This window comes from Rhinopithecus roxellana, chromosome 7 (assembly GCF_007565055.1).
Source record: "Rhinopithecus roxellana isolate Shanxi Qingling chromosome 7, ASM756505v1, whole genome shotgun sequence".
NCBI classification, from domain to species: Eukaryota; Metazoa; Chordata; class Mammalia; order Primates; family Cercopithecidae; genus Rhinopithecus; species Rhinopithecus roxellana.
The window spans coordinates 90007252-90079046 of record NC_044555.1 but is presented as its reverse complement, the minus strand read 5'-3'; the positions used below and the strand labels follow the sequence as shown (position 1 = coordinate 90079046).

The window sequence follows — 71795 nt, the reverse complement described above, 5'->3', positions numbered from 1 at the left end:
TTTTTATGGATCATGCTTTTGGTATCATATATAAGAACACTTTGGGCCAGGCGCGGTGGTTCACACCTGTAATCCCAGCACTTCAGGAGGCCGAGGTGGGCGGATCACGAGGTCAGGAGTTCGAGACCAGCCTGGCCATCATAGTGAAACCCAGTCTCTATTAAAAATACAAAAAATTAGCCAGGCATGGTGGCAGGCACCTAGAATCTGAGCTACTTGGGAGGCTGAGGCAGGAGAATCTCTTGAACCTGAGAGGAGGAGGTTGCAGTGAGCTGAGATTTCGCCACTGCACTCTAGCCTGGACGACAATGCGAGACTCCACCTCAAAAAACAAAAAAAGGAACACTTTGCCTAACCCAAGGTCACAAAGATTTATTTTTATGTTTTCTTCTTAGAGGTTTGTAGTTTTAGCTCCTACATTTAGGTATGTGATCCATTTTGACTTAATTTTTGTGTATGGTTTGAGGTGAGGTTTTTTTTTTTCTTTTCTTTTCTTTTGAGATGGAGCCTGGCTCTGTTGCCCAGGCTGCAGTGCAGTGGCGCGACCTCAGCTCACTGCAACCTCCACCTCCCAGTTTCAAGTGATTCTCCTGCCTCAGCCTCCCGAGTAGCTGGGACTACAGACGTGCATCATCACGCCCAGCTAATTTTTGTATTTTTTTTTTAGTAGAGACGGGGTTTCACCATGTTGGTCAGGCTGATCTGGAACTCCCGACCTCAGGTGATCCGCCCACTTTGGCCTCCCAAAGTGCCTGGATTACAGGTGTGAGCCACTGCACCCGGCCAAGGTGAGGGTTTAAGTCCATCTCTCTTTTTGCCTGTGGATATCCAGTTGTCCCAGCACTATTTGTTGAAAAGACTACCCTTTCCCTATTGAATTGCTTTGGCACCTTTGTCAAAAATAAATGGACCATTAAAAAAGTTTATTTCTGGACTGTCAATTCTGTTCCATTGATCTATAAGTCTATCCTTATACCAGTATCACACTGTTTTGATTTTTGTAATTTTATATCACATTTTGAAATTGGGAAATATAAGTCCTTTTTCAAAATTATTTGGTTATTTTTGGGGCCTTTGCATTTCCATATCTATTTTAGGATCAGCTTGTGAATTTCTATAAAAAAGCCTGCTGGAGGCAGTTGGGACAAAACTATAGAGCCCAGGGGCAGTCCCTGAATGACTAGGCCAGTGTTGCCCCTGGTGTCACTGAGTGGTCCCCTGCTGGTTTGCTGGCAGTGAAGGGAATCCAGGTTGGCAGAGCTGGAGCCAGTTGGGGAGCAGGGTTCTGGGAGCTCTGCAAAATCAGTAGCAAGTGCTGGGAAAGGTGCATGCTAGAGACACTTAAGAGTTCCCAAGACTTGCTTGAGGCTAGCCCAGTGAAGAAAAACGCAGAGACTCATGTTTCCAGAGGTCAGTCTGTCAAGCAGGAAGGACCCAGGGTTTGAACCCAGCTTCAGTCTGCAGGCTCTGAGGCTGCTCAGGCCGGGAAAGTTCAAGGAAGGGGCCTGGTGGTGCTCCACTTCCAGTTCTTTAAAGAATGTTGCTTTTTATTCTCTTAACCCCTTCAAGTGGGTGCAGACTTCTTATTAGCAGCTGGAAGACATTCCTCCCACACTACCCTTCCTGGCCCAACAGAGCATCCAGAAGGCAGTAGGACTTGGTTTTTCAGGTACTGGGAACAAGGGGCTCACTGCTTGGACTCTGCTTAGAGTAGGGATGGTAAATATCCTGCTTGCATGGCTTTACCTTCCCTCTAATCCCAAAGCAGGTATGTTCTGGTTGTCACAGAGTTTCATTGAGCCCAACTGCAGCCACGTGGCCATCTGGAGCTGGTGCTGTAGGTGACCATCTGGTACATTAAGGGGACCGGTTTTCCTCCTTCACTCTATAAGCTGTCATCTTGGGAGACAGGGAAGAGAAGGTGGTGGGCCAGTCCTGTGTCCTCCTCCACTTCCCATGCCCCTACATTACCCATCTGTGTCTCCTCTGCAAAAGGAGAGGAAGAGGCATTAAGGGATGAAGGGTGATTATGTATTACTTATCCATTTCTGAATAAACATTTGTTATTCCAAAAAAAAAAAGAAAAGAAAGAAAGAAAAAAGCCTGCTGGATTTTCTTTTATTGTGGTAAAAATTTACCATCGTAACCATTTTTAATTGTACAGTAGTGTTAGTTTTTTTTTTTTTTTTTTTTTTTTTTGAGGCGGAGTCTCGCTCTGTCGCCCAGGCTGGAGTGCAGTGGCCGGATCTCGGCTCACTGCAAGCTCCGCCTCCCGGGTTCACGCCATTTTCCTGCCTCAGCCTCCCGAGTAGCTGGGACTACAGGCGCCCGCCACCTCGCCCGGCTAGTTTTTTGTATTTTTAGTAGAGACGGGGTTTCACCATGTTAGCCAGGATGGTCTCGATCTCCTGACCTCGTGATCCGCCCGTCTCGGCCTCCCAAAGTGCTGGGATTACAGGCTTGAGCCACCGCGCCCGGCCTTTTTTTTTTTTTTTTTTGATGGAGTCTAGCTCTGTCATCCAGGCTGGAGTGCAGTGGCATGATCTCGGCTCACTGCAACCTCCGCTTCCCAGGTTCAAGCGATTCTCCTGCCTCAGCCTCCCAAGTAGCTGGAATTACAGGCATCTGGCACCATGCCCAACTAATTTTTGTATTTTTAGTAGAGACGGTTTCACTGTGTTGGCCAGGCTGGTGTCAAACTCCTGACTCCGTGATCCGCCTGCCTCGGCCTCCCAAAGTGCTGGGATACAAGTGTGAGCCATGGCACCTGGCCAGTAGTGTTAGTTACATGTGCATTGTTGTGCAACTGATCTCTAGAACCTTTTCATCTTGCAAAATTGAAACCCTGTACCCATTTAATTTTTAAGACAGGGTAACGCTATGTTCCCCCCAGGCTGGCCTTGAACTGGGGTTTAAGGGATCCTCTCGCCTTAGCTTTTTGAGTAGCTGGGACTACAGGCATGTGCCATCACACCCAATTAAGTTTTACCCTGCTGTCCTGTTGGATTTTTTTTTTTTTTTTGAGACGGAGTCTCGCTCTGTCGCCCAGGCTGGAGTGCAGTGGCCGGATCTCGGCTCACTGCAAGCTCCGCCTCCCGGGTTCACGCCATTCTCCTGCCTCAGCCTCCCGAGTAGCTGGGACTACAGGCGCCCGCCACCTCACCCGGCTAGTTTTTTGTATTTTTAGTAGAGACGGGGTTTCACCATGTTAGCCAGGATGGTCTCGATCTCCTGACCTCGTGATCCGCCCGTCTCGGCCTCCCAAAGTGCTGGGATTACAGGCTTGAGCCACCGCGCCCGGCCTTTTTTTTTTTTTTTTTGATGGAGTCTAGCTCTGTCATCCAGGCTGGAGTGCAGTGGCATGATCTCGGCTCACTGCAACCTCCGCTTCCCAGGTTCAAGCGATTCTCCTGCCTCAGCCTCCCAAGTAGCTGGAATTACAGGCATCTGGCACCATGCCCAACTAATTTTTGTATTTTTAGTAGAGACGGTTTCACTGTGTTGGCCAGGCTGGTGTCAAACTCCTGACTCCGTGATCCGCCTGCCTCGGCCTCCCAAAGTGCTGGGATACAAGTGTGAGCCATGGCACCTGGCCAGTAGTGTTAGTTACATGTGCATTGTTGTGCAACTGATCTCTAGAACCTTTTCATCTTGCAAAATTGAAACCCTGTACCCATTTAATTTTTAAGACAGGGTAACGCTATGTTCCCCCCAGGCTGGCCTTGAACTGGGGTTTAAGGGATCCTCTCGCCTTAGCTTTTTGAGTAGCTGGGACTACAGGCATGTGCCATCACACCCAATTAAGTTTTACCCTGCTGTCCTGTTGGATTTTTTTTTTTTTTTGAGACGGAGTCTCGCTCTGTCGCCCAGGCTGGAGTGCAGTGGCGCCATCTCGGCTCACTGCAAGCTCTGCCTCCCAGGTTCACGCCATTCTCCTGCCTCAGCCTCGCGAGTAGCTGGGAGTACAGGCACCCGCCACCACACCCAGCTAATGTTTTGTATGTTTAGTAGAGTCTGGGTTTCACCGTGTTAGCCAGATGGTCTCGATCTCCTGATCTCGTGATTCGCCCGCCTCGGCCTCCCAAAGTGTTGGCATTACAGACGTGAGCCACCGCGCCCGGCCATCCTGCTGGATTTTTAATGGGAATTGTTTTGAATCTGTAGATCAATTGGGAAGAACCATCACTTGACAATATTGACACCTCTGGCCAGGCGCGGTGGCTCACATCTGTAATCCGAGCACTTTGAGAGGCCGGAGGCGGGCGGATCACGAGGTCAGGAGATGGAGAGCATCCTGGCTAACACGGTGAAACTCCGTCTCTACTAAAAATACAAAAAAAAAAAAAAAAAAAAAAAAATAGCGGGGCGTAGTGGCGGGCGCCTGTAGTCCCAGCTACTCGGGAGGCTGAGGCAGGAGAATGGCGTGAACCCGGGAGGCGGAGCTTGCAGTGAGCCGAGATCGCACCACTGCACTCCAGCCTGGGCGGCAGAGTGAGACTCTGTCTCAAAAACAACAACAACAAAAATCCTCCAATCACAGAGGGCTATCCTGCCTCACCTATGCTTAACATTCTCACCTCCCTCACCAAGACAGTGCTGCCTCTTCTCCCAAGTCCCTAAGACAGCATGAAATTCACTCCTCCTTTTGTCCAGGCCTGTGCCCAGACGTCTATGTGTGAAATTATACCCCTACTTTCTCTTCCACTACCCACACACAAAGCTGAGGAGGCTAGAATTGACTTACCTAAAGTCCCTCTCTGCCCTGTATCTAGAAAGAAATTCTGTCTTAGAGATAGTTTTGCAATCACTAGGTTTCTATTTGTTTTTTTGTTTTGTTTTGTTTTTTGAGACAGAGTCTCACTCTGTCACCCAGGCTGGAGTACAGTGGTGCAATAACGGCTCACTGCAGCCTTGACCTCCCGGGCTCAAGCGATCCTCCCACTTCAGCCTCCTGGGTAGCTGGAACCACAACTTCACAGCATCACGCTGGGCTAATTTTTTGTATTTCTTGTAGAGATGGAGTCTCCCTATGTTGCCAGGCTGGTCTCAAACTCCTGGGCTCAAGCCATTCGTCCCCCTCGGCCTCCCAAAGTGCTAGGATTACAAGTGTGAGCCCCTGCACCCAGCCTCACTGTTTTTCAGTTTTTTTAATTTTAATTTAATTTTTTTTTAGATGGAATCTCACTCTGTCGTCCAGGCTGGAGTGCAATGGTGTGATCTCGATTCACTGCAACCTCCGCTTCCTGGGTTCAGGCAATTCTCCTGCCTCAGCCGCCCGAGTAGCTGGGATTACAGGTGCCTGCCACCACGCCCGGTCAATTTTTTTGTAATTTTAGTAGAAACGGGATTTCACCATGTTTGCCAGGCTAGTCTTGAACTCCTGACCTCAAGTGATCCGTCCGCCTCTGTCTCCCAAAGTGCTGGGATTACAAGCATGAGACACTGCGCTTTTGTTTTGTTTTTTAGACGGAGTCTCGCTCTGTCGCCCAGGCTGGAGTGCAATGGCATGATCTCGGCTCACTGCAACCTCTGCCTCCCGGTTCAAACGATTCTCCTGCCCCAGCCTCTTGAGTAGCAGGGATTACAGGCGCTCGCCACCACGCCTGGCTAATTTTTGTATTTTTAATAAAGACGAGGTTTCACCATATTGGCCAGGCTGGTCTCGAACTGCTGACCTTGTGATCCGCCTGCTTCGGCCTTCCAAAATGCTGGGATTACAGGCGTGAGCCACCGTGCCCGGCCATCACCGCGTTTTTAAAAGAACTTAGTTTTAGAAACAATAAATAACCTAAGAGCCTACATTCAATCTTGTCTCTAACCTTAACCACAGTCCCCAAACCCTGAAGTTGTGCTGCTGGCAACAGTAATTACTGGAGTCAGTCCGTCCTTCCGTCCGTCCGTCCTTCCTTCCTTCCTTCCTTCCTTCCTTCCTTCCTTCCTTCCTTCCTTCCTCCCTCCCTCCCTCCCTCCCTTCCTTCCCTCCCTTCCTTCCCTCCCTCCCTTCCTTCCCTCCCTCCTTCTGTCCTTCCTTCTTTTCTTCCTTCCTTCCTTTCTTTCTTTCTTTCTTTTTTCTTTCTTTCCTTCCTTCCTTCCTTTTGTTTCTTTTGTTTCTTTTCTTTCCCTCCCTCCCTCCCTTCCTTCCTTTATTTTTCCACTTCTTTCATCATACAACACCATGTAGCAGCTCTTTATTCCTGCTACTCACCTCAACTCTGGCACTCACACTTAGAATGTGTGCATGTTTGGGTACACATCTACTGAAATGCAGTACTTAAGAACATGTAGCTTGGGCTGGGCATGGTGGCTCACGCCTGTAATCCCAACACTTTGGGAAGCTGAGGCGGGCAAATCACCTGAGGTCAGGAGTTCAAGACCAGTTTGGCCAACGTGGTGAAACCCCGTCTCTACTAAAAACACAAAAAATAAGCCGGGCATGGTGGCGGGTGCCTGTAATCCCAGCTACTTGGGAGGCCGAGGCAAGAGAATCACTTGAACCCAGGAGGCGGAGGTTGCAGTGAGCCAAGACTGCACCATTGCACTCCAGCCTGAGCAACAAGAGCGACACTCCATCTCATAAAAACAAACAAACAAACAAAAAGAATATATGGCTCGTATCTTGAGGCTTCTAAACCATAGTGCTATTTTTCATTGGTTCATAAAGAACTTAAAAGTGATTAATTTTTGCTGGGAACAGTGGCTCAAGCCTGTATTTTGAGCTACTCAGGAGACTAAGGCAGGAGGATCCCTTGAGCTCAGGAGTTCTAGGCTGCAGTGAGCTATGATCACTATGATCACACCATTGCACTCCAACCTGGGCTACAGAGGGATACCTCATCTCTTTAAAAAAAAAAAAAAAAAACTTTTTTTAATGATTAATTTTGGGAAAGGGGGTATGTTACTCCTTTTAACATTTTCATTTACTAAGAGGCATTGTCTACGTTGCATTTCAAAGTAAATAGATTTAGTTAAAATGGTGACATTCATTTCATCTTTCATTGATAGTGGATGTTTAGCAATTACAGTATTTTTCTATCTGGCTTAGCATAGCACAGTCTTTGTCTTACTCTTATCTCACTGGCTACTCCTTCTCTGTCTCCTTGACAGTCCCCTATCTTGTCCCAGATGACTCCCTCACATTGCTGTGCCCCAAAGCCCAGTCCTCGCTGTACACTCAGCCCCTTGATAATCTCATAACTGAAGCTGAAGCATAATGTTATTTTTCATTGGTTCATAAGGAGCACAAAGACGATTACTTTCTTTTTAAGGTTTTCATTTACAAGGGGGCATTGTCTACACCATATTTCAAGGTAAATATATTCCGTTAAAATGGCAATATTCATTGCATCTTTTATTGATAGTGGATGTTTAGCAACTTCCAGTAACTTTCTCTCTAGCTTGTAGCATTCCACACTCTTGTCTGATCTCCTAGAACCAGTTCTCTCTGTTCTCCAGGATGGCTCCCTAGCCCAGGCATGCCTCTGGGCCCAGTCCTTGCAGCTTTTCCTTCCTCCCCACTCCCTTCAAAACTGATCCTCCTGAGGTCTTTGCGATGTCAGGAAATGATAATTTCATCCTTCCAGTTGCTCAGGACGGAAAACCTTGATGTTATCCATGACTCCTCTCTTTCCCTTATCCCTACCTCCAGGAAATCCTGTTGGCTCTTCCTCCAGAATATTTGCAAAGTCTAAGCACTTCTCACCATCTCCACTGTGGCCTCCATCCCATTCCATTCCATTATCGTAATAGTCTCCTAACCCATCTCCCGGCTTCTGCCCTAGTCCACCTAAATTCTGTTATTTACATAGCAGCCTGAGTGTCAAATCATATTGGTCCTCTTCACAAAACCTTCCAGTGGTTCCCAGTTTCTCACAGGCCAAAGACCTTACAATTGCCTACCAGGCTTTATACACTCTGTTCCCTAATTTCATTCAAGTCAAGGCTCAAATGATACCTCCTACTTTGATCATCCCACTTAAAACTGGAACACCCTTCCCAAGCTCTGTTATTTTCCATAGCATTTATCACATTCTGATTGGGGGAATAGATGCCACAGAATTAGTCCAGGCTGACCACCACACAAACAACAAATCTAAAAACAGCAAACCCCACCACCACCTGGATTGGGAGTGGGTTAATGAAGAGTCCAGAGTTGCTACAACATATTATCTAAAAGAAACAGGATGTACAAAGAAAAAGCAAAGTGTGACCCATACTCAGGAAAAGAAGGAGTCAACAGAAAACTGCCTCTGAGGGGTCAGTGTTATTGCGATCGGTGCAATTATAGTTTTTTTGTCCTGCATTTTCACATAAGATTATATTAGAAACAATTTCATAAGTCATTAAAACTTCTGTGAAAATAATATATATATATATATATTTTTTTTGAGGCAAAGTCTCCCTCTTTCGCCCAGTCTTCTGGGTTCAAGCACTTCTCCTGCTTCAGCCTCCTAAGTAGCTGGGATTAACAGGCATGCGCCACCATGCCTGGCTAATTTCTTTGTATTTTTAGTAGAGATGGGGTTTCCCATGTCGGCCAGGCTGGTCTTGAACTCAAGTAATCCACCCACCTCAGCCTCTCAAAGTGCTGGGATTACAGACGTGAGCCACTGCACCCAGCCACATTTACCACATTCTAACAGGCCACATAATTTGCTTATTTATTTTGTTTATTGGCTGACACGTGTAATCCATACAAGGGCTAGTTTTCATATGTTTTATTCACTGATGGATCCCCAGTGGGTAGAACAAGACTTGGCATGTACTAGGCACTCACAAATACTTATGGAATGAATAACTAAATAGTATAGTAGATTGCAAACCAACAATTTATGGAATTAAGTAGGAATAAACATACAACGATGTGAAGATCATTTACTATGTTAATTAATATAATAACATGGTACAGTGGAAAGATCATGGGGTGACTGGGTGCGGTGGCTCATGCCTGTAATCCCAGCAGTTTGGGAGGCCGAGGTGGATGGATTACTTGAGGTCAGGAGTTTGAGACCAGCCTGGCCAACATGGGAAAACCCATCTCCACTAAAGTGACAAAATTTAGCCGGGTGTGGTGGCGGGTGCCTGTAGTCCCAGCTACTTGGGAGGCTGAGGCAGGAGAATCACTTGAACCTGGGAGGCAGAGGTTGCAGTGAGCCGATCATGCCACTGCACTCCAGCCTGGGTGATAGAGGGAGACTCCGTCTCAAAAATAAAATAATAATAATAATAATAATAATAATAATAATAATAATAATAAAAAGTAAAAAGAAAAGCGATTACCAAGACAACTACCGCAGACTGGGAATTTCTGAAAAGCCGCAACTTTATTTATTTATTTTTTTTGAGACAGCTTCTAGCTCCATTGCCCAGGCTGGAGTGCAGTGGTGCAATCTCGACTCACCGCAACCTCTGCCTCCTGGGCTCAAACCATACTCCTACCTCAGCCTCCTGAGTAGCTGGGACCGCAGGTCCGCGCCACCACGCCAGCTAATTTTTAATAGAGATGGGGTTTCACTATGTTCGTCAGGCTGGTCTCCAGTTCCTGACCTCTAATGACCTCCCCCCCTCCCCGCACCCTCCCCCCGCCCGCCTCGGCCTCCCAAAGTGCTGGAATTACAGGCGTGAGCCACCACGCCCGGCCTGAATTTCTTTAACAAAAACAGGAGGGAGGAGGAGGGTATGCAGTATCCTAAATCCTCAGAACCCCTGGGGAGGAACCTTATTCCAACTCCACCAGCACTCCCAGGCCCAAGCCTCTAGCATACTTCCGACCTTGCTGGCTGCTAGATAGCTATTGAGGAATGTGTATTCTCAAATACTTAGGCTACAGGGCTAAGAAAAGACTGCTTCCATCTGCCTCAGTGGGACTCTACCAGTGTGAAAGGATACTCTCAAGGTATTTAACGACTCCCATTACAGTCCAGAAATTGGTGGGGAAAGTTAAAATATCTTTTCTTTTCTTTTTTTTGAGACGGAGTTTTTGCTCTGTTGCCCAAGCTGGAGTGCAGTGGCTCACGCTTGTAATCCCCGCACTTTGGGAGGCCGAGGCGGGCGGATCGTGAGGTCAGGGGTTTGAGACCAGCCTGGCCAACACAGTGAAACCCCGTCTCTACTAAAAATACAAAAATTAGCTGGGCGTGGTGGCGGACGCCTGTAATCCCAGCTACTCGGGAGGCTGAGGCAGGAGAATTGCTTGAACCCGGGAGGCGGAGGTTGCAGTGAGCCGAGATGTGCCACTGCACTCCAGCCTGGGCGACAGAGCGAGACTCCGTCTCAGAAACAAACAAACAAAAACAAAAACAAACAAACAAAAAACAAGAAAAGTTAGCCGAGCATGGTGGGACGCGCCTGCGGTCCTAGCTATTCGGGAGGCTGAGGTGGATGGATCACTTGAGCCTGGCAGGTCAAGGCTGCAGTGAGCTGTGATCATGCTTCTGCCCTCCAGCCTGGCCGAGAGTGAGACCGTCTCAAAAAATAATAACATGAAAATAAGAAATAAGAGTGAAAGAGGCATCATTGATTGAAGATAACTTTGGGGGGGTGTTACACAGTAAACGTATAGATTGATTGAAAGACACAGCAGTTTTAGAAACTACAATAACTATCCAAAAAAGCACATTTGAAATTCCCCATATGAGACCTTGCAATGTCAAAATAAGGAGGGGTGGGGGGCACGGTGATCACACAATGGCTATGACATCACTCACTACATTTATACCTGGTACACAGAGCGCAGAAACATTTCAGCTCTTGCTTGAATGAAGAACAGAAGCCTCTCTTTAGACAGGTCAGTGCCAGATAGTAATGTATAGCTTAAAATGTCTGTTAGTTAATGTACAAAAATCCAAATTCAGCGTTTAGATGTTCGGGAATACTGTACGAAAATTTAAATATTCAGAAGTGGAATGTATGCATTTTTAAAGTTTATGGTTTAATTTTTAAAATTTTGTTGTAATGTGATAAGTTCTGGGGTAATTTGTCATGTAGTCACAGATGCAAATACAGCAAGCAGGGATTTTAAAATAATGAACAGAAATACCTTAAAGGAGCTATTGGAAAAGATGGAAAGAAAGTGTGAACAACTTGGGAATTTCAGTGTCTTAGTTTTTTTTAAGCTTGTAAGTTTAAATCGGAATAAGGAAGCTTATTTCCAAAAGATTGAGGTAATTCTGTTATCTCTCCCACGAAGTAGTCTACTTCAGCAAAACAGTACACCGTGTGCTATTTTGGCCTCAGGAAAGATAGAATGTTCGAGTTTGCTAGAAAGAGATAATGATCGCTTTTAGCGACACCTCTCACGGAAAGTTCATCGGGATATTGGTCTAGAGAGAAAATGGCGGCGGGGGGTGGGGGTGGGGGAAGCCGAAATACCTCACTTTAGGATCTGCTATGGGCAACGGATGCCCTAATTTAAGGTTAATTGTAGAATCACGGGCTTCCAACTGTGTATTTCCGTCATCTACACTTTTCCCACAAAGAGATGCCATAATAAATTTACAAAACAGTCCTATAGTCTAGTTTTATATTCTTAAGTCAAGAAAAGGTAATATTTTAAAAGTACCAGCTAGAATTCTATCGCTGATGTGTTAAAAACGAACAACAAAAATCACTGCCCTCTGAATGTTCGTTCTTATTTTGACGCAAGTGGAGACAGAACAGCTTTTTTAAATCCGGCATTATCTCCGGGTGGTGCAGACATGCAATTTTTTATGAATTTTCCCACCCCTGGGAAATCGATTTCTGAAACGTGTAATTGTTGTGCAGTAAGCCAAGTGGACAGTGACGCAATAATCCACTGCAAGTTGCCTTACAAAAATGATGTCATTTGGCGCAGATCTAGTCACTTTTATAACAGGTAGCTATGGAAAAGCTCCCTCCACGTTGTCCCCGATTCCCCCACCCCCACCGTGGCCAAGATGCAAAAAGACACTTTCCTGGCTTGTCAACTTGTCGAGGGTGGGCGCACCGCAGTGGCTCGGGGCCCATCGCTCGTGCAGGCGGAGAGGGACTTAGGGGACGAGGGCAGCTGAGTGTCCTCAGCCCCGACGGCGGCGCCGCGGGGGAAGCTGCGTCGGGCCCAGTCCGGGGCCGCGACGCGCGGTCGCCTGTTTTCCTCGGTGGGAAACCGCTGGCGTGGCGGGCCGGCAGCCGGGACGCAGGGCGCCGCGGGCGCGGGACAGCCTTCCCCGCCAGCCCCCCACCCACGTTCCCACACCCGCTCCCGCTCCCGTGGCGCCGGAAGTGACGCGCTTTAGGCTGAAAGATGGCGGCATTGGCGCTCGACCAGGGGGAAGGTAAACACCCGCCAGGCCACAGGCTGGCCCCCTCGGGGCGCCAGCAGGGGCCGAGGGGGGGCCTCCCGGGCCAGCTCCCCGCCCCCAACGGCTTCCCACCCCCCGCCCTCTCTCCCAGCGTGGCGGGCTTCCGCGTCGAGACGACGGCGCACGGGGCCCCGTGCCGGCCAGCCCCGCCTCCCTGGGCGGGCCCCGGGCGGCTCCCGCGGCCCGCAGGGGGCGCGCGGCCCGGAGCGGCCCCCGGCTCGTGGCCCCGCACGCCCCGCCCCTTCCCCGCCCCTTTCCCGCCTTCCTCCACCCCCGGCGTGGGTGATCCCGAGGCTCGGCGCGCTTCGGGGCAGAAGCCCGGAGACGCCGTCCTCGACGCTACCTTCTCTGGTGCTTCTGTCTCTGCCTGCTGCCCCCCAGCCCTTTCCCCCGCCCGCGGCCCCACTCGCCCCTCCGCCGAGCCCCGCCGGGTGCTGCGAGGCCCCCGGCGTTGGCAAGGTCGGTCCGGGCCCCGACGCCGCGCCGCCTCGTGCGGAGCCCGACTGTCTGGTTTCGCGACTCAGCGCTGTCTTCTTTCCCAGGACTTATCCAGAAGGTGCTGCAGGCGAGCACGCTCGTGCCCCGCCGGAGCGACCCGGCTCGTGCCGGGAGCGGCAGCTCGTAGACGTCTGAGGAGCCTGCCGAGTGCCGTCCCGGCGCCCGACCGCCCACCCATCGGCCCGCCGGCCCGGTTCTTCCTGATGCAGACTGCCGTCCACTAGAGGCTGGACAGGACCCCCCGAGGTACGTAGCCGCCCCTGGCCGCCGGCCTGCGGAGCCCGGGCTTCGCCCGCGGCCCCGAGCTAGGCACGAATTCGCCGGCCCTCTCTACACGGACCTGAGTCAAACATTTGGTAGACGCCGGGACCTCATTTGTCTTTGAGTTTACTTAAATTGTTTGAAATGTAATTTTTTTTTTTCCCCAGAGAGAGCGAGAAAGAAAAAGGAAGAAGCATAATTCAGCCATTTTTTGCAGCACACAGCTGCAGGTACCATGATTATTTTTTCCCTAACCCGTTCCTTCCCTTTAACAATTCAATTTATGCCTGAAATAGAACTATGCGAAATGCGAGGCATAAAACTAGGAATCGGAAGGTCTGGGTTCGACTTGGGTGACTCTGAGAAAAAATCGCGTACCGAGCCTCGGTTTCTTATCTATGAAATATAGTCGGTAGTACCAACATCGCAGGGTTGAGAGGACTATATGAGGTCATATATGTGAAAATAATCCTTAATTGTAGAGTGTTGTAAGAATGCAAGGCCGTTTTTTAAGTAACCTTTGCTAGAGTGGTTAATGTAGTGGCTAACTGTTGCTGCCTCTTTATTTCTATATTACAAATATAAGCAAATAAGTACGGAATGATAGTAAAGCAGTGCTGTGAATCCATAGATGTATAATAGTCACGTTGCTTGGCCTTCCTCCTACGAAGTGGTAACTGCTTATTTAAATAACGGTATTCTTTAATTCAAATGTAACGTTACTGTGGGCGCTTTGCTTTTCCTCGTTCTAGGCCGCTTTAGGCCCCTTTTCTTACTCTGAATATTTAGTTAACACCTTACATTTGTTTAGTCTTTTCTGTTTTCCGAATTTGTTTGCCTTTGTTGATCTGATTAAGTGGTAATTTAGAAAATGCCTTGCAGACATATATACCCTAATTTTAATGCCTGTTTTTCATATCTAGGGAGCAGGATGCTCTAATACTTCTACTAATTTGAAAATTGGTTAAGAGCTTATCAATGCATTCATGTTTCAGTAATCCTTAATTGATCTAGAAATGTATAGAACATTTCAACTTTTTAGCACTTAATGTAATTATATAATTTGATTCTCATTTTTAATCATCACAACATGTAGTAGGTGCTTAGAGTCACAGTTTATCAGTGGTAGGGGATGTTAACTTGCACTCTTCATTGCTGATTAATTTGGGGAAAGAATAGGATAGTAAATATTTGTGGTTTGAAAATTGAATTTATTTTGCCAGAATTTATATGTGTAACAGATCGGTATGGATCATTTTTACTTGGCACATCAAAAATATAGTATGATTTGGTTTAAATGGTCCACAAAAAGTGAAAGAGAAGCATTTTTGGGTATATTGTTATTTTTAGCTAACAAATGGTTTTGAGTAGTTGTGTTTTATTAAATTTATAATCGTCTAGTCCAATATCAGTTACCTTTTCAGAGTATGCTTTTGTGTTTTGTAAAAAGGCAGAATAATAGAAGTTGGACAGGATTAACAGTAAAAGGAAGAGCCTACTTCAAAGTGGTTGGTTTTATAGATTGGATTTATCACTTAACTTCAAGATAAAATTTTGACAAATCATTGCTTTATTGGGAATTTCAAGGTTTGACCTTCTCTCTACCTCGAGTCGGGTTATCTCAGAAACCTAACCTTGACCAGGGCAGGCTTGGCTTCATGGATGTTCAGAAGGGCCCCACACTTGGTTTAATAATCTGCATGTAAAACTGGGATTGTACAGTATAAGGGTGAATGGTAAAAGTTATGCTAATTTAAATTTTTAATTTTCCTTTACTCAGAACGACAAACATAAAATTTAAAAAACACCCATGAGAGCCGGGAGCGGTGGCTCACGCCTGTAATCCCAGCACTTTGGGAGGCCAGGAGTTTGAGACCAGCCTGACCAACGTGGAGAAACCCCGTCTCTACTAAAAATACAAAATTGGCAGGGCGTGGTGGCACACGCCTGTAGTCCCAGCTACTCTAGTTCCAGCTACTCTGGCGGCTGAGGCAGTAGAATCTCTTGAACCCGGGAGGCGGAAGTTCTGGTGATCCAAGATGGCGGCATTGCACTCCAGCCTGGGTGACAAGAGCAAAACTCCGTCTCAAAAAAAACACCGTGAAATAGTCGAGAGATACAGAAGAAAGGAAAAAGCTTTATATTTTACTGCCTTTAACGACTTTTTTTTTTCCTTTTTTTTTTTAAGACAGAGTCTTGCTCTGTCGCCCAGGCTGGAATGGAGTGGCGCGATCCTCGCTCACTGGAACCTCCACCTCCTGGCCTCAGGATTCTTGGGCCTCAGCCTGCTGAGTAGCTGGGATTACAGGCATGCGCCACCACGTCCGGCTAATTTTTGTATTTTTGGTAGAGACGGGGTTTCACCATGTTGGCCAGGCTGGTCTCAAACTCCTGGACTCAAGTGATCCGCCCACCTTGGCTTCCCAAAGTGCTGGAATTGCAGGCGGGAGTCGCCGCACCCAGCTTTTTTTTCTCTCTCTCTTTTGAGACACAGCCTCGCTCTGTCTACCAGGCTGGAGTGCAGTGGCGTGATCTCGGCTCACTGCAACCTCCGCCTCCCGGGTTCAAGCTATTCTCCTGCCTCAGCCTCTCGAGTAGTTGGAGTTACAGATGCGCGTCACCATGCTCAGCTAATTTTTGTATTTTTAGTAGAGACGGAGTTTCACCACATTAGCCAGGCTCCTCTCGAACTCCTGACCTCAAGTGATCCGCCCGTCTCGGCCTCCCAAAGTGCTGGGATTGCAGACGTGAGCCACCGCGCCCGGCCATCGCCCAGCCTTTTAACGCCATTTTTCCCTGATTTTGAACAAGAGTCCCCGCAAATGATGTAGGTGGCCTGTTGTCAAGCCTGGCCTTTCCCAGTGCAAATGTTTTGAGAGTGAATAATGTTAACTGTGAGGAGAATGAATCTTTAGCTTAGAGGAGGTGGATTACTTTATTAGCATCTATTTTCTCTGAATTGGAGTGCTGTATCTCATGTGGTTTTTATTGAAGAGAAATGAAAGATGGAGCAATGCGTGAGGCATTGTAGAACAGTGTTTAATCAGGAAGGCTCTGAAGTCAGGCGGACCCGAACTTCACAACTTACTGATAATTATATAGCCTTGGGCAAGTTACCTAACCTCTGTGAGCTTTGATGTTCTCATCTTTAAGTCGGGGATGGATACAAAACATGGAAGGTTGTGAGGATTAAATTTATCCGTCTTTCCAACAAATATTTATTAAGCACTTATTATGTGCCAAGCACTGTTTTAGGTGCTGGAGATATAACAGTCAATGAAGCAAAACCGCCAAATTGAAGCAGAAAGGAAACTAAGTAAAACGGATAATCTGTATTGCCATTTAATATACTGCAGAGAAAAATAAAGTGGAGGAGCATGGGGATTGTCTGGTTGATGGGGCAGATGGGGTTTTGCAACATTAAAAGAGGGTGTTTGAGGAAGGCCTCACTGAAATGACACCAAAGACCCTAAGGGAACCATATATATCTGGGGATAGTGTGATCCTGGCGGAGGGAACAGGTGTAGAGAGGCCTTAAGTTGGGAGTGTAGCTGGTTTTCAAGGAACAGCAGCACCAAGGGAGATAGTAATATAAGATTATTATTATTGCCATTTTAAGAATCATTGGAAAGGCTCTCATAATTCATCTCTGCCAAGGGTATATGTTGTATTGCTGCTGGTCCAAAAGTGGAAGACCTTTTCAGAATTTTAAATTTTAACTTTGGAAACAAGAAATTAGGAAAGGCAAAATATGTTGTCAGGTTTTCTGTTTTTAATGTAAGACCCTTAAAACTCATCAGGCTCAATCACTGAAACATATAAGAATGGATAGAAAAAAATATTCTTTGCTTTGATAAGATCTTTGAATTTAGTTAATGATATATATCATAGACTTTAATGATTTGCAGGAAATCTGTATCATAACAGCAAGACCTTCCAAAATATTTAGTTTGGTTGTATAATTCTTATGAGGAACTGAAAGGCTAACATGACAGTATTTGTGATTTCATGTTAGAATAGAACTTAGATAATTTGGGGTTTTATTCCCCAATAGAGACTTTTCCTAGAATTCTCACTGGATCCAATCTCTAAAGGCTAAGGGAAGCTGTTTTCCATGACATCACTCTTGGACTACTACTAGTCACAGTGTGGAATAGGCAGAGAAGCATTAAATTGAAGTCTTCTGATGAAAAATAGCATTCAAGCAGGAGTGTTTTTTTTTTATAAGGCTTCTTGTATTATAGGATGACTAAATGCTAAACATACCTGAAAAGTGAAGTAATTTGGTGCTAGTCTGGAGGCTGGAGGACCCAGGGCCCTCCTAATAGCTTAGTTAAATGGTCATTTGCAGTTTGGTCCTGAGTTATAAAAATATTTTGATGACAAGAAAGAATTTACAGTATTAAACACATTAAAGTTAACTTACACAACCGCTCCTCCCATATTAAAGTGAATTTTCAATTTGAGTAGTGTAATGAGAGTAAAGTGACCACTAGTAGAGCTAAAAATTTAGTCTGTCTTTAAATTTGTCTTTTGTTTTAGATTGGTATGTTGAGAAGTTGGCTGCTTTGTGATTGTTGAATTTACATTTTTTTGCTTTATAGGTTACAGAAGTGAGAAATGTTATGACTCAGAAATTAATTCTGTTTTTATCCGTAGTAAGCCTTTGCATTCTCTTTTCAGTATGCAACTGTGGCATTTTCTGCATAGACATCAATTTTGGTAGGAGAACAGTTTGGGGATGAAGATAGTATGAAATTATTTAAATTTTTCATTGAGGATAAGTATATTATATCAACCTGAGAATCTAGCTTTTGCATTGAATACGTTAAGCTTTTGTATGAATTTTCAAGCAGCTGTGGAAGGAATGTGAAAGCAATAAATTATTGCTTATGGCATAAACATAGAGGTTAATTTTGAAATGTCTTTTAATTAATTGCCTAGAATTTTGCCTTCACATCAGAATGACAGCCTTATAACTGAAAAGGAAGCATTTAATTTATTTGCCTTTAATTTCCTGTCCAGTTTTACCCCCCCTCCCCCCGAAACTTCTTTTTTTTACTGGTCACTAGAGAGTTTGAAGTGTTCAAAATTTCTGTGACATAAATAGCAGTAATAGTCTTCCAGGGCAGAGGTAGGAGTAAGAAGAGGTTGAGGTTTGTACGTGCACGTGTGTGTGTGTGTGTGGTCACTTATCTCTTATACTTTCAGTTCTCAAACCTGTGGTCTCAGGACTTCTTTTTACTCTTAAAAATTAGTGGGGGCCAGGCTTGGTGGCTCATACCTGTAATCCCAGCACTTTGAGAGGCTGAGGCAGGTGGATTGCTTGAGGCCGGGAGTTCGAGACCAGCCTGGGCAACTTGGTGAAACCCGGTCTCTACTAAAAATACAAAAATGAGCCAGGCATGGTGGTGGGCGCCTGTAATCCCAGCTACTCAGAAGGCTGAGGCAGGAGAATCGCTTGAACCCCGGAGGCAGAGGTTGCAGAGATCATGCCCCTGTACTCCAGCCTGGGTGCAGAGTGAGACTGTCTCAAAAAATAAACAAATAAAAATTAAGTCTGTTGCATGGTAACCTAAATAACTTTTTTTTAATGAAAAATAACTTTTCTAAAACAGTTAAGAACTTGGTGAAAAGATTAGCATTGTTTTAAATTTTTGCAAATCTCTTTAATATCTGGCTTAATAAAAGCCAGTGAGCTTCTCATCAGCTTCTGCATTCAGTCTGTTGCAATATCACATACTATGTGTAAACCTCTGGAAAACAGAATGAAAGTGAAAAAGACAAATAACTATTCTTTATTTGTGTATTTATTTTGAGAAGGAGTCTTGCTCTGTCACCCAGGCTGGAGTGTGGTGGCGCAATCTTCGTTCACGGCAACCTCTGCCTCCCGGGTTCAAGCAATTCTCATGCCTCACCCTCCTGAGTAGCTGGGATTAGAGGCATGTGCCACCACCTCTGGCTAAGTTTTGTATTTTTTAGTAGAGACAGGGTTTCACCATATTGACCAGGCTGGTTTCGAACTCCTGAGCTCAAGTGATCAGCCCACCTCTACCTCCCAAGGTGCTGAGATCGTGGATGTGAGCCACCGTGCCTGGCTGACCAATAACTTTAAAAAAATTATTTTGATAATAATTTTGACATTGGGAAACCCCTTTAGTGGGGACTGGAATCTTTTAGGACAACTGGATTCACTTGTCCCCAGATCATGCTTTGAGAATCCCTATACTATTCATTCTTAGGCACAAAAATGTGAGGCTTTCTTTTATTTAGTCAGTACCAAGTTTATGAAACAAGATACATTCTTCAGTATTTCCTTCCTGGTAGTATAAGTATGCTTTGTCATTTGGTCTAATTTAGGTTGGTTCCCCTCTTGGGAAAAAAAAAACCTACCATTTGAAATTCTGAAGGCCATGTATAAAATGTTTGTAAACCTATATGTGAAAAGTAAGGATACAGAATTTTTGTACATTGAACATTTTGTCAGTAAATGTTTCTTTCTCAAAGCCTCTTAAATTTTTCCTCCAGCACTCACTGATTTAAAGAATTCTTATTTAAGGTTTTTGTGTTTTACAATGATTTGTTTTCTTTTGGGAGAGTGGGGCTACACACTTCTTGTTGAGCATGCTGCTGCCGCCGCCGCTGTCTCTGCCATTGCAAAGTAGTTCTTATAATAGTTTTCTTCCTTAAATTGATATAATTCTGTACTTACATTTCTTTTTAGAGACAGGGCCTTGTTCTGTCGCCCCGGCTGGAATGCAGTGGCTTCATCGTGGTTCACTGCAGCCTCGACATCTTCAGCTCAAGCGATTTTCCTGCCTCAGCCTCCCAAGTAGCTGGGGCCACAGGAGCATGCCACCAAGCTCTGCTATTTTTTTTTCGAGACAGAGTCTCGCTCTGTCGCCTAGGCTGGAGTGCAGTGGCGTGATCTCGGCTCACTGCAAGCTCTGCCTCCCAGGTTCACGCCATTCTTCTGCCTCAGCCTCCTGAGTAGCTGGGACTACAGGCGCCCGCCACCGCGCCCGGCTAATTTTTTGTATTTTTAGTAGAAACGGGGTTTCACCGTGGTCTCGATCTCCTGACCTTGTGATCCGCCCGCCTCGGCCTCCCAAAGTGCTGGGATTACAGGCATGAGCCACCGCGCCCGGCCAAGCTCTGCTATTTTTTTAAAAATTTTTTTGGAGAGAAGAGGTCCAGCCACGTTGCCCAGGCTGGTCTTGAACTCCTGTATCAAGTGATCCTCGTGCTTTGTCTCCCAAAATGTTGGGATTACAGGCATGAGGGTGCTGCACCCAGTTAAAGAGTTATGTACACAGTTTTTTTTTTTGTTTGTTTGTTTGTTTGTTTTGAGACACGGTCTCACTCTATTACCCAGGCTGAAGTTCAGTGGTGGATTATAGCTCAATGCAGCCTCGGCCTCCCGGGCTGAGTTTATCCTCTGACTTCAGCCTCCTGAGTAGCTGGGACTACAGTCACACACCACCTCATCTGACTAATTTTTGTGTTTTTAGTAGAGATGGGGCTTCGCCACATTGCCCAGGCTGGCCTCGAACTCCCGGGCTCAAGCGATATGCCCACCTTGGCTTCCCAAGGTAGTGGGCTTACAGACATGAGCCACCACGCCTGACCCTGATCTGGTGTAAATCTGCATTATGATAAACCCTAGGGAAGCATGGGATCGGTAGAGAGGAGATTGAGGGTTCTCACTTAACGTTAATTCATTTATTCACCACCCTAACTTGATAATAAGATGACGACGATTATTAGTAATGTATGGATGGAAACCAAGATTAGGAAGTTAACAACATTTCTCTAGGTCACACAGTAAGTACTAGTAAGCACTTTGATTTCAGAGGTTTTGCTCTTTCCGACCACGCTATTTTGTATTTTTTGCAAATAGAATCTAATTTTTTTTTTTTCTGAGACAGGCTCTTACTCTGTTGCCCAGGCTGTAGTGCAATGGCGCCATCTCAGCTCATTGCAACCTCTGCCTCCTGGGCTCAGGCAATTTTCCTGCCTCAGCCTCCCAAGTAGCTGAGACTACAGGCACACACTGCCACGCCCAGATAATTTTTGTAGAGACAGGGTTTTGATATATTGCCCAGGCTAGAATCTAGTCTTAACTTTATTTCTAACTACTAGTTCTATGACCTTGAATAAAAAGTCAGTTCACCCGTGGACATTACAGTCTTTATCTGTGGAGTTAGAGTTGACCTGGGTCCTGAGTCCTGAGAAACTATACTCAGAAGGTGGGCTGGGGAGTTTCTTCAGAGTTAACTAGATCAGGCTTACTATTTTGGCTCTAGTAGCACAACATGAAGGGGCGTGATAATAAGCCTTAATATTACAGTGTACTTAAGGTCCATGCACCGTTCTGAGTGCTTTACATCCTTTAATTCATTTAATCCTCACGGCAACCTGTAAGGTAGGTTCTATTAATGTTAGTACCCCAATTTTTTTTTTTTTTGAGACAGGGTCTCACTGTGTTGCCCAGGCTGGAGTGCAGTGGTGCGATCTCTGCTCACCGCAACCTCCACCTTGTGGGTTCAAGCAGTTCTCCCACCTCAATGTCCCGAGTAGCTGGGATTACAGGCGTGAGCTACTGCACCTGTCCAAGTACCCCAATTTTTTTTTTTGAGACGGAGTCTCACTCTGTCACCCAGGCTGGAGTGCAGTGACGCCATCTCGACTCACTGCAAGCTCCACTTCCCGGGTTCACGCCATTCTCCTGCCTCAGACTCCCGAGTAGCTGGGACTACAGGCACCCACCACCATGCCCGGCTAATTTTTTTTGTATTTTTAGTAGAGACCAGGATGGTCTCGATCTCCTGACCTTGTGATCTGCCCGCCTTGGCCTCCCAAAGTGCTGGGATTACAAGTGTGAGCCACTGCGCCTGGCCTGAAGTACCCCATTTTTAAAGTTTTCGATTTTATACTTTTTAAATTAATCAATTTGAGATGGAGTTTCACTCTTGTTGCCCAGGGTAGAGTGCAATGAACTGATCTCGGCTCACTGCAACCTCCGCCTCCCAGGTTCAAGCGATTCTCCTGCCTCAGCCTCCCAAGTAGCTGGGATTACAGGTGCCAGCCACCACACCCGGCTAATTTTTGTATTTGTAGTAGAGACGGGGTTTCACCACATTGACCAGGCTGGTTTAGAACTCCTGACCTCAGGTGATCTGCCCAGAGTGCTGGGATTACGGGCATGAGCCACCGCGTCCGGTTCAGATTTTGCATTTTAGAGCACAGAGAGGCTGAGTAGCTTGCCCCAATGTCACAGAGCTAATAAGAGGTAGAACCACGCTTCAAACCTAGGCATCTGACTCCAGACCTATACCCTTACTTACTACTTCCATCTAGAGACTATCATGTTGGTCACTTAATCACTGAGTATTTCACTGTTTTCTACTTAATACATGGGTACCATAAAAGTAAAATACTGCTGCTGCTCTAAAGTTGTTAGTCTTATCGATAAATGCACTGAGCTTTTTAGGTAGAAAATAAGTTACTGCATATGTCTTGGCTATTGCAGATTAGTTTTAGAAGTCTGTTTAGATCAGGTAAACTTCACAAATGTATTGCTGATACTTTAAAAGTAACTATACTTTATTTAACTGGCATGCGTATTTAGTGCATTGCATATTTACAAAATCATATGAAAAGAATGAGAATTTTAGGACTAAAAATATTTTAGAGATCATGTCTAGTGCTCTTGTTTTTACAGATGCAGAGAGAAGGCCAAGAAAGTTTGAGTAACTTATAGATATTTCTGTTCTAAAACTATTAGTTAGGACCCTTGGTTATAAGTAGGAAAAATCAACCTAAGGTAGTAAAGAGGAAGAATTTATTCTAAGAATGTAAGGCTCTCTCAGAACCCAAGGGCAGACATAGAACTGGGTCTAGCAACTGGGAGAATGAGGTGTTCAGGAACGCTCCCTGTCCTCCTTTTGGCTTTATTCTTTCTCAGTTGACTGCCTTTCTCTGATCTTCAGCCCACATGGCAGACAGAAGTGGGTGCCCACAGCTGCTCTTTGACATGTTCCAGTTCCCGTCATACACAGTCAATACACATCTCTCTCTTTTTCTCTTTGTTTCTCTCTTCTCTCCCCTCGCCTTTGCTAAGTTTCTGTTCATCTTGATTCATATTTCCCACTCCTGTATGACCATGAGTGACCGTGGCCAGGATCACAGAGTGGGAGGCTGCCTGCTAGGAGTCCCTCTTGGCAGGCTGGGTGCCCAGAGGAGAGTGCTGTGTACTTAGGCAGGAGCTGTCTTTACAAGTATGTCTTTGGGGTCTTTTGACTCACAGTTTACCTACCAATCCTCTTCCTCCTCCTCCTGTTTTTTCCCCCGCTGCTTCTCTGCCTTATAATATTTCCACCATAGTAAGTATCTGGAACCTTGATTGTTGGTTGTTTTTTTGTTTTTTGTTTTTTTGAGAAAGCATAGTTTCTCCTTTTATAAATTTAGATGGAGTATTTTTCAGAAATGTGAATGCTGGCCGGGCGAGGTGGCTCACGCTTGTAATCCCAGCACTTTGGGAGGCCGAGGTGGGCGGATCATGGGGTCAGGAGATCGAGACCATCCTGGCTAACACGGTGAAACCCCATCTCTACTAAAAATACAAAAAATTAGCCGGGCGAGGTGGCAGGCGCCTGTAGTCCCAGCTACTTGGGAGGCTGAGGCAGGAGAATGGCGTGAACCCGGGAGGCGGAGCTTGCAGTGAGCCGAGATCGCGCCACTGCACTCCAGCCTAGGAGACAGAGCGAGACTCCGCCTCAAAAAAAAAAAAAAAAAAAAAAAAAGAAATGTGAATATTAACTGTTTTAGACCTTTTCAGGTAGTGATTAACTGTTGAATAGAGAGGGTGACTTTGACATGAAGTATGGTATTTTTAGGCATTGTCAAAATAACAGATTAATGAAACACAAAGTAGTTTACTCTCAAGTATATGAACACTGATTTCCAGCCTTCTATTATTAAATCTTCATTAAATGTGACCAATAAATCTTTATTTTTTCTTTTAGATTTGGGTCTTGTTCTACTGCCCAGGCTGGAAAGCAGTGGCATGATCATGGCTCACTGTAGCCTGAAATTCCTGCCTCAGCCTCCCGAGTAGCTGAGACTGTAGGTGCATGCCACCATGCCCATTTGATTTTTTTTTTATTTTTATTTTTTTAAGAGACGGAGTCTCACTCTGTTGCCCAGGCTGGAGTGCAGTGGCGCGATCTCGGCTCACTGCAAGCTCTGCCTCTCGGGTTCATGCCATTCTCCTGCCTCAGCCTCCCGAGTAGCTGGGACTACAGGCACCCACCACCACGCCCAGCTAATTTTTTGTATTTTTAGTGGAGACGGGGTTTCACCGTGTTAACCAGGATGGTCTCGATCTCCTGACCTTGTGATCTGCCCGCCTCGGCCTCCCAAAGTGCTGGGATTACAGGTGTGAGCCACCGCGCCTGGCCGATTTTTTTTTTTTTTTTTTTTTTATTTTGTTAGAGATGGGGTCTTTGTTTCTCAGGCTGTTCTTTCAAGTGATCCTCCCACCTCAGCCTCCTGAGTTGCTTGGATTACAGGCACAAGCCACCACTCCCTGCAGACCAATACAGCATGACAAGGCAGAGTGATCGTTGGTGACCATAATGATCCTGAAAAAAAAAATGTAGTATCAAATTTTTCATCCGGTTTAATTTGTTGTTTTTAATTATATATTTTTTTTCTATTATTACTTTTTTTAGAGATGGGAACTCACTATGTTGCTTAGGCTTGTCTCAAACTCCTGGACTCAAGCAATCCTCCTCCCTTGGCCTCCCAAAGTGTGGGATTACAGGTGTGAGCCCCACACCCAGCCCTATTCTAATTATTTGGAAAACTGGTAATTAGTGTGATGTTGATAGCCCTCTTAGACTGGTTATTCAAACAACACACTGTATGAGATTCCTTTTGTTCCCAGTATGCATTTGTGTGTGTAGGAAAATTCTAAGCTCATCAATTTTACCTTTAAAAATAATTCAAGCCTGGGAATGGTGGCTTATGCCTGTAATCCCAGCACTTTGGGAGGCCGAGGCAGGCAGATCTCTTGAGGTCAGGAGTTTGAGACCAGCTGGCCAACAAGACAAAACCCTGTCTCTACTCAAAATACAAAAAAAAAAAAAATTAGCTGAGCCTAGTGGCGCGTATCTCTAACCCCAGCTACTTGGGAGGCTGAGGTAGGAGAATCGCTTGAACCCAGAAGCTGGAGGTTGCAGTGAGTGGAGATCGTACCACTGCACTCCAGCCTGGGCAGCAGAGTGAGACTCCATCTCAAAAAAAAAAAAAATTTTTTTAAGCTGGATGCAGTGGCTTGCCTACTGAGGCGACTGATGTAGGAGGATCGCTTGAGCCCAGCAGTTCAAGACTGTTGTGTACTGTGATCATGCCTGTGAATAGCTACTGCACTCCAGCCTGGGGAACATAGCAAGACCCTGTCTCTAAAAACTAAATCAGTAGTTCAGATAAACAAGACCAAACTTGTAGCTTACTTTGATCTTAAATGTATTAGTAAAGGTGTTTTGCCAAGCATTGATTACAGTTTCCAGAATTTATTTTTTTCCAAATTATAGATAGCCCTCTTGTGTTCTACCTTTCCAAATGAAATGGTACAGCTTTCGATTAATGGAGTACTAATAAAAATTTGTTATTTCATCTTTTACATACTTTGCGGTCTTAGATAAGTGAACCTTTAATGTGGTAGAATCAGTAGGACTTAAAGGTAGGTTAGGGGAGAGAAGGGAGGAAAGAGGGAACCTCAAATGCCTCTTGAGAAGATGGGGAATACTGAAAAATCTGATGTGGGGGCAGAATAGAATTATGATTGTTTAGACATGTTGCTTTTGAGATGGCAAAATAGGATCATCCCAAAATGGAGCACCCAGAAGTGTCTGCTAGGCAGTTGATTCCACATAGATATGGACTGGAGTAAGGATGGAGATCTGGACAGAGATGATCAAGGTACTGGTGAAAGTGCATGTAAGTAGAAACCATGGATTTAGGTGAGCTCATTTTAGGGAGACACAGTATTTAGATGAGAAAAGAGGCAAGAGCAGAATCCTGGGGAATACCAATGTTTAAAGGGTAGCTCAAGAAAAGTGAGCCCATGAAGGAGATTGAGAAATGAGCAGCCCAGAACTAGGAAGAGAATCAGGAGCACAGTATCATGGAGCTGAGAGTGTGAAGAGCTGAGCATAATTTATACTGCAGAAGGATCCAGGGAAATGGGGACTAGAATGTAACCTCTGAATTGGACCAATTAGGGCCTTTTAAAGAGATTTTTATGAACTTTTAAAAAAGCAGGCCGGGCGCGGTGGCTCAAGCCTGTAATCCCAGCACTTTGGGAGGCCGAGACGGGCGGATCACGAGGTCAGGAGATCGAGACCATCCTGGCTAATACGGTGAAACCCCGTCTCTACTAAAAAAATACAAAAAACCAGCCGGGCGACGAGGCGGGCGCCTGTAGTCCCAGCTACTCGGGAGGCTGAGACAGGAGAATGGCGTCAACCCGGGAGGCGGAGCTTGCAGTGAGCTGAGAGCCGGCCACTGCACTCCAGCCTGGGCGGCAGAGCAAGACTCCGTCTCAAAAAAAAAATAAAAAATAAAAAAGCAATAATACACTTTTATTGGAAATAGATTAGAAAACACAGATTAGCAAATAGGAAGGGATAAAAGTAAAACTACCTGTTTTATTTATCTATTTTTATTTACCAATTTTTATTTATCTACCATTTTTTATTTTTATTTTTTTTTGAGACAGGGTCTTGCTCTGTCATCCAGGCTGGAGTGCAGTGATACAATCTCAGCTCACTGCAAGCTCCACGTCCCAGGTTCAAGCAATTCCCCTGCCTCAGCTTCCTCCCACCCGAGTAACTGGGATTGCAGGCACCTGCCACCAGCTAATTTTTGTATTTTTAGTAGAGACAGGGTTTCGCCATGTTGGCCAGGCTGGTCTTGAACTCCTGACCTCAAGCAATCCGCCCACCTTGGTCTCCCAAAATGCTAGGATTACAGGCGTGAGCCACCGCACTTGGCCTACTCTACCGTTTTTAATTTTTTTGGCATTCTATCCTTTTAGACTCTTTTTATTTTTTTCTTTCTTTGAGACAGGGTCTCACTGTATCATCCAGGCTGAAATGCAGTGGCATAATCATGGCTCTGCAGCCTCAACTTCCTGGACTCAGGTGATTCTCTCACCTCAGCCTCCCGAGTAGCTGGGACTACAGATGTGAGTCACCGTGCCCAGCTTTTTTTTTTTTTGAGACGGAGTCTCGCTCTGTTGCCCAGGCTGGAGTGCAGTAGCACAATCTTGGTTCACTGCAACCTCCACCTCCCAGGTTCAAACAGTTCTTGTGTCTCAGCCTCCCAAGTAGTTGTGGTTACAGGCATGTGCCACCACGCCTGGCTAATTTTTGTATTTTTAGTAGAGATGGGGTTTCACCATGTTGGCCAGGCTGGCCTGGAACTCCTTACCTCGTAATCTGTCTGCCTCGGTCTCCCAAAGTGCTGGGATTACAGGCATGAGCCACAGTGCGTGGCCCCACCCCCACCCCACCCCACCCCACCCCTTTTTTTTTTTTTTTAAAGAGACAGTGTCTCACTATGTTGCCGAGGCTGGTCCCGAACTTCTGGCCTCAAGCAATCCTCCTACCTCAGCCTCCCAAAGTGCTGGGATTATAGGCATGAGCCACCATGCCTGCCTTTTCTTATTTATTAAAAAGGGTTTTTTGTTTTGTTTTCTTTCTTTCTTTTTTTTTTGAGATGACTTTGGGCTGGGATAACTATTGAATAAACGGGTTAATCTGTCAGGAAATTGAATAAAGGGTATCATGGACAACATATTGATGAAACAAAGTAGTAAATCTAGTGATGGTTTATTCATGGGAGTGGAGAAGTGGCATCTTTTTAGTGCGTACATAGATACCACCTTTTCCTTCTCAGCAACTGAGGGCTCAGCCAAACCCAGAGTACAGAGGGATTCCCAAATGGCACTTACCTCCATACCTAACACAGTACCTGGCACACAGAAGGGCTCTTCCTTTTAGTAAATGAAATGGGGAGGCATTGACAGAGTGGTAACACTGGCAGTGACAGCCTCCCTGAAAAAGGAGGTAGAACAAGTGACAGCAGTTGACTGCAGTGCCAGCTGCTTCTCTGGACGGCTCGGGGTCCATCCAAACACCTAACCAGGGGAAGGACAGAACTTGGGAGATTAGGTCCCGCAGTGTCACTGGTGGAAATTCAGAGCCGTAGATGTTGGCTGCCACATCCTTAGTGCTCTTTTAGGCTGGTGTGGTTTATAGATCGTGTTCTAGCAAATACCTCCAACATATGATCCCAAGTCATGAGGTATTCTAGAAGGTGCTTAAAAAATGGCTGTAGTATCCCAGAGATTTGTCCATATCTGTTGTTCTTAGTTTGGGAACATCTTTCATAGTGCATCAGTGTTATATCAGCAGGGAATAACAACTGTTCGGTGGATGAAACTGCCCAGAGGCACTGAAGATTGGCCCAAGATTAAAGGGCCAGTCAGCATAGTTTTTGTTTAGCAGGGCAGGGATGGAGGACAGGCAGAGAGTTAAGGGATGAAGGCCCTAGTTAGAAAGTGGTTGCTCTGATATGGGAAGGTCTAAACTGGAGAAGGACAGAGGGTAAAGTTAGATGATAGACCAAGTGAAAGGAGAGTAGGAGGGTTAAGTAAGAAGTTGACAGTTAAGATTTCAGATGTAGACCAGTTCTGGATCAGGGACAGGTCCAAGTGGGGTGGGAGTAGGGTTTATAATGGAATAAGTGGGGAGGTTGTAGGAGTTGAGATGGTCAGGGAGTTTTGACTTACAGTTTTTGGATGGGTGATCTTATGTGAACATTGAAGAGGTGTGAAAGATGACTTAGCCAGGTGTTGAAGTCTTTTTTTTTTTTTTTTTTTTTTTTTTTTTTTACTGTGATGGAGTCTTGCTCTGTCTCCCAGGCTGGAGTGCAGTGGCGTGATCTTGGCTCACTGCACCCTCCACCTCCCGGGTTCCAGGGATTCTCCTGCCTCAGCTTCCCAAGTAGCTGGGATTACAGGTGCCAGCCACCACGCGTGGCTAATTTTTATATTTTTAGTGGAGACGAGGTTTTGCCATGTTGACCAGGCTGGTCTTGAACTCCTGACCTCAGGCGATCCGCCCTCGTAGGCCTCCCAAAGTGCTGGGGTTACGGGTGTGAGCCACTGCGCCTGGCCCTTTTTTTTTTCTTGAAATGGAGTCCCGCTCTGTCGCCCAGGCTGGAGTGCAGTGGTGCAGTCTTGGCTCACTGTGACCTCCACCTCCTGGGTTCAGGAGATTTCTCCTGTCTCAGCCTCCAGAGTAGCTGGGACTACAGGCACCCACTACCATGTGCAGCTAATTTTTGTATTTGTTTTTTATTTTATTTATTTTGAGACGGAGTTTCACTCTTGTTGCCCAGGTTAGAGTGCAGTGGCGCAATCTTGGCTCACTGCAACCTCTGCCTCCTGGGTTCAAGCGATTCTCCTGCCTCAGCCTCCTGAGTAGCTGGGATTACAGGGGCCCGCCACCACGCCTGGTTAATTTTTATATTTTTAGTAGAGATGGGGTTTCACCATGTTGGCCAGGCTGGTCTCAAACGCCTGACCTCAGGTGATCTACCCACCTCGGCCTCCCAAAGTGTTGGGATTACAGGCATGAGCCACCACGCCTGGCCTTTAATTTTTGTATTTTTAGTAGAGACACGGTTTTACCATGTTGTCCAGGCTGGTCTTGAACTCTTGACCTCAAGTGATCCGCCTGCCTCAGCCTCCCAAAGTGCTGGGATTACAGATGTGAGCCACCGTGCCTGGCCCAGGTGTTGAAGTCTTCATCAAATGTTTGAGAGTGATTGAGGAGAAGATGTGTATGGAAGTGATAAGGGGTGACAGAAGATGAATTTTTATCTGAACAAAAGGCCAGGTTTTAGAAAAAGAACAATAGAAAGCTAAGAGAGAGAAAGCTTGGAAAGTAAGGCTGTAAGCTCTAACAGTTTTTTTTTTTTTTTTTCTGACATGCGTGGGAGTAGGGATAGAGGTTGGAGGCAGGAGGCCTGGAAGCTGTGACTTTTAGGAAAACTATGTCTCATTTAAATGAAGTTGAGGAGGGAACTTTCTGTGACCAACCTGAGCATGTAGGGGAGTTTGTTTACATTGAAATAAGGTTCCATGGGGCACAATGGAAAGGTTTGGGAGGGAATTCAGGGATGGAGGATGGGTCATTGGGAAAGAAGCTGGGAGCTGTGTAAGGATGAGAATTAAGAAGATAGATGGCCTGGGAGGGGGTACGTAAGAAGGAGAAAATTAATTTGCTTCATAAATAGCCCAGTAGACTGAATTAGTGACTGGGCTCAGTGGCTCACGCCTGTGACCCCACCACTTTGGGGAGGCCGAGTCAGATGGATCACCTGAGGTCAGGAGTTTCAGACGAGCCTAGCCAACATGGCGAAACCCGTCTTCGCTAAAAATAGAAAAATTAGCTGGGTGTGTGGCAGGTGCCTGTAGACCCAGCTACTTGGGAGGCTGAGGCATGAGAATCGCTTGAACCTGGGAGGCGGAGGTTGCGGTGAGCCGAGATTGTGTCACTGCACTCCAGCCTGGACGACAGAGCTAGTCTGTCCCCAAAAAAACAAAAAAGTAGACTGAATTAGTTTATTCTGCTGTATTTAAGAGATCTAATTATAGTTCTCTGCTGTTTTACCTTCATTTCTCTGATATGGAAAGATTTGGTTTAATTTCCTTTAAAATTATATGTTTGTATTTTTAAATATATACGCATCACATCATTATTGTTTTTCAAAGTAAGGGTAATGAGGTAAATGAAAAGAAAGCCTCTCCTGAAAACCCACTACCCAGGGACATTATTTTGGTACATATTTCTCCAGACTTTTTCTCAGCTAACAAATACATGTGTATTTAGTTTTTGAAGATGTACTCAGTATACTGCGGTCACTTGCTTTTTTTTTCCATACAATATCTGGTAAATATTCTTTGTAAAAATAGTTAAACTGTTGGCATCATTTTAAATGGTTAATTTATTGTATGACCGTATCATGTTTTAATAATTTGTTACTGGACTTTTGAATAGTTTCTAATTTTTTAATAATAAGCCTAGATAGAAAAACCTTATATGTACAGCTTGGCCATTTATTTGAATATTTCCTTTAGGTAAATTTCTAGGAGTTTTAAGGTGTACTTTTTAGTTTCATTTTTGTCCCTTTTCTCATAATTTAGTGTTTGGCTGTGAAATCCTTTTTATGTTGCTAATTTTGGAACATGTTTAAAGTATATTTGATTAACAGTATGAAATCAATGGAATAGGCATATATTATTTGTAAGATAATTTACCATAGTTTAACATATATGTGTGTGTGTGTGTGCATATATATATATATATATACTTTTTTTTTTTTTTTTTTTTTTTGGGAGATGGAGTCTCGCTCTGTCTCCCAGGCTGGAGTGTAGTGGCGTGATCTCGGCTCACTGCAACCTCCACCTCCCGAGTTCAAGCAATTCTCCTGTCTTAGTCTCCTGAGTAGCTGGGACTATAGGTGCATGCCACCACACCTGGCTGCTTTTTGTATTTTTAGTAGAGTCGGGGTTTCACCATATTGGTCAGGCTGGTCTTGAACTCCTGACCTCAGGTAATCCACCCACCTCGGCCTCCCAAAGTGCTGGGATTGCAGGTCTGAGCCACCGCGCTTGCCCGACATATGTATATATTTTTAAGAGAGAGGGTGTTGCTCTGTTGCCCAGCCTGAAGTGCAGTGGTGCTATCATAGCTCACTGTAGCCTCAAACTCGTGGGCTCAAGGGATTCTCCCACCTCAGCCTCTGAAGTAGCTGGGGCTGCTGGCAGTGTACCACCATGCCCAGCTACTTTTTATTACTATTATTATTATTTCATAGAGACAGGGATTCGCCATCTTGCCCAGGCTGATCTCCAACTCCTGGGCTCAAGCGATCTTCCTGCCTTGGCCTCCCCAAGTGCTGGGGTTACAGGCATGAACTATTGATATATCTTTAATAGATTCTTTTCCTTAGGTAGGGAAGCCAAAAACATTAGTCTGCAAACCTTCAGTTTGTCTTCTCCCAAAGGACTTGTACATTTTGGACTTAGGTAGTGGAATTGAGATAATAGCAAACATTGTTAAAACTCCAAGTTAATATTGTCTTCTGAATGCATGGAAGTGTTTAACATTGTTGTCTTTGATTACTTTTTTTCCAGGTGATTCATGGCAGGGGACGTGGAAGGATTCTGTTCCTCCATCCATGACACCAGTGTCTCTGCTGGGTTCAGAGCACTGTATGAGGAGGGATTGCTTCTTGATGTCACTCTGGTTATTGAAGATCATCAGTTCCAGGCCCATAAAGCACTCTTGGCCACCCAGAGTGACTACTTCAGAATTATGTTTACTGCAGACATGAGGGAACGAGATCAGGACAAAATTCATTTAAAAGGTCTAACAGCTACTGGTTTCAGCCACGTCCTGCAATTTATGTACTACGGTACTATAGAGCTGAGTATGAATACCGTTCATGAGATTCTTCAGGCTGCCATGTATGTTCAACTTATAGAAGTGGTGAAGTTCTGCTGCTCTTTTCTCTTAGCGAAGATCTGCCTAGAAAATTGTGCAGAAATTATGAGACTCTTAGATGATTTCGGCGTAAACATCGAGGGAGTCAGGGAGAAGTTGGATGCCTTTCTGCTAGACAACTTTGTGCCACTCATGTCGAGGCCTGACTTTCTGTCCTATCTGAGCTTTGAGAAGCTAATGTCTTATTTGGATAATGATCATCTGAGCAGGTTCCCAGAGATAGAGCTGTACGAGGCTGTGCAGTCTTGGCTGCGGCATGATAGAAGACGCTGGAGACATACCGATACTATCATTCAGAATATCCGGTTTTGCTTGATGACCCCAACCAGCGTTTTTGAGAAGGTTAGTGTGTTTGAAAGCAATAGACGGTACTCATCATTTAGTTAAGGCAGTGTATGTCTTTATAGATAAGATTCACAGACTTAGGAGCCAAGAATGAATAACTTGTAAGAGTACTTTATGTGTAAGAAGCCTGATTTGTTGTGCATTTAGGTTTTATAAAATACATTTTGTGGGTGAAAGATAAACCACGTAGGTAGTAGAATAGTTTTATTTTGAAAGTACTTTTAAAGTTGAAGCATAATTATTATTTTTTTTATTTTATTTTTTATTTTTTTTCTTGAGACGGAGTCTGGCTCTGTCGCCCAGGCTGGAGTGCGGTGTCCGGATCTCAGCTCACTGCAAGCTCCGCCTCCCAGGTTCACGCCATTCTCCTGCCTCAGCCTCCCAAGTAGCTGGGACTACAGGCGCCCGCCTCGTTGCCCGGCTAGTTTTTTGTATTCTTTAGTAGAGACGGGGTTTCACCGTATTAGCCAGGATGGTCTCGATCTCCTGACCTCGTGATCCGCCCATCTCGGCCTCCCAAAGTGCTGGGATTACAGGCTTGAGCCACCGCGCCCGGCCTGAAGCATAATTATTTTATGCAAAATATTACATGTTTGCTGTAGCTTTTCATTTCACAAATTAAATTGAAACCGAGTCAGACTAGATCTCTTTTTAAAAATAAATTTAAGTAATACATGCAGAAATTGGCATTGAGAAGAGTTCTGCATGGTATACATTAATAGAGTTTCTTATTCTTCTAAAATATAGCAAGGACATACAAAATAGCTCTTGAAAACCAATAGGCCCTAATGGTGATTTTCTTCCCTACTCTTACTTTCTGGTTTTCCCTGTTTTACTGTGAATAGTAACTAAATTTGACAATGAAAACATGTTATGTGTCTAAAAACATCATTTTGGCATTTCTAAACAAGTAGACTATAAATCCTCTATCTACATTGATCAACCATCCCTGGGCACATTTTACCATCTCTTAAAAATAGTCTTTCTCTGAAACAGCCTTGCCCTTTTTTTGCATGTAAGCATTTTCATTTTTATATCAGAGTTTCACTTGTGATCCTTTCTTGCCCAAAGGTCATAGAGCAGTTTTAGTAATTGCTTAATAACTTAATTGGTTTCTAATCACATGGTTACCTCTGGGGCTCTGTTTACTTCTTGCATCTTCTCTTTTTTTTTTTTTTTTTTTTGAGACGGAGTCTCGCTCTGTCGCCCAGGCTGGAGTGCAGTGGCCGGATCTCAGCTCACTGCAAGCTCCGCCTCCCGGGTTTATGCCATTCTCCTGCCTCAGCCTCCCGAGTAGCTGGGACTACAGGCACCAGCCACCTCGCCCGGCTACCTTTTTGTATTTTTTAGTAGAGAGGGGGTTTCACGGTGTTAGCCAGGATGGTCTCGAACTCCTGACCTGGTGATCCGCCCGTCTCAGCCTCCCAAAGTGCTGGGATTACAGGCTTGAGCCACTGCGCCCGGCCATCTTCTCTTTTTTCTAGAAAGCACACTGAAAACTTGGTCGGTCACCTTTCATGTTAAATAGTTCCTCAGCTTTAGTTATTAGACCTGGTTATAAAAATATCTGCAAAGGAGGGTTGTTTATGCCATTTGAAAAATAAACGCATTTGCACCTTTGAATAACAGCAGCCTGACATATTTTTTTTCCTCCAAAATGCTGTGAAACTGAGAATTCAGTTTTGTGGATTTTTATCTTTTATTCTCTGAATGTATTGATATAGCAAAAATAATTGAAACTAAAGTATGTGTATATGTATATATAATTTTTTTAAAAATTTGAGGTGAAGTCTTGCTCTGTTGCCCAGGCTAGAGTGTAGTGATGCGATCTCGGCTCACTGCAAACTCCGCCTCCCGGGTTCAAGCGATTCTCTTGCCTCAGCCTCCTGAGTAGCTGGGATTACACAGGTGCCCGCCACTGCACCTGGCTAATTTTTGTATTTTTTAGTAAAGACAGGGTGTAACCATCTTGGCCAGGCTGGTTTCGAACTCCTGACCTCATGATCCACCGGCCTCGGCCTCCCAAAGTGCTGGGATTACAGGCCTGAGCCACCCCCCACCCGGCCAAGAATATATTTCTTAATTATATTTGGTTTAGTGATAATCAGCCCCACATCAATTATGTAAATCATTTGTCTCTGATATTTTGATTTTTTTTTTCCTTTTGTTTTTATTGCTCTCTTTCCCTAGGGGATCCTGTTTTGTTTTGGTTTTTTTTTGGTTTTTGTTTTTTGTTTTTGAGATGGAATCTCACTCTCGCCCAGGCTGGAGTACAGTGGCATGATCTTGGCTCACTGCAGTCTCTACCTCCTGGGTTCCAGCGATTCTTCTGCCTCAGCCTCCCAAGTAGCTGGGATTACAGGTATCCACCACCACGCCTGGCTAATTTTTTGTGTGTTTTTAGTAGAGACCGGGTTTCACCATCTTGGCCAGGCTCGTCTCAAACTCCTGGCCACAAGTCATCCACCCGCCTCGGCCTCCCAAAGTGCTGGGATTATAGGCATGAGACACTGTACCTGGCCCCTGTTTCGTCTTTATACATTAAATGCAGATTCTTTCCCAATACTAGAACAAAACCCCTTCAACCTCAGTCTAGATGGAAGGTACTATGAAATAAAAGGTAAGATTTTCCCTCTTGTCAGACAATATGATAGATAATTGATAGCAGTAGATTTTCTTTTTTTGAGACAGAGGCTTGCTCTGTCACCCAGGCTGGAGTGCAGTGGCGCTATCTCGGCTCACCGCAACCTCTGTCTCCCAGGCTGAATCGAATCTCATGCCTCAGCCTCCTGAGTAACTGGGATTACAGGCATGAGTTACCATGTCCGGCCATAGTAAATTATTTTAAGTGCTGAGCTTCAAAGCCTTCTTACAGTCCAGTGATCAGTTCAAGGCAAACAAAAGTGACAGTAGCTGAAAATTAACACTAGACTATCAGGTAATTTTGCAAATTGTAAAAAACATAAGTTATATCTACTGGTGGATTCCTTTGGCATGTGCAGCATAGGAGGTGGTTATTACCCATTGGCCAGACATTGGGATTTATCAGAATAAACATGTTGTTAAGGCTTCCTTCTGGAATTATTTTCTTAGGAAAATTTAGTAAGGACCTAGCCACAGAGAGATAATTGTTTTTTGTTTTTATTTTTGGAGACAGGGTCTCGCTCTGTCACCCAGGCTAGAGTGCAGTGACACGATCATGGCTCACTGCAGCTCCCTCTCCTGGGCTCAGGTGATCCTCCCACGTCAGTCTCCTGAGTAGGGGGGACTGCAGGTGTGCATAACCATGCCTGGCTAATTAAAAAAAAAAATTTTTTTTTTTTAAAGAAATGGGGTCTCACTATGTTGCCCAGGCTGTGCTCAAACTCCTGGCCTGAAGTGATTCTCCCAACCTGGCCTCCCAAAGTGTTGGGAGATGTGAGCCACCATGCCTGGCCTATGTCTCTTTTAATCTATGAGGATGTTCAAACATACAAAAAGTTGAGTAAATAATATAATGACCACTTGTATAGCTATCACTTAGATTTAAGAACTGTTAACATTTGCTGTATTTGCTTCATATCGATTTTTTTCTGGGTCGAACATTTGAAAATAAGTTATAAACATCACGACACCTCCTCCTAAATACTTAACATGCTTCTCCTAAGCATAAGAACTTTTTCCTACTTAAGTACGATACTAAAATACTATTCTACCTAGGAAAATTAGGAAGACCCTAATATCGTTATCTAATCTTTCTTCATCTAGAACAGTTCTTCGCTCTTTTTTTTTTTTTTTGAGACCAGACCACCAGTTGCCTCAGTGTGTCCTGCATTCTGGATGTCTCTGATAACTTCCTTGTGTTGGTGTTAACTTAGTTCTTCTATTCCCTTTATTTCCTACTAACACATCTTTTTAGCACCATGTTTTTCAGGAACAGTTACAGGAAAATGTTGAATGCCAGAGAAAAACTTGGAAAACTACTCTAATCAAAGTAGCTAAGTAGTTTCTATGAACTTTGTATTATGAAGCGAAGTAGCCCAATTCTAGGACTAAAATCAAGAATTTTGTTCATACTATTCTGTATTAGGTTTCTTTTCGATTCCTAAAATCCCCTCCCTCTTTGTGATTTAGAACACTTCCATTTAATGTATTGGGATTAAAACTAGCTAAAGTGTCAGTGACTCTTGAACTGCATTGTTCAATATAGTCATCACTTGTGGCTCTTGAACACTTGAAATGTGGCTACTCTGAATTGAGATTTCAAAGACTAAGATGATAAAATGAATGTAAATTACCTCAATAATTTTTATATTGATTACATGTTGAGATTATATTTTGGATATATTGAGTTCAACAACTATATTATTAAAATCAACTTCACCTTTAAAATGTGTCTACTAGAAAATGTAAAATTGCATCTTTGACTCACATTTGTGGCTCAGATTCTATTTTTATCTCACAGCCCTGCTCTAGAAGTTAAGATGTGTTGTTCAATAGAAACTGAATGTGCATACGGTAAATAGCCTTTCTCACATACTTAACCCTTCTCCCAAATTTCTAGCCTTTAGAAACGTTATGTACAATTAGTGTTAAATGAACTTTAACCTACCTGATGATTCTGTGGATTGGCTGGTGAAGATAACTGTTATTGATAATAGCATCTTTTTGTCAGGATCCACCACGCACGGCTAATTTTGTATTTTTAGTAGAGATGGGGTTTCTCCACGTCGGTCAGGCTAGTCTCAAACTCCTGACCTCAGGTGATCCGCCTATCTCAGCCTCCGAAAGTGCTGGGATTTACAGGCATGAGCCACCGCATCTGGCTGGAGATTCTTAATTCTTCCTTTGGTAGTAACAGATTTGAGCAGTGACTTAATAGTGTAGGGAAGGGGGCATTCTGCCTTTACCCAAGGAAAAGCCCCCATTCGTTCTAGGGACTCAAGTCATGTGCTCTAGCTGTGCTGAAATCTTTGGGTTTATCCTTCTGCAGTATCTATGTAGTCCTCTACTGGATTTTCTCCTTAGGTGAGATAAGATTGTCTTAGCTTTTTTTTTCTTTTTTTTTAGTATACTTTTTTTCTTTTTTAATATTTAACATTTTTTTGTAGAGATAGGGTCTCACCTATGTTGTCCAGGCTGATCTTGAGCTGGCCTCAAGTGATCCTGCTGCCTTGGCCTCCCAAAGTGCTGGAATTATAGACGTGAGCCACCGTGCCTTGCCAGATTGTCTTAATTTTTGTACTAAGTATTCTATGGAACCATCCCTGAAGAGGCCAAAGCTTCCAAATTTCCTGAGTTCCTTAGAGGCAGCAATACTGTTTATCTGAACACTATGTGCGTGTGCGCACACACACATACATTTATGCTACGTCATGCACTGAATGCTCTACTGTACATATAGGTAGCATCTACACGTTATCCCCATTTTGTAGATAAGGAAACAGGCACAGAAAGGTTAAGGATCTTATTCCAGACCAAGTGGCACTGTCCAGACTGAAAGCCAGGGCAGCTTGCTTCCCAATCTGGGACTTCCTATTACAGCTAATAGAATAGGGAGAAGACCCTAAAGTGCTGGAAGCATGCTGTTAACCTGTGGCCCAGCCTGGGTCATTCAGAAGTTGTTACAGAGCTATGAAAATTCTAAGCTGTTTACATTAACAAAACATAGCCTAAGGGGCAGGTGTATGTTACAGAGTTGTAAAAATTCTAAGGTGTTTACATGAGCAAAACATAACTGAAGGGCCAGGAAGGGTGGCTTCTGCCTATAATCCCAGCACTTTGGGACTCCTAGGCAGGAGGATCGTTTGAGCCCAGGAGTTGGGGACCAGCCTAGGCAACATAGGCAAACCTTACTCTACAAGAAATTTAAAAATTAGTTGGTTGTGGTGGTGCATGCCTGGAGTCCCAGCTACTGGGGAGTTTGAGGTGGGAGGATTGCTTGAGCCGGGAAGGTCGAGGTTGCAGTGAGCCATGGTCGTGCCACCGCATTCCAGCCTGGGCGATAAAGTGAGAACCTGTTCCTCCCTACCGCCCCCCAAAAAATGAAAACATAGCCTAGGAAATTTAATGGCACTGAAAAAATATATATAAAGTGTGGGAAAACTTCGATATGAAAGCACAAATCTTGGGTTTTCACTGAAATAATCAAATTGAAATTTTAAGGATCTTGTCCTTTTGACATAGTTATTTAAGGGTTTTTATGACTCATTTGATCTATAGTGGATTCCTAGGTTTTTTTTTTGTTTTTTTTTTTTTTGAGACGGAGTCTCGCTCTGTCGCCCAGGCTGGAGTGCAGTGGCCGGATCTCAGCTCACTGCAAGCTCCGCCTCCCGGGTTTACGCCATTCTCTCACCTCAGCCTCCCGAGTAGCTGGGAGTACAGGCGCCTGCCACCACGCCCGGCTAGTTTTTTGTATTTTTTTAGTAGAGACGGGGTTTCACCGTGTTAGCCAGGATGGTCTCGATCTCCTGACCTAGTGATCCGCCCGTCTCGGCCTCCCAAAGTGCTGGGATTACAGGCTTGAGCCACCGCGCCCGGCCGGATTCCTAGTTTTAAAACTAGACTACAGTTTCAGTTTTTACTTACGGAAATGTCTGTGGCATGTATTTTTTACTAGCTCTGATGGTCTTTGCACATGTTAACAGATAAGGCCTGACATTTGTCATTCTGAATTTCAGTGATATGAAGATTTAAATAGTTGAAACTGCTTTCTTTGGTCTTTGGTTTTTAAAAAACAATTACTGTTTTATTGAAAACATTGTGTGAAGTAAATGTATATTTGGCAAAATGCATACTATACCTGACTTTTATTTATTTATTTATTTTTTTATTTATTTTTTCTTTTGAGACCAAGTCTAGCTCTGTCACCCAGGCTGGAGTGCAGTGGCGCGATCTCAGTTCACTGCAAGCTCTGCCTCTTGGGTTCACGCCACTCTCCTGCCTCAGCTTCCCGAGTAACTGGGACTACAGGTGTCCACCACCACGCCCTGCAAATTTTTTCGGAGATATATATTTTTTCCTTTTTTTTTTTTTTGAAACGGAGTCTCGCTCTGTCTCCCAGGCTGATGCGGTGGGGCAATCTTGGCTCACTGCAACCTCCGCCTCCCAGGTTCAAGCGATTCTCCTGCCTCAGTCTCCTGAGTAGCTGGAATTGCAGGCATGTGCCTCACGTCCTGCTAATTTTTGTGTTGTTAGTAGACACGGGGTTTTGCCATGTTGGCCAGGCTGGTCTCAAACTCCTGACCTCAAGTGATCTGCCCACCTCGGCCCCCCAAAGTGCTGGAATTACAGGCGTGAGCCACCGCTCCCAGCCTATACTTGACTTTTTGTACATAAAATATTTTTTAAATAAAATTGTTAAATTATTGGTTAAAATACCCATATGTTAATTCTCTAGTACAGTGACATTTTAATATTTTTGAACCCAGGGTATCTTCAGTATCATAAATATGCATAAGGTAAGATTCAGCATCCCAATGCTCCCCTTAGAAGTTGTATTAATATGTAAAATACAGTGTCTTCATAATCATAAAATTTCAATTTCTCAAAGGGAAAGAAATCTATTTTAAATCCTATAAAGAGAAAAAACACATTAGTCCAGCTTTGTATTTAGGATTTTATAGTTCATTTTTCATTGGCTATTAAGGAAGTAGATTATATAGAAGTATTCTGCTTTAAAGCCATCATGCTTATTCAAAATATTTTATTTTTTTTTTTTTTTTTTTTTTTTTTTTTTTTTTTTTTTTTTTTTTTTTTTTTTTTTTTTGAGACGGAGTCTCGCTCTGTCGCCCAGGCTGGAGTGCAGTGGCCGGATCTCAGCTCACTGCAAGCTCCGCCTCCCGGGTTCACGCCATTCTCCTGCCTCAGCCTCCCGAGTAGCTGGGACTACAGGCGCCCGCCAGGTCGCCCGGCTAGTTTTTTTTTTTTTTGTATTTTTAGTAGAGACGGGGTTTCACCGTGTTAGCCAGGATGGTCTTGATCTCCTGACCTCGTGATCCGCCCGTCTCGGCCTCCCAAAGTGCTGGGATTACAGGCTTGAGCCACCGCGCCCGGCCAAAAATATTTTATTTTATAAACTGGCTCATGATAGTCAGACCCCCGAATGTACTTTTTTCCCCTGTCTGTTAAATGTAATTCAGAATATCCCCCCAAAATTGGATTTCCGTAACTTACAGAGAATTTGTTATGAGAATATTCACAACTTTGAGATAATTTTGATAATTGATAGAGATGACTTCACTATTTCGGAAAACCTAAGCGTCTGTAAAAATTAATGCCTCAGAAAAGCCTTTTATTTATTTATTTATATATTTTTTTGAGATGGAATCTTACTCTGTCACCCAGGCTGGAGTGCAGTGGTATGATCTCAGCTCACTGCAACCTCCGCCTCCCGGATTCAAGCAAGTCTCTTGCCTAAGCATCCCTAGTAGCTGGGATTACAGGCGTGCACCACCATACCCAACTAATTTTTGTATTTTTAGTAGAGATGGGATTTTACCCATGTTGGCCAGGCTGGTCTCGAACTCCTGACCTCAGATGATCCATCCACCTTGGCCTCCCAAAGTGCTGGGATTAACAGGTGTGACTCACCGTGCCTGGCCGGAAAAGCTTTTTAACATTAAAAAGTATATATATCTAGTTTAGGGAGCAGAATTAGTTTTTGTTGTTGTTGTTGTTGTTTTAAGACAGGTTCTCGCTCTGTCACCTGGGCTCAAGCGATCCTCCCACCTCAGCCTCCCAAGTAGTTTGGACTATGGGTGCACACGACCATGCCTGGCTAATTTTTTGTAGACATGGAGTTTTGCCATGTTGCCCAAGCTGAATCTGTGGCTTTAAATGCTACATTTTAAAATGAGGATTAGGTGTCTTGGACTCACCTTGAAACTGACAGAATTAAAAAATGACAAATTAGGCATCCAAAGTACACATTACTTAGAATGTAGTAGCTCTCACAACTGGTCTTCACAAAGCGCTAATAATCTTCCACATATTTTCTTTATGAGCATAGTTGATCTATATAGTATTAACAATAGCCTATGACACATAAGGACATATATTGTCCTTAATATAATCTCATGCTTAGGTGGTATGCTGTTCTGGTTAATTGAGGCACAACCCATTTGGTAAATGAAACTGCCTGGGCAGAGCCATATCTATGTAAAGTGTAGGTGCTGTATGCCCCTCCAGAATTCCTTCACTTAGGCATTGGAACATGTTTTGACTAATCCAGCACTTGACCAATGTAAAATTTCTGTCCAGGAACCAAACTGTCACCTGCAGTGTTACCATAATTTAGCTAAAAACTCTTTGGAGAAAAACAGTTCATTTATATCTAATGACTTCAGCTAGAGCCAGATAAATCTAGAGAAGTAGAAATTTCCCTCTAACCCTCAGTTTTGGAAGTACATGAGAAATATAAGCTCTCAGTTTTAGAAGTACGTGAGAAATGTAAGCAGTGCTGTGTTTGACAGTAACAAACTTTTTATTATTATTTATTTATTTTGAGATGGAGTCTCACAGGCTGCAGTGCAATCTCAGCTCACCACAACCTCCAACTCGCTGGTTCAAGCGATTCTCCTGCCTCAGCCTCCCAAGTAGTAGCTGGGGTTACAGGCGGGCACCACCACGCTCTGCTAATTTTTGTATTTTTAGTAGAGACAGGGTTTCACCATGTTAGCCAGGCTGGTCTCGATCTCCTGACCTCGTGATCCGCCCTCCTCAGCCTCCCAAAGTGCTGGGATTACAGGTGTGAGCCACCGCACCCGGCTGGGCCAACTTTTTTAAAGATAGTAACCTGTATTTCAAATGTGAAATTTGATTCGAATTTCTAATAAGCTTGAGTTTTTGGAAAAGTTTCAAATCTCCTTCAGATATCAGATAATACACAGCTAGAACTTGAAATTGCTTAAATTAACAACTCACCTCTTGGAGTGAAAACATAGAGATGAGTAGGTTTTCTGTTAGAAACTAGGTCAGTGGGTTAAGTGTACTTTCTCAGTTAATGTCTTTTCCTGCATCAGACTCCTTTTTGCCAACTCTTCCTCCCCAACCCCATGGACTTGGAAGACGGTAATTAACGTATGTTCAGTTCTTTAGAAATCAGGCAGGTGTTTTTCTTCTCTGAAGTTTTCTGCCTTTTATGTGTAGACGTAGAGTGCTCTTATTTTCTACCTTTGACTTGTATTCACTCCAGATGCACAGATTCCTGAAGAGTGCCTGTAATCTAGGTGTTGACTATATTAGTGTCCTAGGAAAGATAGTATCTTGGGTAGTGTATTAGACAAACAGGAACCTATTGAAAATTGGAGTGTAAAAATTCAGTCTTACTTGCTGATTCTCTTTTTAAATAAAAGATAGATGAAAACAAGCATAGGACAATTGGAAATTAAAAAGGAAGGTGTGGAACAGGGACAGCTTTGTTGACATTTAAAAGAAGAAAACCGTGGCCAGGCGCGGTGGCTCGAGCCTGTAATCCCAGCACTTTGGGAGGCCGAGGTGGGCGGATCACCTGAGGTCAGGTGTTTGATACCAGCCTGGCTAGCATGGTGAAACCCCATCTCTACTAAAAATACAGAAAAATTAGCTGAGTGTGGTGGCAGACGCCTGTAATCCCAGCTACACGGGAGGCTGAGGCAGGAGAATCGCTTGAACCCAGGAGGCGGAGGTTGCAGTGAGCCGAGACCTCACCATTGCACTCCAGCCTGGATAAGAGTGAGACTCTGTCTCAAAAAAAAAATTTTTTTTTTTAAATGAGAAAACTCTTAAGAAATTGGAAGGAAAAAGCAGATGGTAAGCAGAAATTGAAAAGAATCAGAGTCTGAAAATGACTAGAGAAAAGGTTTGGAGCAGGAAAGGAAAAAGGGGGAAGTACTATGAGTTAAGTTTTATTTTCAAATTTATTATTCAGAAAATACCATTTGTGTAATAGGTAAGCATTGCTCATTGAAAAGTTAGTTTTAGGATGAAACCTTTTACTTGGCTTTCCTGTTCTATCATAAATAGGAAAAAAAATTCCTCATATAAGTTGTGAATTCTAGAACTTAGTTGTACTATCTAAATATTGGTATAACCAGAAAATAAAAAGATGGTTCTAAGTCTTTTTTAAAAATACATTATTAGGCCTGGTGTGGTGGCTCACGCCTGTAATCCCAGCACTTTGGGAGGCCGAGGTGGGCGGATCACAAGGTCAGGAGATCGAGACCATCCTGGCTAACACGGTGAAACCCCATCTCTACTAAAAATACAAAAAATTAGCTGGGCGTGGTGGCGGGTGCCTGTAGTCCCAGCTACTTGGGAGGCGGAGGCTGGAGAATGGCGTGAACCCGGGAGGCGGAGCTTGCATTGAGCCGAGATTGCACCACTGCACTCCAGCCAGGGCGACAGAGCAAGACTCCGTCTCAAAAGGCATGGTGGCACACGCCTGTAATCCCAGCACTTTGGGAAGCCAAGGTGGGCGGATCAAAGTCAGGAGTTCAAGACCAGCCTGACCAACATGGCGAAACCCTATCTCTACTAAAAATACAAAAATTAGCCAGGCCATGGTGGCACATGCCTATAACTCCAGCTACTCAGGAGGCTGAGGCAAGAGAATCTCTTGAACCTGGGAGGCGGAGGTTGCAGTGAGCTGAGATTGTGCCACTGCACTCCAGCCTGGGTGACAGAGCGAGACTCTGTCTCAAAACAAAAAAAATTACAAAAAAAAATTATGTTCTACCTTTGAGGTTTGTTAGGGTTTTTTGTTTGTTTTTTGGTAGGGATGGAGTTTTGCCATGTTGTCTTGGCTGGTCTCAACTCCTGGCATCAAGCCATCCTCCCATCTCAGCCTCCCAAAGTGCTGGGATTACAGGCATGAGCCATGGCACTTGGCTGAGGCTTGTTAGTTTATTTTTCTAAAATTTAAAAAAAAAATCCAAACTTTTTTGGAGACAGAGTCTCACTCTGTTGCCCAGGCTGGAATGGAATGGCACAATCTCAGCTCCCTGCAACCTCCACCTCCCGGGTTCACGTGATTCTCCTGCCTGAGCCTCCTGAGTAGCTGGGACTACAGGTGCACACCACCACGCCTGGGTAATTTTTGTATTTTTAGTAGAGATGTGGTTTCACCATGTTGGCCAGGCTGGTCTTGAACTCCTGAGCTCAGGTGTTTGCCCACCTCCCAAAGTGCTGAGTCTACAGGCATGAGCCACCCCGCCCAACCAGAAATTGTATTTTTTTAGAGATGAAGTCTTGGTTTGTCGCCCAGGCTGCAGTGCAGTGGCACCATCATGGCTCACTGCTGCCTTGAATCCCTGGGCTCAAGTGGTCCTCCCACCTCAGCCTCCTGAGTAGCTGGGATTACAGGGGTACACCACTGTGCCCAGCTTTTTAAGTTTCTAATAGTGTTCAGTTACTATTGCACTGAAATTGGAAGGAAATTAGATTTTGTAAGCACATTTATTTTTAAAATATGTTTTACTCTCTAGAAGGGTTGAAGGGATAGAGAACTTTACCAAATTGTGCTGAAACTCTTAGAATCTTGCCCTGAGGGGGCGTCTCTCCCTCACCCCTATTTACCCTGGTCACTTTACTTCTGAAGTTCAGTTCACTTTTAACTTTGCCTGCTTGGAGAGAAGAGGGTGAGTAAATTCTTACTACAATTTGTCTTTATTTACCATTTGGTATTTGACTATAAATACAGTATTACTGGCCGGGCGCGGTGGCTCACGCCTGTAATCCCAGCACTTTGGGAGGCTGAGATGGGCGGATCACGAGGTCAGGAGATCGAGACCATCCTGACTAACACGGTGAAACCCTGTCTCTACTAAAAAATACAAAAATTAGCCGGGCGTGGTGGCGGGTGCCTGTAGTCCCAGCTACACGGGAGGCTGAGGCAGGAGAATGGCGTGAACCCGGGAGGCGGAGCTTGCAGTGAGTGGAGATCGCGCCACCGCACTCCAGCCTGGGTGACAGAGCGAGACTGTCTCAAAAAAAAAAAAAAAAAAAAATACAGTATTACTGAAAGGATTTGTGCTTAGCATGAACTGATTTTTCATAGCTTTATCCTTGGTCATTAACTCAGTTTTTCAGGACAAAGGGATTAATTAAAGGCATATTGCACCTAGCTTTTTTTGTGATGATTTTGTTTTACGTTAATCAATATAAGCTTTAGTTCTGAGCAAGATTTTACAAATAAAGACATCTTATACCAGGGTAGATAGTTTTGCAGTATAGCAAACATCTAAACATGCAATGTAGGAACATCTAAAGACTGTTCCATGTTTTACTGAGAATCAAAATTATATCAAATGTAGCTGACACGGGTTTTTGTTTGTTTCTTTGTTTTTGTTTTGTTTTGTTTTGTTTTTTGAGATGGAGTCTCCCTCTGTTGCCCAGGCTGGAGTGCAACGGTGCAATCTCGGCTCACTGCAACCTCTGCCTCCCGGGATTAAGCAATTCTCCTACCTCAGCCTCCTGAGTAGCTGGGATTACAGGTGCCCCCACCACTCCCAGCTAATTTTTGTATTTTTAGCAGAGACAGGGTTTTGCCATGTTGGCCAGGCTAGTCTCGAACTCCTGATCTCGTGATACGCCCGCCTGGCCTCCCAAAGTGTTGGGATTACAGGCTTGAGCCACCGCACCCAACCTGTTATAGTTTATTTCAGCATTAGAGCACCACGATAGTAACTGCTTGGGAAGATTGCATCATGGTGGAGAGGAGATAAAACTGACAACCAAGACTCAGTCTTGATTACCTCTTTTATAGGGCCAGGCACCATCTTAAGTTCAGGAATTGCTCCCCCACTCCCACCCCTTCTGATAGACAAACTAATAAAAGGTATTTTGGTTCTTTGACTTAATATATTGGATATTTTAAAAATTATTTCGTGGCCGGGCGCGGTGGCTCATGCCTGTAATCCCAGCATTTTGGGAGGCTGAGGCAGGTGGATCACCTGAGGTTAGGAGTTTGAGACCAGCCTGGCTAGAGTGGTGGAACCCCGTTTCTACTAAAAATACAAAAAATTAGCCGGGCATGGTGGCATGTGCCTGTAATCCCAGCTACTCAGGAGACTGAGGCAGGAGAATCCATTGAACCCAGGAGGTGGAGGTTGCAGTGAGCCGAGGTTGCACCATTGCACTCCAGCCTGGGCAACAAGTGAAATCTGTCTCGAAAAAAAAATTTTTTTCCCCCCAAAAAGTGTATCTTAAATTGGCTGGCTAGGCCAGGCACGGTGGCTCACGCCTGTAATCCCAGCACTTCCGGAGGCTGAGGCGGGCAGATGATGATGTCAGGAGTTCAAGACCAGCCTGACCACGTGGTATTCAAATTGTTAAGTTTTAAAGGTAATTTGTATATACCTTCCTTAATTTTGAGAGAATTAAAATGTAACTTGCAATATAATTAAAATAGGGATTTCCACAGAGTTTACTATTTGATTAAAAAATCTGGAATTAAAAAAATATATACTCTAACTGGCTACAGTCTAGATTATTTTAGGATTTTAACCAGCCTTTTTTTTTTGAGACGGAGTCTCGCTCTGTTGCCCAGGCTGGAATGCAGTGGCGTGATCTTGGCTCACCACAACCTCCACCTTCCGGATTCAAGCAATTCTCCTGCCTCAGCCTCCCGAGTAGCTGGGGTTACAGGCGGACGCCAACATGCCTGGCTAATTTTTGTATTTTTAGTAGAGACGGGGTTTCACTATGATGTAACATTTTGACAGTGAATGGAGAAACATGAAATTTTTCCCCAGCAGTAATGGCTAGTTATTTCTTCAACTTTTTATATATATATGTGTGTGTGTGTGTGTGTGTGTGTGTGTATACCTATTTACAGGAACTCTATTCAAAATTATTTCTCACACTTCATTGTCAACTATATGCATACGTGCATACACAATTAACATTAAAATAAAAGATGTTTAGATGAAATGGCCAATCTACATTTTCAGGCTGGGCATGGTGGCTCATGCCTGTAATCCCAGCACTTTGGGAGGCCGGGGTGGGAAGAACACTTGAGCTCAGGATTTTAAGACCAGCCTGGGTAATGTAATGAGACCAGCCTGGGTAGTATAGTGAGACCTAATCTCTATTTTATTAAATAATCAGTAAATTAAAAAAAATTTTTTTCAGACCACTGAAATTATATATATAATTATATAACATATTCAGAATAAGACAAAATGTTTTTCATTATACAATTCTTTAAAGTATCAAAGCAACAAAAGTGGTAACATTATTCTTTCCAAGCTTAAAAACATGACAGTTATTTAATCCTATGAAAGGCAAAGGAAAGTAATTCAGACCATGAAAGAAATGTCATTCTTTCCATACCTCTTTGAGAGTACCTGATATACAGATAGTTAAACTGTTATGTGAGAAATGAAGGATGGGAGAAGTGCCTTCTCTATGAAAAGATGAGCCATGTACGAGCCATGTACTGTTCTGCAGTTTTCTCATTTAACATTTTGAATATCTGTGTTAGTGCATATGGATTAACCTCACTCTTTTTCACAGCTGCATATGGTATATTACCAGAGTATATCCAACCAATGTCTTATTGATAGGTGATTGGAGTTATTCCCAGGTTTTGTGCTCTTACAAACAATAATGCAATGAGTATCCATTCTCTTGACAGTTCTTACTACAGAACTTTTTCTTACGTTGGTGTAAAATCTTCCTCTTAATGGTACTGAAGATAGTTGCCATCTTTCTGAGTCTTCTCTTGTGTTGAAACATTCCTCACCCATTTGACCATTCTCCCTTTGGATCCCTTCACTGTCTTCCAGATGTGGTCCACTTTGTCAGTGTTTAATAGTATAGTGATATAACTTAGCACTGTCTTGGTTGTGGTTTTACCTGAATGGAGAGGGTGGGCTTGCCTATTTTCTTTTCTTTTCTTTTTTTTTTTTGAGACAAGGTCTCACTCTGTTGCCCAGGCTGGAGTGCAGTGGCACTATCATGGCTCACTGCAACCTCACCCTGGGCTCAAGCTATTCAGTTCTCCCACTTCATCCTCCCAAGTAGTTGGGACCACAGGTGCATGCAGCCACCATGCCTAGCTATTTTTTGTATTATTATTATTATTATTATTATTATTATTTTTGTAGAGACGGGATTTCGCCATGTTGCCCAGGCTGGTGTCAAACTCCTGAGCTCAAGTGATTTGCCTGCCTCAACCTCCCAAAGTGCTGAGATTACAGGTGTGAGCCACTGTGCCCGACCAGGATTGTCTATCCTTTTACTTTAGTTTACAGTTTTGTTAGTTCCTACAGCTGCCATATTACTTTAGTTCATTTTGAGGATAGTCAGTTGAAGCTTTACATATGGAGTTCGTGGGTCCCTGGAGCACCTGGTAAAAACTGTGGACTTCCAGTCACCTCACCCTACCCCCCAAATGGATTAACACACAATTATTGCTGCAATTTCAGGTGGTTCATGGGTCCCTGGTGTTTCTCTTTTCTTTATGATTAGACCTTGTTGATTACTGAAGTCATAGGTTCTCTCATTCTCTTCCAGTGCTGTTACATCATCAAAAATTAAACAGGAAACTGGGTCAGCCTTGGCATTACCCAGTGAGGTCATGCTGCCTCCAAGTGTGGGGTGCTTTTTTGTTTTGGAGGGCTATTTTTCAACAATACAGGATCCGTCAGGCTAACCAGTCTGTAGTTCAGGAATCTGTCTGGCTTCTAGTCCTCTCCCATTCATCACAATTCCACACAGATTGCAAAAAGCAATTAAGCAGCCTTATCTACGAAGCCTCAGGATCCCAGGACATGATTTGTGAGATCGAATGACTTGAACTTGCTGAGAATAACTAGCTAGTTTTTCTTTTTGTTCTCAACCATCTTGGATTTAAGTTTCTTCTTAGTAATTGTATTTAATCCTCAGATTAGAAAGAATAAGACATTATTAGCTGAGAATGGAAATAAAATAGGAGTAGGGTTGTTTTCCCTTTGTTATTTGTTAATACATTAACCACCCCATGGGATGGGGGTGGGCTTCACTCTTCCTTTAACGTATAAAATGCCATTTATTCCATGTCTCTTACTTTGTCAAGTCACAGTTCATCCTGAGGCTTTAGCTTTATTCACTATATTCTTATATCTCTATTTCACTCATTATAATACTTGTTTTATGTGCCCAATTTTTACCATCTGTTGTAAGTGGTTTTTTAACATCTGAATTCCAGAAAGCTCTCTGTGCAGCACATCAGATTTTTTAGATACATTCCCCTTTTCTTCCTCTTATCAGTGTATTTTGCAATTATGCAGTCAGCGTTATGCTTTTGAGAGCTTCCAAGCCTTCTTGAGCTTCCTTGCACAGTTTCTGATCTTGGAATTGATCCTAATTTTCCTTTGAAAAACTTGAAATCTGCCTATCCAATATGTGCAGCATTCTCCTTCCTTTGTTTCTTGATCTCCAAACAACATGGCTTCTTTCTGTAAAGCTTCCTCCCATTTGTACATTACCAGTCATGTTTCACCAGTGAGGATAGGTCCAAAGTAACTGTTTCTCTCATTTCTCCTCGATCTTCTGAAAGACTAAATTTTTACACAGGCAAAAGCATGTCATGAGAAGCACTGATTTAAGCTGAGTGACACTTTCACAAATGTCCCCTGGTCATTCATAATAGCTAATAATAGCTGATACTTTTGCACACTGCCACATGATAGGCACCATACTAAATCCTTTTCACGTACTCTCACTTATATCATAGGGTTATGAATGTGTTATCCCAATAATACAGTTGAGGATATAGGCTTAAAGATATTGAGCTCTGTGCCCAAGATTGCCACAGCTCATGAGTGCCAAAGTCAGAAATTTCCTAAATTGGATCCTTAATCACCAGACATGGTGCTTAATTACTCATGCTGGACAGGATTCTATTATTTGAAAACCTGTGTAGCTCTCAGACCACTGGCTGTGCACAGTAGGCACTTAAATTTTAATTTGAGGTTTATGATTCTTGCTGATTTTCAGAGTATTTCCTTTTCAGCTTCTACAACTCAATAAGAAAAAGATGAGAAAAAATGGGCAAGGCATACTATTAGGCAATTTATAGAAGAAATGAATGGAAAATGCTCAGTTTTGTTTTTTGTTTGTTTGTTTTTGGGTTTTTGTTGTTTTTTTGAGATGGAATCTTGCTATGTCACCCAGGCTGGAATGCAGTGGCATGATCTCAGTTCAGTGCAACCTCCACCTCCCAGGTTCAAGCTATTATACTGCCTCAGCCTCCCGGGTAGCTGGGATTACAGGCAGGCGCCACCACGCCCGGATAATTTTTGTATTTAGTAGAGACAGGGTTTCACCGTGTTGGCCAGGCTGTTCTCGAACTCCTGACCTTGTGATCCGCCTGCCTCGGCCTCTCAAAGTGCTGGGATTACAGGCATGAGCCACCGCACCCAGCCTGTTTTTTTTGTTTTTGTTTTGTGGAGATAGAGTTTCGCTGTTGTTGCCCAGGCTGCAGTGCGATGGCGCGATCTTGGCTTACTGTAACCTCCACCTCCGGGGTTCAGGCGATTCTTCTGCTTCAGCCTCCCAAGTAGCTGGGATTACAGGCATGCACCACCACACCCAGCTTTTTTTTTTTTTTTTTTTTTTTTTGAGACGGAGTTTTGCTCTTATTACCCAGGCTGGAGTGCAATGGTGCAATCTCAGCTCACTGCAACCTCCGCCTCCCAGGTTCAAGTGATTCTCCTGCCTCAGCCTCTTGAGTAGCTGGAGTTACAGGTACCCGCCACCATGCCCAGCTAATTTTTGTATTTTTAGTAGAGACAGGGTTTCACCATGTTAGGCTGGTCTTGAACTCCTGACCTCAGGTGTTCTACCCACCTTGGCCTCCCAAAGTACTGGGATTACAGGTGTGAGCCACCGTGCTCGGACTGTTTTTTGTTTTTTGTTTTGTTTTTTGAGACAGAGTCCCGCTGTGTCGCCCAGGCTGGAGTATGGTGGCATGATCTCAGATCACTGCAGCCTCTGCCTCCTGGGCTCAGGTGCTCTTCCCACCTCACCCTCCCAAATAACTGGAACTACAGGCCTGCTCTACCACACCCAGCTAATTTTTGTATTTTTTGTAGAGACAGGGTTTTACAGTGTTGCCCAGGCTGGTCTCGAACTCCTGAGCTTTTAAAATCGTTTTGATGGAGAACCATTTTTAAATGGCAAGAACTCTTTCTGTTTATAAATATGATATATAAAAAAACAAAGAATGCAAAAATGTTGGTGTCAACTGTGCCCAGCCCACTTTAACTTTTTTTTTTTTTTTTTTTTTTTTTTTTTTTTTTTTTTTTTTTTTTTTGAGACGGAGTCTTACTCTGTCGCCCGGGCTGGAGTGCAGTGGCCGGATCTCAGCTCACTGCAAGCTCCACCTCCCGGGTTTATGCCATTCTCCTGCCTCAGCCTCCGGAGTAGCTGGGACTATAGGCGCCCGCCACCTCGCCCGGCTAGGTTTTTGTATTTTTAGTAGAGACGAGGTTTCACCGTGTTAGCCAGGATGGTCTTGATCTCCTGACCTCGTGATCCGCCCATCTCGGCCTCCCAAAGTGCTGGGATTACAGGCTTGAGCCACCGCGCCCGGCCCACTTTAACTTTTTATGTGTGAAGTAAAAGTAGTAAAATGGAAGATCTTAGGTTGTTCTCACCTTTTTTCCTTTATTATTTGTTTATTGAAGTTACTTGTTTACTAGTATTCATCATTTGCTATGATTTTTCCAGAGTTACTGTTTTTGCTAGGAAGAATTGGGCTGGATGCCCAATCACTGTGTTTCATATGACTGATTTTTTTTTTTTTTTTTATTAAGAGCAATTCTACTGTCTTTTTTTTTTTTTTTTTTTTTTTTTTTTTTTTGAGACGGAGTCTAGCTCTGTCGCCCGGGCTGGAGTGCAGTGGCCGGATCTCAGCTCACTGCAAGCTCCGCCTCCTGGGTTTATGCCATTTTCCTGCCTCAGCCTCCCCAGAAGCTGGGACTACAGGCGCCCGCCACCTCGCCTGGCTAGTTTTTTGTATTTTTTAGTAGAGACGGGGTTTCACCGTGTTAGCCAGGATGGTCTCGATCTCCTGACCTTGTGATCAGCCCGTCTCGGCCTCCCAAAGTGCTGGGATTACAGGCTTGAGCCACCGTGCCTGGCCTCTACTGTCTTTAATTTGAGAAGGGTCATTAGGCTCATTCATTGAACATGTTGTTTTAATAAATGAGTATATAATGTAAAGATTTTTCTAAAGAATAATGGAAGCTGTGTAAGGCCGGGCGCGGTGGCTCAAGCCTATAATCCCAGCACTTTGGGAGGCCAAGGCGGGCGGATCACAAGGTCAGGAGATCGAGACCATCCTGGCTAACACGGTGAAACCCCGTCTCTACTAAAAAGTACAAAAACCTAGCCGGGCGAGGTGGCGGGCGCCTGTAGTCCCAGCTACTCCGGAGGCTGAGGCAGGAGAATGGCGTGAACCCGGGAGGCGGAGCTTGCAGTGAGCTGAGATCCGGCCACTGCACTCCAGCTTGGGCGACAGAGCGAGACTCCGTCTCAAAAAAAAAAAAAAAAGAATAATGGAAGCTGTGTTGTAATGTTGTAGAAATTACGTGAGCTTTGAAGTAAAATTGTCCTCATTCAAGGTTCAGATCACAACTCTACCAGTTGTAGTTACATAAACAATTTGGGCAAGTCACTTCACATTCTGAGCCTCAGTTTTCTTATCAGGAAAACGGGGATGGTTATTGTACTCTCACAGGAGGAATAATTTAATGTGAGATGTACATGTAAAGCACCCAGTGCAGTAACAACAATGTTAGTTTTTTGTTGCTTTTTTTCCTGTTGGGACGGAGTCTCGCTCTGTCGCCCAGGCTGGAGAGAAGTGGCGCAATCTCTACTCACTACAACCTCCACCTCCCAGGTTTAAGCCATTCTCCTGCCTCAGCCCCCCGAGTTGCTGGGATTACAGGCACACGCCACCACAGCCAACTAAATTTTGTATTTTTAGTAGAGACAGGATTTCACCGTGTTGGCCAGGCTGGTCTTGAACTCCTGAGCTCAAGTGATCTGTCCGCCTTGGCCTCCCAAAGTGCTGGGATTACAGGCGTGAGCCACCGTGCCCGGCCAATGTTAGCTTTCTCTCTTACGTGATTGGACAAGGGGTTCTCAGCCTTTTTTTGTGCTATTTACCCCTTTGCTGATCTTGTGAAGCCCATGGAAGGACCCCTTCTCACAGTAATGATTTTAATGATAAAATGCCTGACATTACAAAGGAAACTAGTTATATTGAATACAGTTATCAAAATACTTAAAACAAATTTGTGGTGCTTTTTGTTTGACCACTGTTTTGGACTAAGGTGAGGAATAAATTAATGAATGGGCTAAAGAAAGGAAGGAGGAAAGGAAAGAGAGGAGAAGGAAGGGGAGGAAGCTCTTAAAATTATACACCTGGTTTTGACTCCCTCCCTAAGCTGTCATCCCAGATTTCCAACAGACTCTTAGACATTTCCATCTCAACACCCTACCAGGGAAGTTGAATACCTCTCTCAAACCAGCTCATCTTCCCTGCTTTCCCTATTGATATCACCACTCTCTCCATCACCTCAAGTCTAAATGCTCAAGTCACATTTGAGTCCTCATTCTTTCACCCTGTTTCAAATCAGTCATGGTTGTCTGTAGATTTTACCTCTACGCTAATTCCTGTTACCCAAATTTAAGACCCTCGGCCGGGCGCGGTGGGTCAAGCCTGTAATCCCAGCACTTTGGGAGGCCGAGACGGGCGGATCACGAGGTCAGGAGATCGAGACCATCCTGGCTAACACGGTGAAACCCCGTCTCTACTAAAAAATACAAAAAAACTAGCCGGGCGAGGTGGCGGGCGCCTGTAGTCCCAGCTACTCGGGAGGCTGAGGCAGGAGAATGGCGGGAACCCGGGAGGCGGAGCTTGCAGTGAGCTGAGATCCGGCCACTGCACCCCAGCCTGGGCGACAGAGCGAGACTCCATCTCAAAAAAAAAAAGAAAAAAGAAAACTGTGGATATGGTTTCCTCTACTGTGAAGCCCTGTACTTTTCCTCATATTCCTTCCTTGTAGCCCAGGGCTTGACATAATAGGTGCCTAATTGTTTGTTTACTCTTAAAAGCTTGGGAATGTACATAGATCATTACAAATTAAGAAAACATAGGAGGCCATATGTGGTGGCTCACGCCTGTAATCCCAGCACTTTGGGAGGCTGAGGCGGGTGGATCATGAGGTCAGGAGTTCAAGACCATCCTGGTCAAGATGATGAAACCTGGTCTCTACTAAAAATAAAAAAATTAGCCGGGCGTGGTGGCAGGCGCCTCAGGAGGCTGAGGCAGAGAAGTGCTTGAACCCGGGAGGTGGAGGTTGCCAGTGCACTCCAGCCTGGGCGGCAGAGCGAGACTCCATCTCCAAAAAAAGCTTTGTAGAAAACAAAAGAAAGTAGGTGATCTTAGCAGGAAAAGCAGTTTTAGTAAAGTGAGCCTAAGATGATCGTGTTAGTCGGCTTTGATAATTTGTTTGCCGCTGATGCTTTTTCGTTTGGTTAAATTCTTTTTCTTGTGTTCTTAGGTTAAGACATCAGAATTTTATAGATACTCCCGACAGCTCCGTTACGAAGTTGACCAAGCATTGAATTACTTTCAGAATGTTCACCAGCAGCCTTTGTTGGATATGAAGTCAAGCCGCATTCGTTCTGCAAAACCACAAACTACAGTATTTCGAGGAATGATTGGACATAGCATGGTTAACAGTAAAATACTTCTCTTAAAGAAACCAAGAGTCTGGTGGGAACTAGAAGGCCCACAAGTACCTCTGCGACCTGACTGCCTTGCTATCGTCAATAATTTTGTGTTCCTGTTAGGCGGGGAAGAGCTGGGCCCGGATGGTGAATTCCATGCTTCTTCCAAAGTATTCAGGTATGACCCGAGACAAAACTCTTGGCTGCAGATGGCAGATATGTCTGTACCACGCTCTGAATTTGCTGTAGGTGTTATTGGGAAGTTTATTTACGCCGTAGCAGGCAGAACCAGAGATGAGACTTTCTATTCAACTGAGAGATACGACATCACCAATGATAAATGGGAATTTGTAGATCCTTATCCAGTTAACAAATATGGACATGAGGGGACAGTGCTCAATAACAAGTTGTTTATCACCGGTGGAATCACCTCATCTTCCACCTCCAAGCAAGTGTGCGTGTTTGACCCCAGCAAAGAAGGGACCATAGAACAACGGACCAGGAGAACTCAAGTGGTTACCAACTGTTGGGAGAATAAGAGCAAGATGAATTACGCAAGATGCTTTCACAAGATGATTTCTTACAATGGCAAGCTTTATGTCTTCGGTGGCGTCTGTGTGATCTTGAGGGCCTCTTTCGAATCTCAGGGATGCCCTTCTACAGAAGTATACAACCCAGAGACTGATCAGTGGACCATCTTGGCATCCATGCCAATTGGTAGAAGTGGTCATGGTGTGACTGTGCTGGACAAACAAATAATGGTTCTTGGAGGCCTTTGTTATAATGGTCATTACAGTGATTCCATTCTCACTTTTGATCCGGATGAAAACAAGTGGAAGGAAGATGAGTACCCTCGGATGCCCTGCAAGCTGGATGGTTTACAAGTATGCAACCTGCATTTTCCGGACTATGTACTGGATGAGGTCAGGCGTTGCAACTAATGACATCCTTCTCCCTAAAAGAGGCAAACAAAGTATTTGTTTGTGCAGAGTAGTTAATTAAAACATATAAAGAAAAACCTCACCAGTTTTACTATCAAAGCCATTGGTCTAACATCGTAAGAATTTTTCATTCTGTGCTAGCATCCTTTTTTTCTTTTCTTTTCAGTGGCCTCAAACTCATGCAATAAGTTAATTCTAAGTGCTAGCTCTTGAAACTACTTCCAGAAGCAGTTTAATAGAATGCTCCACTTATCTGGGAAATTGATTTTCTGCTTTAAACATTTCTTTCAGATGTTAGCGTAGGAGTCATGTGTCTTCTAAGAGAAGACCTGATAAGTGTCACTGGATGTGATTTCAGTCCCTGTCTCTATCTGAAACCTTTTTGAAGATTTATTTCAGTGTATTTCAATCTGTTATACTTTTTGGTTTTATTATTTAAAAGTTTAAAACTCTTGACCTTTTTGCATGGCTTTTTGCTGAAAATGCAAAAATATAAATTTTCTACAAAATTAACTTTTTATATTCAAAACACTATTTCTAAGCTGCCTTCTCTTATCCGCATTGTGTTAGTGAAAGCATATTCATACTCGCATACAACCTATAAATACACAAGGCACATCCCTTTTATGCGTGGTTAGGATTCTATATTTTTAAGCTAGTGCACTTGCACACAGTTCGCCATACTTGTTGAATTTCAGATGTAACGTCTTTTCACATATTAACATTTTTAGAAAGTTAAAATAACTGGAGTCCTCATTTGCTATCAAAGTAGCCTATCTTCAGTCCATACTGATTCAGTAATATTTGAATTCCTTATATTTCTGAAACATGTATGGTTATGAAAACTAACATTTTATAGTTTATTTTCAAAAGTAAGTGTTAGTGTTCTTTGTCGATGTGTGTCTTTTCTTTTTGAAAATGTTTTTCTTTGCAGTCTGTTTAACGTTGCCCTGTTTTTAGTGAGAATCGGAGTGGTATATGACAAGTTCTGGCCCTGCAGCATGCAAGCACTTTTAAAGAGCATTTAGGTAATACCAGACTCCTAAATCAAGGCCCCTTAAAAGTAAGTGCAACTCCCGTTTTTTACATTCAGTAAGGCTGCTGCATTTGTTATTGAATGGAAGGTAGAAACTGTTAGAAAATTTGAGCTCAGTTTTGACTTAGAGGTAAGAAATAGAATTATAATGTTACTGGTTTTATCTACTTGTTTATTTTGTACAAAATACCCAGCGACACTAGGGATGTAAGCCCTCAGTTTTGTTTTATTTACTGAAAGCTATTAGCATGAAGGATAGTAACCACAAAGTTCAGAATGGATCAAGAATAGCTGTTTAAAAGCATTTATAATAAGTGTTTTAGGATTAGCTGCACCTTTCAACTCTTTAAATGCAGAGGAAAAAACAGTTGACAAAGTTAAGCAAGAATAACCTGGGAGTGGATCATTGAAATTGATGCTATTTTCACATGAGTAGTCTATATCTGATACAGACTAGATCTATACTGGCAAAACTTGCCAGATCTTAGAATATTGGTGCAATATTGCAATGCCTTCTATATGGCTGCTGATGTATAAATTTTCTAGTTTCACTTTGTTTGTTTGGTGTTTGTTTGTTTGTTTGTTTGCTGCTGCCACCATTGAACATAAAATGGAAGTGTGAAGTCGTGGAAATGTGAAGACTTTGGTTTTTGGGTTTTCTTTGGGCGGTTTTTAGACATACTATGAGATTAAACCTGATCTTCAAACTCCAAAATTGGAGGCATTTGGGTTTAAGAAACAGTCAGGTACACAAGTAGCTTTTGAAAAAACCATTGGCATTGATTTCAGAAATCAATAATAATCTTATTTTGTATATGAAACTTAAATTTTCATTAACTAGTCCTATCATTTACTTACAGTTTCCAAACATGAAATTTGGTTATCTTGTTTCCCATGGTAATATGGGTAAAAAGTCTTTTTCTACATTTAAAAAAAGCTATTATTTTATTTTTGAAAGCTAGGAATAAGTTAACCGTTTAACTTTTTTTTCTACTACGTTAGTTTAGTGGCTTTGTATGTGTGCTGTTTTGCTTTAAAGAAAATAATGTCTTCATTATTTTCCTCATTGATGTCTTTTGCTAGAAAAGGCCAAGAGCGAGCCATCAGGCCAGGTATCCACATCAAAGGCTTTACACTATAGTGGTGGTTCTCTTTAATTGCTTAGATATGACTTGATGGCCCTAGTTAGGGTGACATTTGGGCGAACATTTGAGTATTCTTGGTCTTCAGTTTTAAAGACAGAGGCCAAGATCAAAGTTCATGTTTTGTAAAATTCGTAAAATCTTAACTTGAACTAACTCTGGGTTCAGCTTCACGTAAGTCACGTCGGACCTGATGTTAGCTGTAATCAGTTTTGAGCTTTAAGAATAGTTGCTGTTGCTTGGGTTCTGAATGTATGAGAAAACTCCCTGTTTATATGTAGTTCTAATTTAGGTTATTTTAAATCCATGATTAACTTACATTCCCTTTTAAAATTATGGTTTAATTGCTGCAAGAGATTTATTTTTGTTATACTAAACTATGGAAAAGTTTTTCATAGCATTTTTTTCAAGTTTATTTTTTGTGTGCTTCATCTGGAATTTTTGTTTATATACTTTGCGCTCAAAAAAGTAGTTTTTCGAAAAATTCAGTAAGAGATTTGAATCTATACAGTTTAACTGTTATGACCTTTATGCGTGTTGTTTTCACTTTATATCTTAAATGCCAGAGTTCACAAAAATAGCTGATCTTCATTAATTACATCTTAATTAGAACTATTTGTTCTCTTCCGTGTCTTTGACCTTCTAAGTTTTGATTTTAAAGAAATTCCTTGCACTACAACCTTTTCTTAAAATGCAAGATTCTCACATTGAAGGTTTTGTGTTGGAAGAAATGCTACTGGTTTTTAAAAAGCAAAGCTTAACTAATAGAATTACTAGCTTTTCTTGAGACAGCTTTCTGTGTCCTCATTACTCTGCTCTGTGTGAGTGTTACTAGAATTTGTGAAATACTGACTGAGCCCTTCACTTACCTTTTCTAAAGCAGCACCTTTGGACACCTCATTCTGGGAAGCCTGCTCGAGTCATAGTAAAGGACACACGCTTTATGTGGGGAGAAGTGGTAAAAATGGAGTTTTGTCTTAATTACATGAAACTAAGCTTTAAAATATTTTATAACAGATTATTTGAGCTGCATAATCTAAACATGTCAAACGTTCAGTGGGACTATTTTTATATATGTATATGTGGGTGTAGGTCATAACATTTCAGTTTATAATATAAATTGTTATTTCAGTTTATAAGCTATCTCTCAAAGGAGACTAGCTCTTTTGAGAATTCATAATTTAAAGTTTTAGACTGAAGTAAAATACAACATAGATAATAGTGTAAATCAGATATAACTGAGGGCTATATGGCAGTAAAACTGCTAGTGCCAGTTTTCTTGTTTGCCTGTTATACATTTTTGATTTTTGTTTTGTATTCTGAACATTTTGAGAGATCATATGTTTGTTCAATTACATTTAGAGTTGGTTTGGGAATAAATATCTTCTAAAAAGAGATTTATCTTAAAAATGGAAGTCCTAAAAATTAGTTTATCCAGAGTTTATAAAGTCAAATATTCACTAGGCATAGACTGGAATAGATAAATTCATGGAAATCATATCCTTTCAGTACACCATATAACTTCAATATTACACAAGTAACATTGAGGGGAATGCCATCAGCTTTGTTCTCCCTTAAATTCTTAGGTTTTCTTTTTACATTTTGGGAACAACTACATTTAAAATGTTATTAATCAGTATATAGTAAGGATTAGGTGTTTGCTTTCTGAAGGAATGGTCCAGTGAGGTGATTGGGAGAGGTTATTTTCTACCTAACTTGTATATGCCCTGTACCTGTTGGGCATACTTTGTCTATAGAAAAATATTTTGACCTTTAGGTACATTTTGGGCCAGTAGTCAAATAATCCTAGGGCCGATATAAAAATCTTAGAATAATTTAAGGTTTGCCTTTTATACCTGTTTTGAAAGCCTTTACATTTTTGTCAGGTAATTTTTCCCAAGCCGTGGATATAATCTATTCAAACATGTTTATGCTATCCATTCTGTTTTTAAATTGAAAAAAATGTTAAAAGTGTTTATGAAGAAAAGTTTAAATAAAATATTTTTAATCTTTAAAATATACCTCTTTATCTGATTATTTGCTGTTTTTTTTTAATATAATCCATCACTTTCAAAGTCACTAATGACTTGATTAGCAGAATACATTTTGTTTTCCTTCAACATGCCAAGGAAGTGCCATGAAAATGTGATTGCTGCCAATGCTTTCAGCCGCAGATTCAAATGAGAGCATTAGAGTGAAATTATTTATACTCTTATATGCAATGGAAATTTTATAATGAAGCCAAGTAATTAAAGTTCTAACAGAGTTTTGCAGTCTTGCAAAAGGAAAATATAGAACTGAGAAAAAGCGTTTACAAGCCTCAAGCCTTAGTTTGGCGATTTTTAGATTTCCTTTAGCATTTTTGATTCATTGGTCTTCCAGGCATTTCTGAAATTCAGAACTTGGTGGAGGCCTTGGGTATACATCGACACATGTGTGCCATCTTTCAAACGGACACCTAAGAAAACGCAACAGGATTCCCAAGCACCCAGATCCTGGCCTCAGGCAACCTTTCCAGCCTCTTTCTCTCCACCACTTCCTACACTCCGTTCTGTTGTGATCTTTACGTGTGTTCCTTTCCAGCCTAAAATTACTTGCCTTTCTTTCCCCTGCCCTGCTTGTTAAAATCCACTTATTTTTGCAAAGTCCAACTCAAATGTTTCCCTCTCCTCCTGAAAGCTCCGTTAGCTCTTCTGTTGAATTAATTGCCTCTTCTACACTCAACACACTTATAGTTTCTATTTAACTTCATTTTGCATAATAATTGGGCATGATTCTTTCTCCACGACTAGATCATAGTCTCCTTGGGTGAAAGGATTTTTCGTTCTTTGTACCCTCATATCTAGCATTTATACACAGTAGGCACTGAGCTAAATGTTTATTGCAACATATGACAAATTCCATACGTAACAGACAAATGGTATAGGTATTCAGATGAGAGATTACAGTGCCCTGGGGTTTTTGTCTCTGCCTGCTTTTCAGTCTACACACTCTGTACTGTCTCATCCATACCTATACCTGTGGCTTCATCTACAACTGTTAGTTACTCTTTTGTTTTTTTGAGACAGAGCAAGGCTCTGTCGCCCAGGCTGGAGTGCAGTGGTGCAATCTCGGCTCACTGCAACCTCCATCTCCTGGGTTCAAGTGATTCTCCTGCTTCGGTGTCTCAAGTAACTGGGATTACAGGCATGCGCCACCATGCCCAGCTAATTTTGTATTTTTAGTAGAGATGGGGTTTCACCATGTTGGACAGGCCGGTCTCGAACTCCTGACCTCACATTATCCACCCGTTTGGCCTCCCAACGTATTGGGATTACAGGTGTGAGCCACTGCACCTGGCCTACAACTTTTATTCTGATACCCATCATATCTGTATTTCTCAACGCAGAGTTCCAGCCATCTCCTGAACATCTCTCACGTGTTGTATTGGAATTTCAAACTGAACAGGTGCAAATCTGAATACATTATCTCCTCCCCCAAAACATGCCCCTTATCTTCTCTGTATTATCTGGCTTTACCATTCCCTATGATTGTTCATATATAACCTCGGAATGCCTCTCTCCCACTTAACCCCAACATCTTAGTTCATCCAGTTCTAGCACGTTAAATTCTCAACTGCCCTCTCCTCTCCATTCATACTGTCCTAGTTCAGACTCTTGTCCTTGCTGGCCTTCTGGGGCTTTCTGATCATCTACCTCCATCATGCACTTTTTTTTTTTTTTTTTTTTTTTGAGACAGAGTCTCACTCTGTTCCCCAGGCTGGAGTGCAGTGGTGCAATCTCAGCTCACTGAAACCTCCACCTCCCAGGTTTAAGCGATTGTCCTGCCTCAGCCTCCCAAGTAGCTGGGATGACACTCCCGGCTAGTTTTTGTGTTTTTAGTAGAGACGGAGTTCCACCATGTTGGCCAGGCTGGTCTCAAACTCCTGACCTCAAGCGATCCACCCGCCTTGGCAACCTTTTACTGATCTCCCTTCACCCTGAGACTAAGATCCAAATTCCCTAGCGTGCGTGCCACACAAGGCCCTTTGTGCGTTGCTCTCTTTGTACCTGTTCAGTTTGTTTTACATTCTGTCCTCTAGCTATGCAAACTAATTGTAGTTCCTGAATAGACCGTGTTTTCTTAAGCCTCTCTGTCTTTGCACACATGCTTCCCCTTTTCCATTCCTGCCTAACCCTTTCTTGGCCTTCAAGAACCAGCCTGGGCATCATGCCCTCTGTCAGGTTTTGGTTTTTTTTAACCTCTTGGGTCAGGTTAACATTGTCCCCTTGGTCTTACCATAACACTTGTGGATACCTAGACCCCATCTCCCCTAACATGTGATTAGAACTGTCTTCTCCATCCCACCCTTAACCGTACTCCTTGAGAGCGAATACTGTGTTATTTTCCAAGAGTCTGACTTAATGTCTGGTACATGGTAAGTCCTCCTTAAAAATAGAACCCAGAAACTTGGAATGTTGCCAATGCAAAGTTCCGGGTGAGGGGGTACCTGTATTAGAGAGCTTGATTGTCTGCCAAAGTTGACCTCCCCGAGGAATTTCCCTCCATTTCCACTACCACTGCTCCTGTGTCTAGAAGGGTAATGCATACAGCTCTCACAGCTGTCAACAAATACTTCTTCCCTGAACATCTCACTATTTGTGATCCAGGCTGAAAATACCAAGAGAGACCAAAGGGTGTTTTTGCAGAACATGAATCCCATGAAATGCTCTGTTGGGGGAAGAAGTGTTCAGTGGTCACAGTCATCTTGGGAAACACTACGCTTCTCTTCTTGGAGAATCTCAACCAATATTAGCATATTAAAGGCTCCCAGAAGTCCTGCTGTTAACTCATTTTGATTTTGTTTAGCTCAGTATAAACCAAACATTTGACTATTTGTAAACCAGTCCAAGAGCTGAGTTCTTTTTCATGGAATATGTGTGATGCGTGAATGCTCTTGAAAAAGCCTTGCTAAGGAATAACAAAACAACCCAGGTACTTGGGAGGCTGAGGCAGGAGGATAGTTTGAGGCTGCAGTAAGCTATGATCACGCCACTGCACTCCAGCTCAGGTGACAGTGAGATCCCGTCTCTAAAAAGAGAGGATTTCACCATGTTGGCCAGGCTGGTCTTGAACTCCTGACCTCAAGTGATTATCCCACCTCAGCCTCCCAGAGTGCTGAGATTACAGGCATGAGCCACTGCACCCGGCCAGTATAATTTTTACAACTCGTATGGTTTAAGGAGCAGTGCTTCCAAGAAGGCCAAGTAAGGAGCTCAGCGAATCCTCTCCTTAAAAAGCAGTGACAAAACTGAACAAACTTGTCAAAAAAAAAATTTTAAGACTGGAAGTTGACCAAAGGCATACAGCAAATTGAGGAGTGTTTATTCAAGAAAAGCTACTGAAGCCCCCTGTAAGAACAGCGGGAGTCTGTGATGTTTTAACCCGGGGCTGCTCCCATCCCAACTGCCTTCTCCCCAGGCTCTGTCACAGAAGTTCTAGGGCTGCGGGAGCGCTGACTTTATTTGGAGTAGAGTGGAGAATCCCATATCTCAGTGTGGCCAACATTGCAGCTAGCCTGAGGTCTCAAATAGTGATTTGGGTTAGCAATAGAGAGGCAGACAGCAGCGAGCAGTGTAACAGGGAGGTCTTGGGAATGTAACAGCAAAATAAGCTTGATAAGATCCTGCTTATCCCTAGTGGTCCAGAAGGCTATGCTCATCATGTGCAGGGCCGTGTGCACCCAAGAAGAGACCTAAAAGGGCCATAGCAAGCTACTTGTCCCTGCCTGCGTGTGAAACCTTGCAAACAGAAAATCAAAACTGGAATAAATAGACTTGGAAACTGCTCTGACTTGAATGCATTCCCCAGGTCACATTCATCAGCAGAAGGTGAGAGCTTTACTGGCTCAAGGTGTTTAAACACAACTTCTGACCAATCATTGGCTGACCTATGCCAACTAAGAGGTGATCCCTCGGCATCCAGTCTTAAAAACAAGAATTTCAAAAACACCAGAGACATCAGTGACTGTACACTGAGGAGTGGGGAGAGTGAGTAGGGAATAGATGCCACAGAATTAGTCCAGGCAGATCACTAAACAAACAAGTCTAAAAACAGCAAACCCCACCACCACCTGGATTGGGAGTGGGTTAATGAAGAGTCCAGAGTTGCTACAACATATTATCTAAAAGAAACAGGATGTACAAAGAAACAGCAAAGTGTGACCCATACTCAGGAAAATAAGGAGTCAACAGAAAACTGCCTCTGAGGGGTCAGTGTTATTGCGATCGGTGCAATTATAGTTTTTTATCCTGTATTTTCACATTATATTAGAAATAATTTCATAAGCCATTAAAATTTCTATGAAAATAATATATATATATATTTTGAGACAGAGTCTTGTTCTGTTGCCCAGGCTGGAATGCAGTGGTGCAATCTCACCTCACTGCAACCTCCACCTCGCAGGTTCAAGCGATTCCCCTGCCTCAGCCTCCGGAGTAGCTGGGACTACAGGCGTGTGCCACAACACCTGGCTCATTTTTGTATTTTTAGTAGAGACAAGGTTTCCCCATATTGGCCAGGCTGGTCTCGAACTCCTGACCTCAGGTGATCCACCCACCTCGGCCTCCCAGAGTGCTGGGATTACAGGCATGAACCACCATGTTCAGCCTGAAAATAATATTTTTAGTGATTACTTAGTGTTCCATAATATGGTTATACTGTCATTTATCTAACCATGCCCCCATTATGATAAATACTTTTTTAAAATTATTTTTATTTTTTTGAGATGGGCTCTCTCTCTCTATTGCCCAGGCTGGAGCACAGTAGCACAATCTCGGCTCAGCACAACCTCCGCCTCCCGGACTCAAGCGATCCTCCTGTCTCAGCCTCCCGAGTAGCTGGGATTGCAGGCATGTGCCACCACGCCCAGCTAATTTTTGTATTTTTGGTAGAGACAGGGTTGGTCTTGAACTGAGTTCCAGTGATCCGCCTTCCTCGGCCTCCCAAAGTGCTAGGATTACAGGCGTGAACCACTACGCCCGGCCAGAGTTGGTAGAATTCAGATTTAAGTGTTTGCACTTAGAAACATGGAGTCACAGTGTAGTGTCCTCAGGCTCCAAACAAGGGGAAGGTCGAAACATCCTGTTCTTGAGTTGCTAGCAGCCAAAAATGAAGAGGATTTGTGCCAGGGGAAATTGCATGGGTAAATGCAGAGTGGAAAAGCATATGGAATGCTTTGGGAATGATGAATTCCTCACTGACAGAGCTATGGGAGCAGATGTCAAGCAAAAACAAAATCATATTCATGAATATTCTGTGGATCTGCAGATTACTTTGTTAAAAGAGGATAAGAAAAAATAGGATCTTACAGCCCCCCATTGAAATGCCTCACAACTTTTCACTAAAATATCCCATGACCTTATAGGAAAAGAATAAAAACTGATTAAAATAGAGATTGACAGAAACATCATATAAAATTGTGAGCTGCCTTGAACATAATTTTAAGGCCAGTGGAGTTAGACTGAGAGAAGCAGATCAATAGTCCACCTTATGGAATACCCAGGCTTCCCTTCATGAGAGCAACTGGAGAAAGACTTTTTTTTGGCCAGGCGCGGTGGCTCACGTCTGTAATCCCAGCACTTTGGGAGGCAGAAGTGGGTGGATCACGAGGTGAGGAGTTCGAGACCAGCCTGGCCAACATGGTGAAACCCCATCTCTACTAAAAATACAAAAATTTAGCTGGGCATGGTGGCGTGCTTGTAGTCCCAGCTGCTGCTCGGGAGGTTGAGGTGGGAAAAATCCCTTGAGCCCGGGAGATCCAGGCTGCGGTAAGACTCTGTCTCAAAAAATCTTGGGGCAGCCAAGAGACTGAAAGAGAACCAGGGCATCTAGCTGAAGTAATTTTAAAGAAAACCAGGGCATCTGGTTAAGGTAAGGAATGCAGAGAATGTGATGGAAGATGAGATGGGAGAGGAACTAAGGCCAGAACATCCAGGGTCACATAAGGGGCCATGAGGAGTGTGTATTTTATTCTAAGGCAAGTGGGAAGTCATTGAAGGGTTCTAACTAATAGGTGACTGACGTAATTTATACTTTAATTTTATTTATTCTTTATTTTATTTATTTTTTTGAGACGGAGTCTTGCTCTGTTGCCCAGACTGGGGTGCAATGGTGCTCCACTGCAACCTCCGCCTCCCGGGTTCAAATGATTCTCTGTCTCAACCTCCCAAGTAGCTGGGATTACAGGCACGCACCACCACACCCAGCTAATTTTTTGTATTTTTAGTAGAGACAGAGTTTTGCCATGTTGACCAGGCTGGTCTTGAACTCCTGATCTCAGGTGATCCACCCACCTCAGCCTCCCAAAGTGCTGGGATTACAGGCGTGAGCTACCACACCTGGATGTTTTTGTTGTTTTTTGTTTTGTTTTTTGTTTGTTTGTTTTTAGACAGGGTCTCACTCTGTCACCCAGGCTGGAGTGCAGTGGTACGATCCTGCCTCACTACAGCCTCAACCTCCTTGGGCTCAGGTGATCTTCCCACCTCACTATTCTGAGTAGCTGGTACTACAAGTTTTTACTACCATGCCTGGCTAATTTTTTAATTTTTCTGTAGAGGTGGATTTTACCATGTTGCCCAGGCTGGTTTAGAACTCCTGGGCTCAAGCGATCCGCCCACCTCTGCCTCCCTAAGTGCTGAGATTACAGGTGGGAGCCACTAAGCCCAGCTGCAATTTACATTTTAAAAGGTCATCTGGTCCCTGAAGGGAGGTAAGGATAGAATTGGGAAGCTCACTGGGGGTCAGAGCAATGTGAAGGGTGACAATGCCTTGAACAATGATGGTGGCTGACACTGCAACAAGAAGTGAATGGAGTTAGGACATGTTCTGGAGGTTAAGACTGGCGGAACCTGGTGATAGAGTGGATATCAGAGGTGCTGGAGAGGAGAGACCCAAAACAACTCCTGTATTTCCAGCTTGAGCACAGGGCATGTGATGATGCTGTCAATTAAAATGGGAAAGATGGGGAGAAGAGCAATTTGGGAAGCAAATAGCAAGAGTATGGGTTTAGGTGTGATATGGTTTGTGTCCCCACCCAAATCTCATCTTGAATTCCCACATGTTGTGGGAAGGACCTGGTGGGAGATAATTGAATCATGGGGACAGGTATTTCCCATGGGAAATATCTTTCCCATGCTGTTCTTGTGATAGTAAGTCTCATGAGATCTGATGGTTATTATAAGAGGGAGTTTTTCTGCACAAGCTCTCTCTCTTTGCCTGCTGCCATCCATGTAAGACGTGACTTGGTCTTCCTTGCCTTCTGCCACGATTGTTAGGCTTCCCCAGCCACGTGGAACTGTATGTCCAATTAAACCTATTTCTTTCGTAAATTGCCTAGTTTCCAGTATGTCTTTATCAGCAGTGTGAAAACGGACTAATACAAGCTGCATTAGGCCTCCAATGCTTGTGAGGTGTACAAGAGTGAGGAGGTCGAAAAACTCCTAGATCTATAAATCTGGATAAAGCTCAGAAGAGAGGTCAGAACAGGAGAGACACATTGGACAGTCACCCACTATTACAGATAGTACTTCTTTATTTCGGTTTTATGTACTTTTTCCTTATGGAAATAGTCAAACACAAAAGTAAAATGATATAATGATTCTCCATACACCCATCATGGTACAAGTAATATTTTCCCATGAGAATTGTAAAGTCTCCTAAAGAGAAGGAACCAACTCCCACTTATTACTCCGGCCTGAATTTCCTCATCTGCAAAAGGAATATTCCAATCTACTGCATAGAGTTCTGGTGAGGATAAAGTGAGATTAGCCATGTCAATGATGTACAGTAACCAATGTCAGCCAGTACTATTTTGTTATTGTTGGGGGGGTGCAATATTGATCCAATATGGGAAAAAGAAAATATATCAAGGTTTGTGGGCACAAACAAAATGAGTTAACTTTTTGAACTTGGAGGAAAGTATTCGAATCAGTGACTCTTATAGACAGAAGAATAAAACAGAAGCTGCTAACACAACTATGTCGCGTCTCGGTATTTCTCACAAGGGAGACGCAAGCCAAAGGACCCAGGGGCAGAGACCAAGTAGAATGAAGGTTTCAATGAACTCTGAATTGTGCATACGTGACTACTAGGTGCCCTGGCAACGAAGCCCTCACTTCATGGTAATAACATTAGAGTAAGGGAAAACATCACATGAAAACGAAGTAAATGTCAAAGTGCCCTGGCAACAGACCTCTCACCTTTTGGTGATAACATTATATTGTTCTTAAGAATTTCTGAGTTTTGACTGGGCGCGGTGGCTCACGCCTGTAATCCCAGCACTTTGGGAGGCCGAGGCAGTTGGATCACGAGGTCAGGAGATCGAGACCATCCTGGCTAACAAGGTGAAACCCCGTCTCTACTAAAAATACAAAAATTTAGCCGGGTGTGGTGGTGGGCGCCTGTAGTCCCAGCTACTCCAAAGGCTGAGGCAGGAGAATGGCGTGAACCCAGGAGGCGGAGCTTGCACTGAGCCAAGATCGCGCCACTGCACTCCAGCCTAGGCGACAGAGCGAGACCCTGTTTCAAAATAAATAAATAAATAAAAATAAAAACATTATATTGAGGGAAAATATCACATGAAAATGAAATAGGTATTAATAGTAAAGACGGTATTATGTGATCTGGTCTGGTGAGGAGCTGGGGGTTTTCACTGTAAAGAATGACTTCGAGAGGCTGGGTGCAGTGACTCACGCCTGTAATCCCAGCACTTTGGGAGGCCAAGGCAGGCAGATCACCTGAGGTCAGGAGTTCAAGGCCAGCCTGGCCAACATAGTAAAACCCCATCTCTACTAAAAATACAAAAACTAGCCGGGCATGGTGACATGCGCCTGTAATCCCAGCTACTCGGGAGGCTGAGGCAGAATTGCTTGAACCTGGGAGGCGGAGGTTACAGTAAGCCGAGATCGCGTCACTGCACTCCAGTCTGGGTAACAGAGTGAGACTCTGTCTCAAAAAAAAAAAAAAAAAAAAAAAACTTCATAGGTAGACAAAAAATGGTTTATGAAAAAGGTTAAACTGAGCCTGCACCCTGGAGCAGAGCTTCTGAAACTTTGATGTGCACACAAATCACCCACGGATGTTGTGGAAATGCTCGTTCTGGTTCAGGGGTCCAGGCCAGGGCCTGAGAGTCTGCGTTTCCAACAGGATCTCAGGTGCGGCCTTTGGAGCTGCTGGGCTGCACAGCAGGGGTCTCTGGGATCCTGCAGAGCTGTTGCTTTTCCCGCTGGCTTTGCAGAAAGTCTGTGTCACCAAGTCCTATATCGCACACACCTGCCAGCACCACTGCTAGAAAGACAATGGGGGACCGGGATGAGGCAGAAACCCATTCCCCCGGGTGGCCTGTGGGAAGGGGCTGAGGCAGGTGGTGGCTTAAGATTCCTCCCCTGTCCCTTGGATGGCCCTTGGATGGAAGGTTGGGGTGGAACAGGAAGTCAACGGCTCTCATAATTAATACTTTCACCAAGGCCAAGCCCTGAGGAATTCCCACATTCGGAGGGGAGGAGAGAGAAAATTATGAGAGAGATGACAGATATGGAGAACAGAGAATGCGGCACCAACACACAGATAGTTACCATTCCTGGCCAAGAGATGCAATCATGAAAGAGCTTTGGAAACAATTTTCCTAAACTTAAGAAAGATCAGTATCTGCAGACTGAAGGAATTTACCACATTTCAGGAGAATCAGCTATCTACACGTACATACATTTGGCAACAATTTTTTTTTTTTTTTTTTTTTTTTTTTTTTTGAGACGGAGTCTCGCTCTGCCGCCCAGGCTGGAGTGCAGTGGCCGGATCTCAGCTCACTGCAAGCTCCACCTCCTGGGTTTACGCCATTCTCCTGCCTCAGCCTCCCGAGTAGCTGGGACTACAGGCGCCCGCCACCTCGCCCGGCTAGTTTTTTGTATTTTTTAGTAGAGACGGGGTTTCACCGTGTTAGCCAGGATGGTCTCGATCTCCTGACCTCGTGATCCGCCCGTCTCGGCCTCCCAAAGTGCTGGGATTACAGGCTTGAGCCACCGCGCCCGGCCAACAATTTTTTTTTACTTTTTTATTTTTGAGCAGAGTCTTTCTCTGTGACCCAGGCTGGAGTGCATTGGCGCCATCTCGGCTCCCTGCAACCTCCGCCTCCCAGGTTCAAGCAATTCTCCTGCCTCAGCCTCCCAAGTAGCTGGGACTACAGGCACATGCCACCACGGCTGGCTAATTTTTGTAGTTTTAGTAAGAGACGGGGTTTCACCATATTGGCCAGTCCTGGCCTCAAGTAATCCTCCTACCTTGGCCTCCCAAAGTGCTGGGATTACAGGCATGAGCCACTGCTCCTGGCCCGACAATTTTTAACTACAAGGAAAAAAACTCCTGCAATCCTGATGACAGGAGGAAACATCATCTTTTCTTGAGGACTTGCCTTGTGTCTGACACATACTTGGTGCTTTTCACGAATTCTCTTATTTAAACCACACAGCATCCCAATAAAGGGGCGGCGCTGGCCCGGAAGTTGACTGGATGCAGGAACTCAACCCATGTTGTCGGGGTCCCTCTGCTCTCCAGCTGCTCAGCTCCGGTTGGTTCTGTGTGGTAGCCTGAGCCTCTCCTACTGCAGACAGGCTTCCAGGTGAGGCCCGGGCAGCTCCAGGTTCACGTAATCCTAGCTCAGGAACCGCAGAAGGGAGAAAGAGTCTCCCTCCTGGTTTGCCCATAGCAGGACTCCTGTTGTCTTCAGGGTACACGCTCAACACTTAGATCCAGCACAGTGGCCAACAGAGTTCAGTGAGGTATTGGTCAGGGGGTGAAGCTACTATGATTGCAAGTCCCACCTGAATCAAAAGGTGGGAGTGAAAAGAACCCAAACAACTAAAAGGGAGGAAGGATGGTTTGGCCAACAA

At 43.8% G+C, this 71795-nt stretch overlaps 1 protein-coding gene and 1 long non-coding RNA gene across 2 annotated transcripts; both read left to right on the top strand.

Moving 5' to 3' along the window:
* Positions 1–1599: 1599 nt before the first annotated feature.
* Positions 1600–2070, top strand: LOC104682594. Its single transcript, XR_750710.1, has 2 exons — positions 1600–1669; positions 1769–2070. It is a non-coding gene; the product is annotated as an uncharacterized LOC104682594 (long non-coding RNA).
* A 10531-nt stretch (positions 2071–12601) lies between these two features.
* KLHL15 (kelch like family member 15) lies at positions 12602–60893 on the top strand. The gene is made up of 3 exons (XM_010389368.2): positions 12602–13061; positions 32353–33064; positions 55585–60893. Exons 2-3 carry the CDS (start codon positions 32360–32362, stop codon positions 56692–56694), a joined length of 1815 nt encoding a protein of 604 aa, XP_010387670.1. The 5' UTR covers positions 12602–13061; positions 32353–32359; the 3' UTR covers positions 56695–60893.
* The last annotated feature ends 10902 nt before the right edge of the window (positions 60894–71795 follow it).

Coding starts and splice junctions, on each gene's coding strand:
- KLHL15 (XM_010389368.2), top strand. CDS start 32,360: ATGGCAGGGGACGTGGAAGGATTCTGTTCCTCCATCCATGACACCAGT. Junction 33,065..55,584: donor CAACCAGCGTTTTTGAGAAG/GTTAGTGTGTTT, acceptor TTGTGTTCTTAG/GTTAAGACATCAGAATTTTA.